Below are 72,089 nucleotides of genomic sequence, written 5' to 3'. Positions count from 1 at the left end.
CTAACCTATGAGGGCCAAGCAGTTTCTTTATTTTTTAACCAATGACCTTCCTCCATCAACACTGTTTCACTGTGATCAGATCTTAGATTTGGAGAAGCCAGGGAGACATGCAAGTGCGATGTCAAGCAGAACACTGCACGCTGGGCTTCTCCGACTTTCTGTCGTCCAGCTGCACCACATGAACTTACACTCACTTGTAAGTTATTTTGCAAATGATATTGAAAGTCACTTGTCAACCCCTAAAATACTCCCTTTGTGACTAACATAGCAAGCTTCTCCTGACCAAGTGTTTAATCCTTATGTCTCATCTTATGTGCCTCAAACTGATAGATACACAGTATAGCAGAGGCATTATGACTTGCATTGCTAATTTCCAAGGTTATTAAGGCTTATATGAGATGTGGAGTACAGTATTTTTCAAGATAAAAGAACTTCCACCAGGGGTGAGACCGCTTTCTAACTACCTAGGTATCTATCCTAGGTTTCTCTGTGGTCACTGGGGACAGAAGTCTCAAGGCACGTACCAGTCTTCAGCTGTCAAGCCCAGAAGATCTGACAGATTTTCCTGTGGGTTAAGAATTTGGGAATACTTGTCTACCTTGTCTTGTCAATCAGTTCCCCAGTGTCCTGCTTAACTAAATGCTTAGTAGCAATTTTAGTCACTGAAGCTAGCTCACAGGGAGGGAACAGTTTGGGCCCAGTCTTAGCTTTATTTCTCCAAGTCTGACAGCTAAAGCATGCACTCTTTTCTGCAGTAGGGTCTTATCAATTCTGGGATACAAACAATCAGTGACAATATCCTTTATTGTTTTAGGAGTCTCTAGAATCTCTGGAGCTAAAACTCCTAAGAATGTATGGTGTTTTGAATAAGAATAACCCTTATGAGCTTGTAAGTTTGGATGTTTGGTTCTCTGGTTGATGGAACAGTTTAGGAAGGATTAGGATGTGTAGCCTTGTTGGAGAAGGTGTGTCACTGGGGGTTGACTTAGAGGTTTCAAAAGTCCATGCCAGACCCTGTCTTACATTATATATACCTGTTGCCTGTGGATCAGGATGTAAGCTCTCAGCTACTGCTCCTGCACCATGCCTGGCTGCCAGTTGCCGTTATGCCCCACCATGATAGTTATAGTTTAATCTTCTGAAACAATAAGCAAGCTCCCAATTAAATGCTTTTTCTTATAAGTTACCTTGGTCATTGTATATCTTTACAGCAATACAACTGTAACTAAGACAGGAGGTAACCTACTACCAATACTGAGATCCCCAGTTAATCAACTCACGTCTTTTGGATCCTTTAACATTACAGGCACAGGATAGCTATTGCAGACTTTCCCTAGTCATATGGTGGGTATCACTTGTGCTTTACTCAACCATAAAGCCCCCAAGAAACCCACAGCCACCTGGCCTTTTCACCCTTTGTAAACTAATTCCTCAGACTTGCTTTGCCAGGTGCACTCCAATGTCTCTTAACTGAGTCTCCAAATCTGCAAAAACACTCAAAGGTTGGTGTTATGCTATGCAGATGTAATAAAATGTTTATGCAGAGGAGCGGCCCAACTCTGATCATGAACAGTGGGACTATGGAAATCACCCTGTTAAAACCCTTCACCACTCTGTTCCAAGCAAGTATCTGGTGATCACAGAAGTTCACAACAAAGGAGATACTGATGGCATACATAAGCAAGGTGTAACACAGCTTCAAAAGCTATTACCCATTAACTTCCGTTTTTCCCTCCATAGGTCCATGTTGGGCACAGTATGATAGACAGGAGGCACTAGCTTAACTCTCCATGGTTCTCAGTCATCTCTGAGTCATTCCTCTTCTATACCCTGGCACTCTTCCATGGAGCCTCCCCGTATTTCCCCACCCCTGCTGAGCTTGCTGGGGCTGGTTCTTGCTGCTCATCCCTGCCTAGTGCCAAGGTGGAATAATGATTCCCTCTCCCCAGCTGTATCTGCTGCTTCTCTGGACTAGAGAGGCTCCGGGTTGGTACCTTGTACTGGTCTCAGGATGTGCAGCCTGTGGCTTCAGGGCTCATGGTTACATCTCTCAGTTTCTCTGCTTCTGCAGCACTCAGAGTGAGCCCATCTGCCCCCATATCCCACGGCCTCACAAGGCACGTGTGGGAGATTCTCTTTGCTTGTTTAAAGCTTTCCCCTAACTCCAGCAATTCCAGTGCAGAATATTCTTTGGTTACCATGGTCTCTTGTGCAGAATCCCCATCTGCATGAAGACTCATGGATTTTCCCTTTCTTGGTAGCAAAAAGTCAGACTCTTGGGTATGTTTTGTTGCTTTTAGGTCACTCATCAATACTGGACTTGTCTCATGGGTTCCAGACTTTGGAGTCTCAGAAGGGACTCTGTATTACTGGTCTAATATGGGTCGATTTCTACTTTTGGCTCACCCAAACAATGGCAGCCTAATGCTTCCATTTCTCCTCTTTTAGCCAATTTACTTCTTAAGTTGGAGGCTAGTGCTGAAGACAACACTCTCATATTTCTTTTGCTACAATTCTTTCTTTATACCTGTTTGATTGGCACTAGGCTTGCCCCTGCATAGTCCTGGAAGTCCCATTTCTATCTTTCTCTCTCCAAACCTCACCGTCCCAGAGAGTATCTGAACAAAGGGAAGGCACCAAAAAGCCCAGTTCCATATCCTTGGCGACCATTGCAGCTTCTTCCGTGAAGTTGTTAGCTGCCCAAGTCCCCACCTAAGTGCTCAGCTTTTGACCATACTTGGGCCACAAACCCAGCTTGTGGTGGACGCACTATCATCCCGTGCCTACAATCTATAAAACTTTTCTGCCCTGGCCTGGACATACACCTTCTCTGGCCTGGATCTCTGGGACCAGAGATCCTGTTTGGGAGTGGCTTTGATCAACAGACCTGTTGTTAAACTTTTTCAGTTTGGCTTGATCTGGCTTGCTGTGTTGGTGGAGAACCTTAGTATGGGGGGCGGGGCAGAAAACCTATTAACACCCTCCTGGCTGAGCCTTGGCGCCTCAGATCTCTTGTTATGCAACGCAGTGGCCAGGCTGCTCCAGCAACTGTTTATTGACACCTCCATTCCTGTGTTACACCCGAGCTTGGAATGTCTGCTCTGGACCTCCAGCAGTCCCCAAAACACTTCTATACTTTCAGGGTGGACTCTGCCCATCAAATGAGCATGGAAGAAGGCACACCACCTGGAAGAAGACTGCCACCCCAGGGGTTCCCCCACAGACAGCCCCTGCCCAGGTGGCCTGACCTTAGTTACACACTCCTCTCTGCACTGTCTGTGTCTCTGCCACTGCCCCTCCGAACACCCCTTTAAGAACAATCTACCAAGCCGGGCGGTGGTGGCGCACGCCTTTAATCCCAGCACTCGGGAGGCAGAGGCAGGCGGATCTCTGTGAGTTCGAGACCAGCCTGGTCTACAGAGCTAGTTCCAGGACAGGCTCCAAAGCCACAGAGAAACCCTGTCTCGAAAAAAACCAAAAAAAAAAAAAAAAAAAAAAGAACAATCTACCATGCTAAATTTCCCCTGTAATCCCCCACCCCTTCCATATTGCTTCAGGGACAACACCGTTGTTTAAATCAGGGACAAAACCGTTGGTCTAGTCAGGGCCTCTCAAGGACGCAGCCTTGCCACACCTCCCAGGCAATTCTCTGTCCCCACATTCCAGACATTTTTAGTATCACAGCCCTGTTGTTTGAAAGTACCCAATTAGGAGCTGGAGAGATGACTCAGTCTTTAAGAGCACTGGCTGCTCTTCTAAAGGCCCCAGAGTGGATTCCAGTACCCACGTGGCAACTCACAACCATCTGCAACTCCAGTTCTAGGGGAATCTGACTCCTTCTTCTCACCTCTGAGTGTACCAAGTATGCACATGCAAGTCAAAACAAACGAACAAGCCTACCTGTACATATAGATAAAGTAAACTAAATCAACTTATGTTACTAAATATGGGAAGCAAAGTACCTCCCACTCCCGAATCCTGCTGTAGATTCAAGTCCAGGTTCTTGATTCTTTTTTTTTGTTTGTTTGTTTTTTTGGTTGTTGTTTATTTTTTGTGTTTTCAAGACAGGATTTCTCTGTATAGCCCTGACTGTCCTGGAACTTACTTTTAAACCAGGCTGTCCTCAAATTCACAGAGATCCACCTGCCTCTGCCTCCTGAGTGCTGGGATTAAAGACACACACCAGTGATTTGGGAAGTCTTTCTGTATATGTGTTGCTTTTATTGGTTAATGAATAAAGAAGCTGCTTGGGCCTATGACAGAGCAGAATAGAAATAAGCAGGAAAACTAAACTAACTGCTGGGAGAAAGAAGACAGAGTCAGAGAGACACCAGATGCCCAAAACCTTACCAGTAAACCATAAGCCTCATGGTAAAATACAAAATAATAGGAATGGGCTATTTTAAGATGTAAGAGTTAGTTAATAAGTCGAAGCTATTGGCCAAGTAGTGTTGCAATTAATATAGTTTCTGTATGATTATTTTGGGTCTGGGTGGCCAGGAGTGAATGAGTAGGCTGTAACTATACACCATCACCACCCAGCCAGCCTTTGGATATTAATCTGCTGAGTCTGTATGATGGCATAACAATGCATCTTGGAAAAGAAACTTCAGTGTTCCACTTCCCTGCTTGAAAAGCTTATTACAAAAATGTCCTAATATCTGGTTATACTAACACTACGCAGTCTGAGCAGTCCATTCTGCTAGCTGAAAGGTATGTCTGTGTGAACTATAGAGAGGGCACTGTTTAGGGACTGCTGACTCCATTTTCTTTTTTAAATTTATTTTAAAAAACTTATCTTTTCTCATTTTACATGCCAAATTCATTCCCACCTCCCTCTCCTCCTCCTGCTCCTCCCACCTTCCCCTCCTGACACTCCCCATCCCACCTCCCATCCATTCCTCAGAGAGGCGAATGCTTCCCATAGGGAGTCAACAAAATCTAACACATTGCTCTGAGGTAGGCCCAAGGCCCTCCCCACTATATCTAGGTTGAGGAAGGTGTATCTCCAGAGAAAATGGGTTTCAAAAAACCAGAACAAGCAGTAGGAATAAATTCTGGTCTTACTGCCAGTGGCCCCATAGTCTGCCCCAGACATATACAACTGTCACCCACATTCAGAGGGCCTACTTTGGTCCTATGCTGGTTCCTTCACTGTCAAGCCTGAGTTGGAAGGTTTCCATTAGCTCAGGTAAGCTGTTTCAGTGGATGTTCCCATCATGGTCTTGACCTCTTTGCTCATATTCTCACTCATCCATCTCTTTGGCTGAATTTTGAGAGCTCAGCCCAATGCTCTGCTGTGGTTCTCTGCATCTGCTTCCATCAGTTTCTGGATGAAAGTTCTATGGTGACATTTACAACAGTCATCAATCTGACTACAGGGCAAGGCCAGTTCAGGCACCCTCTCTACTATTACTTACGGTTTTAGCTGGGGTCATCTTTGTGGATTTCTGGGAATTACTCTAGTGCTAGGTTTCTTGCTAGCTCCATAATGGTTCCCTCAACTAAGATATATCTTTCCTTTTTCTATGTCTCTGTTCTTACCCCATCCTGTTCCCTCTAGTTCTCTTCCCTCTCCCCTTCTCCTCCCCTTCTGCCTTTCCTTCTCCTCCCACCCCCATACTTCCAATTTTCTCAGAAGATCTTGTCGATTTTCCCTTCCCAGGAGGTTCTATGTATGTTTCTCTTAGGTTTCTCCTTGTTATGTAGCTTCTCTGAGGTCATGGACTATAGGCTTCTTAACCTTTGCTTTATAGCTAGTATTCACCTATGAGTGGGTACACACCATGCTCATCTTTCTGGGTCTGGGTTACCTCACTCAGGATGTTTTTTTCTAGTTCTATCCACTTGCATGCAAATTTCAAGATGTTATTATTATTATTATTTTTGCACTGAGTAGTACTCAATTGCATAAATGTACCACATTTTCTTTATCCATTCTTCAGTTGAGGGGTATCTAGGTTGTTTCCAGGTTCTGGCTTTTTACAGATAATGCTGCTATGAAAATAATTGAACAAAAGTTCTTGTAGTATGGTTGAGCATCCTTTGGGTATATGCCCAAGAGTGGTATTGCTGTGTTTTGTGGTAGGTTGATTCTCAATTTTCTGAAAAACCACCATACTGATTTCTAGAGTGATTGTACAAGTTTGCATTCTCACCAGCAATGCAGGAGTATTCCCCTTACTCCATATCCTCTCCAGCATAAGCTATCATTGGTGTTTTTGATCTTAGCCATTCTGATAGGTGTAAGATGGTATCTCAGAGTCATTTTGATTTGCATTTCCCTGATGGCTAATGATTTAATTTTGGTATGTGGTAGCTATCCAGAAAATTTTACATTTTCCAATTTTGTGGAGTATAGGTTTTTGTAGTATGACCTAATGATTCTCTGGATTTCCTCAGCTTCTGTTGTTATGTCCCCCTTTTCATTTCTGATTTTGTTAATTTGTTCTCTCTTTGCCTTTTGATTAGTTTGGATAAGGATTTGTCTATCTTGTTGATTTTCTCAAAGAGCCAGCTCTTTGTTTCATTGATTCTTTATACTGTTTTCTATGTTTCTATTTTATTGATTTTGGCCCTCAATTTGATTATTTCCTGTCATCTACTCTTCCTGGGTGAGTCTGTTTTTTTTTTTTTCTTAAGTGTTCAAGGTGTATTGTTAAGTTGCTAGTGTGAGATTTCTCCACTTAATTTATGTAGGCACTTAGTGCTATGAACTTTCCTCTTAGCACTCCTTTCAAAGTGTTCCATATTTGACTACATAGTCATTTTCATTGAATTCTCATAAGTATTTAATTTCTTTTTTTTAATTTCTTCTTTGACCCAGGGGTGATTTAATTGAACACTGTTCAATTTCCATGAGTTTTTAGGTTTTCTGCAATTAGTGTTGTTGTTAATTCTAACTTTTGAACCATGGTATTCTGGTAAGATACATAGGGCTACTTCAATTTTTTGTATCTGTTGAAGTTTGTGGTCAGTTTTAGAGAAAGTACCATGAGGTTCTGAGAAGGTATTTTCTTTTTGTGTTTGAGTGGAATGTTCTATAGATATCTGTTAAGTTCATTTGAGTCACAAAATCTGTTAGGTCTCTTATTTCTTTGTTAACTTTTTGTCTGGTTGACTTGTTCTTTGGGGAGTGTTGGGTGTTGAAGTCTCCTACTATTAGTGTGTGTGGTTTGATGTGCAATTTAAGCTTTAGTAATGTTTCTTTTACATATGTGGATGCTCTTCTATTTGGGGCATAGGTGTTCAGATCAAGACTTCATCTTGATGAATTTTTTCTGTTATGAGTATAAAGTGCCTTTCTCCATCTCTTCTGATTGATTTTAGTTTGACGTTTATTTTCTTAGATATTAGGATAGCTACACTAGTTTGTTTCTTAGGTCCATTTGATTGGAAAATTTTTTTCCCAACCCTTTACTCTGAGTTGATATCTGTCTTTGTGGTTGAGGTGTGTTTCTTGTATTCAGCAGAAGGATGGATCCTGTTTTTGTATCCATTCTCTTAGCCTGTGTCTTTTTATAGATGAATTGAGTCCATTGATATTAAGAAATATTAGTGATCAGTGATTGATAATTCCTGTTATTTTTTGGTGGTAGTGTTTGTGTTTCCTTTATTTGGGGTATGTTGGTGTGAGGTTATCTGTTGCCTGTGTTTTATTTGGGTGCAGTTAGCTTCCTTGGGTTGGAGTTTTCCTTCTAATATTTTCTGTAAGGCTGGGTTTGTGAATAGGTATTTTTAAAATTTGGTTTTGTCATGGAATATCTTGTTTTATCCATTGATGGTGATTGAAAGCTTTGTTGCGTATAGTAGTCTGGGCTTGCATCCATGGTCTCTTAATGTCTGTAGCACATCTGCCCAGGATCTTCTGGCTTTCATGGTTTCCATTGAGAGGTCAAGTATAATTCTGATAGGTCTGTCTTTATATGCTACTTGGTCTTTTTCCTTTGTCTGTATGTTTTGATTATTATATGGTGTGGGGACTTTCTTTTTGTTTTGGTCCAATCTATTTGGTGTTCTGTAAGCTTCTTGTACCTTCATAGGCATATTCTTCTTTAGGTTGGGAAAGTTTTCTTCTATGATTTTGTCAAATATATTTTCTGTGCCTTTGAGTTGGAGTTCTTCTATACCTATTATTCTCGGGTTTGATCTTTTCATGGTGTCCTAGATTTCCTGGATGTTTTGTGTTAAGAATTTATTTAATTTTTCACTTTCTTTTACCAATGAATTTATTTCCTCTATAGTATGTTCAACATTTGAAATTCTGTCTTCCATCTTTTGTATTCTGCTGCTTATGTTTGCGTCAGTAGTTTGTGTTTGCTTACCTGGATTGTCCATTTTCAGAATTCCCTCAGTTTGTGTTTTCTTTATTGCCTCTATTTCAGTTTTCAAGTCTTGAACTGTTTCTTTTACCTGTTTGATTGCTTTTTCTTTGTTTTCTTGAGTTTCTTTAAGAGATTTATTAATTTCTTCCATCTTTTTTTGTCTTTTCCTCCAGTTCTTTAAGGAATTTTTTATTTTTTATTTAATGGTTTCTATCTTTATAAAGTTATATTTAAGATCATTTTCTTCTGCTTCTTCTGGGTTTAGGATGATCAGGTCTTACTGTTTTATGACCACTGGGTTCTGGTGTTACCATGTTGCTTTTTTAGATTGTTGAATGAATTTTTGCATTGGCGCCTACTCATCTCTTCCTCCAGCTGCTGCCAACAGTGTCTTTGCCTCTTGGTCCACTCCTTATGGTTACTCTCTGTGTCTTAGGGAGATGCTCTTAGTTTACTCTGTGCAGTTACTATTTGTGTCTCAGGGAGCTGCTAAGGTCTCTCTTGGCTGCTTTCTTGATTTACTCTGTGTAGTTGCAGACTGTGATTCAGAATTCCTCTGAGCTTGCAGGGGATGGGTGGGTTCAGGGGTGGAATAGGCCTTGTAGCTTTCAGGGTCTGATGGATGGGTGGGGATGTTGGAGCAGCCTATCTGCAGGAATCTTGCCTGCTGACTGGCTAGTGAAGCTGAGGCAGGTGGGTGAGGGATCTGGGGTTCTGCTCCAGTACCGAGGGCCTAGAGAATGGGGTGCCCAGCTGGCTGGCTGATCACTCATGTCTTGGTCCACTGTGTGCAGTTGCAGCCTGTCTCCATTTTCTTTTTAGTTAAACAGTAGTGGACTTTGAGCATGTCCTCAGCTAGAGATCAACTTTTTTTTTTTTTTAAATTTACTCTTCCTCAATAATCTTGCATATTACACATTGTAAATTGTTTCCAGTGTTCCAAGAATGAACTGACCATAAGATGTTTTGTGGATGTTAACTGACTGACTGTTGGAGGGGGCTGCTTGTTGGGCTGCCCGGCTAGCTTAGACCCAAAATAATCACACAGAAACTGTATTATTTAAATCACTAGAGCCCATTAGCTCTAGTTTCTTATTGGCTAACTCTTATATATATATATTTTTTTTGAAGTAAAACAGCTTCTTCTTTATTGTCTGGCTGGGCTGGCTTTATACCATGGCACCAAATGAGGAGGGGCTGTGAAGGGACTGTAACCTGACCCTGGCAGGGATCAAGGACCCGTCACCATGCACTCAAAATTCCTTTCCCTGCTCCAGGAGCAAAGGGAATTTATTATGTTTTCTTTGCAGATAAGCACCTCAAATGGGGGCAGGGATATCAACTCGGGGCTGCAGTTCCCACAAGAGCCCATTGTGGTGGCACATGCCTTCAATCCCAGCACTGTGGAGGCAGAAGCAGGCTGATCTCAGTGCATTTGAGACCAGCTTGGTGTGCAAAGTGAGTTTTAGGGCAATGAGTACTGTTACACAGAGAAACCTTATCATGAATAACCAAAAAGAAAAAAAGAATAAGAGAATGGGAATGGCAAAAGTAAAAGCTATGCCTTATTTTTCTTGTTTGCGTTGGAGATCAGGAAGCAAGCAGGCTTGACTATGATGTAGAAACTGCCACATGTAGGAAGGACTTCCTAAGAAGTGTAAGTCCAGTGTCTCATTAATGGGACAATTATTCTTCCCATGTAACTCTTACATATTAATTTAACCCATCTCTATTAATCTGTGCATCACCAATAGGTTGTGGCCTACCAGTAAAGTTTCAGCACATCTGTCTCTGGTGGTGGCTCCACGGTTTCTCTCTGATTCTGCCCTTCTTTCTTCCAGCATTTAGTTCTGTCTTCCCCGCCTACCTAAGTTCTGCCCTGCTATAGGTCCAAGGCAGTTTCTTTGTTCATTAATGGTAATCACAGCATACAGAGGGAAATCCCACATCAACAGACCATAAACCCATAACATGTACCTTTCCCATGACCATAAAAAAAACTGCCAAATTCCATCTTTAATCACTTGCTCACTTGGTATAAAGAGACTGCTCCTCCTTTAGTCTGTCATTTTCATTCTCCTTCTATGGGAGACAGAAAATATGGCCCAGCCATTAGTAAATTTTTACTTTGCGACATCTTGGTGTTGCTCCTGTTTTCAACACTGTGGCAGCTCAGTGGTTAAGAGTGAGGGCTGCTCTTCCAGAGGACCTGGGTTTGATTCTTAGCTCCTTCATTGGGTGGCTCACAATCACTTGCAAGTCCAAGGGAGAAAAAAAATAAAAATAAATCTTAAAAAGAAACATGTTTGATATAGATATGAATAATTTGCATTGGTATGGATTTGACTTTATTGATATAAATTTAAGGTCAATTTTGTTATATGTATATGTATTTCTGACCTTGACTAAGGTATTGTGATTGTTTAGTTCATGTAAAAATATAATGTATATAGGTTGTTAATGGATAATCATTAATAATAGTCAAGCTTTGTAGTCATGTTAGTTAGATTTTCTAGATAGAGATATATTTCAGTAAGATAGGCATTCTTCATATCTTTCAATGACTACAGAATATGGCATTTAATGTTTTAATAACTTAGGGCTTTTCATGACAATGAGACTGTCTGCTCCTGGCAGCACCAATCTACTTCAAGAGGAAGATGGGCATCGAAGAGGATCCTTATGGAGTTTAATAGCCATTTGGGCAAAAAACTGCTATTGGTTGGACTGTTGCATAAACTGGACACAGAGAACTCTCAGAGAGATGACTGCTGAAGTTGCCTAAAGGTGAGATGGTCTTTCGGGGTTCCTGATTCATGAAAGAGTCTGCGAGACATTCTGCAGGACACAGCAAATAGTGACTGAACTGTCTTTGAAATTTCCTGCTTCATGGAAAAGTCTGCTGGAAACTATGGGTTTGTAGGCCGAAGTTGGATGCCCCAACAGTACAGAGGAACTTTGGGTGACTGTCCAGGCAGTGAGATGTCTCTGTGATTTCTAGAGTTTTGTAAGTTGCTTACTTCTCATTTACTTAGGTAATATTATATCCTTCTGGAGTCTTTGATGGAGTTGAATAGATAGATAGTTATAGTTGTTTTCCTTTGTTATGATAAAAGATAAAATAGATATAAATATTGTAATTGTAATTATTGCTTGATAACTGTTTTGTTATATGTGATTTTGCTATGTTAAAGTGAAAGCCTTTCCTTTTTGTTTAAACAGAAAAAGGGGAAATGATGGAGGAGGGTCATACTTTCATTGGTTAATAAAGAAACTGCTTGGCCTGATAGGTCAGAACATAGGTGGGTAGAGTAAACAGAGCAGAAAGCTGGGAAGAAGGGAAGTTAGGCAGAGGCCATGCCTCTCCTCTCTGGCTCAGATGCATAGGAGCCAGCCGCCAGGTCAGACATGCTGAATCTTCCCTGGTAAGCCACCACCTCGTGGTGCTACACAGATTATTAGAAATGGGTTAATCAAGATGCGAGAATTAGCCAAGAAGAGGCTAGATATAATGGGCCAGGCAGTGTTTAAAAGAATACAATTTGTGTGTTGTTATTTTGGGGCATAAGCTAGCCAGGTGGCCAGGAGCCAGGGGGCAAGAAGCGGCCCGCTGCTCCTTCTACACATGTTTGTAAATTAATACTGAATTTGCAAACTAGTCTCTTTAAAGAATTGATTTTGTTGGCTGTGTTCTTGTAAAAATTTTTAACTGTTGTCTGCTAGCAGTCTGTAGCAGTATTTGCTTTTGATGGTTGAGGGTTTTGGTTTCTTGTTCATTTGTTTTTAGACAGTGTTTCACTGTGCAACTCTGGCCGTCCTAGAACTTGATATGTAGACCAGGATGGCCTAAAACTCAGAGATCCTCCTGCCTCTGCTTCCCAAATTCTGGGATTAAAGGGGCATGGCACCATACCCAGCTGATGGCTGTGTTTTTGGAAATCTTTATGAGGAAATGTTGTCCACTAATATTTTGCATCAACGAAACTTCTAACAAAAGGACCTGAGTATTACTTTTCAGGTGCTTGGACTTCACCTGTAGGACAGACAAAAGGAAAATTCAAGAATTGACTCCAGGTATGGTTGATTTAAGACACACTTCTTTGCTGGGCATTATGGTGCACACCTTTAATCCTGGTACTTGGTAGGCAGAAGCAGGCAGATCTCTGTGAGTTTGAGGCTAGCCTGGTCTACATAGTGAGTTCTAGGACAGCTACATGTCTCAAAAAAAAATGATCCCCTTCTTCTATAACTCTTCATTACTTAAAATTGGCTATAAATGGTTTTATTGGCAGGAGATCCTTGGCATATATCATTGTACCAGATCTTTTCTTTTTTGACATCAAACAGTACACAAACCATGACACAGAGACTTAGTATTAATTTTGAATGCATGGTCTAGCTTAGGTACGTTTCTGGCTAGCTCTTTTAGCTTAAATTAACCCATTTCTCTTTATCTACCTTTTGCTTGGGGCTTACTACCTTTCTTTTTTCTGTATATCTTACTTTCACTGCTTCACTGTTTGTCTGTCTGTCTGGCATCTGCCTGACTTCTTGCCCTTGACATGCCCCTCACTCTTCTCCTATTCTTCCCCTTCTTTCTCCCGAGCCTAGATTTCTGCTATTTATTATAAATAGGAGGTTCCATATTTATAAATCTCAGAAGGGAGTGACTTCATGTAGAGATCCGGCTGTCCCTAGTTCTCTGGTGGGAGGCAGGAGGAGAGGGAGTCTTGTATTAGCAGGCAGGACACCAAGGAGACTCCAAGGAGTGGCACATCTAACTGACAGGCACCCATTATATGGGTGGCCTGTTCAAATCCCAGAGACTAGCAATCTGAGGTCTATAAACTTCCTTAGGGAAGGGAGAATGATGTCTGCTATTCTTCCCAAGTCTGGACACGTGGGGAATCTGTTAGGTTGGAGACTCACAGTAGAAGGGCTGCCATCTTCCCTGTGGCAGCAGAAGAAAGAGGCTACACATGGTACAGATAGCCTGCAGTCCCAAACTTAACAAAACAAATTGTTCTTTGAATTATTTCTTTTAATCATTGTGAAAAAATTAACACAGTGGTCTCAAATACATATCAAATACAACTGGAAGACAAGATTGCCAAGGTTCCATGGCTCCTGCGAAATCTGCTCTAAAGTAAGGAAACAATTTCCCTATGAACAGCAGCTGACACTTTCCATGGCTGAGCTTGATCATGTGCCACAGTCCACTTTGTGAGAATGGAGGCCGGGGAGAGACATGGCTAGGAGAGAAAAGGAGATCCAGAGAAAGGAATGAATGTTCCTCAGCATTCTTTCAGCTAGGAGGTTCTACAAGGCTGTCCAATAAAGCCAAATGACAGGCATGAAAAACCGGCACTGTTTCAACTTCCACCTGTAACTAGATAACAGACAGCGATGGCACATTGTTCTTTCAGCTTCCCATTTAATATGCCAAGTCCAAGAAATACAAGTTGTCATAACACTCTCTCAGAAGCTTCAGAATTGGCTGAAAGGGTGAATGGAAATAAATGGTGGCTGTTGCTCAAAGGTAAGTGGCTTACAAAGCCATAGCCCACCACTTCCCAGGCACTTCCTCAAACTCTGTTGGAGTTTCCATGGAGAAGCAACTGCCAATTTCAACCCTATATGGGCTACAGGTGGCTACCAGAACTTCTCCTAGGACCTGAGTCCCTTCCGTGGCTTGGCCACTCCAGGTTCAGCTGGCGCTGGCTCTAGCTCTGGAGCATCCAGCTGATCTTAGGCTGTAGAAGAATGACTGGTGGGGTACCACATGGCTACCTGACCTGGGGATGACGACCGTATGAGAAGATAAAGAAGGCAGGAAAGTTTGGGATTAGGAGATCTTGTATAAGTGGATGGCTCATGGACAACAGGTTTATTAAGTAAAGAATTTATATACAGTTTGTGGGGAAAAGAGGGGACAGAGTCAACATAAAGCCATCAGACAATGGGATGAAGTCAGCAGGAACTAATCAGGAAATGTTACACAAAGGGAATACAGGGCATCTCAAGAGCTGCACAAATCAAGCACACACCAGCTTTGGGACTGATAACCATAGCATCTTAAGGTGGGATGAGTTGGGTTCTCAGGATCCAAAGCTGCAGTTCTCTCAAGGCCTGGTCTTAAGACATTATTGGCTCTGCCAAGCACATTCCTGGTTTTAGAGCAGGAACTGTGTTTTTTTTCCATACACCAGGGCCTTAGGGGAAAGCTCCCAAGGCTCTGGCCTAGGCTAAAACTGACTCTGCCAAGCATGTTCCTGGTTTAGAAAAGGAGCTATGTTCCTTCACAGATCAGGGCCTATGTAACCCCACAGGTAGGGACTCAACAACTATCCCTAAATTACTAGAGCAAGATTCTGGAAGTTGTTGACACTTGACCATTATGACACCAGTAATGGCAATTTCACAGGATTTAGTCTACACTTTTAGTAAAAGGAGAGAAAGGCAGGAAACAGAAGTCCCCACAGTATCTATTGCCTGCACCAAGAAGCAAAATATGACCCTGTGAGCTAACGACTGATGTGGAAAGGTGTGTCTGTGGATGCAATAGTGGCATAGTGTCATGGGGTAACCAACTGCTTTCTGATAGGATTCAAGACCTGCTCCACAGGAGGAAATACAAGCCTGGTACTGTAAGTCTGGCCAAGGACCCATCGCTGGGGAACTGGTAGGCCCCATGAGGTCTACTATGATTTTGCTAAAAGCATCTCTGTACTCACAGATCAGTGCAGCTCCCAGACTACATCAAGTAAATTCCTTTGTGCATTGGATGGAACCTCACAAGAGCGTAAGTGTTTACAGAGTGCTCGGGAGTGCTCAGGCACAAATGGGTCATCTGTTTCATAGCCACTCCTGCTGAAGAGGGGGATGGAAAAACCGGCAAAGCCAGAGGTCAAGGAGGACTGGACACAACAGCACCACTGAACCCATGAACTCATAGTAGCTGTTGTTCCCTTCCAAGACCTGTACAAGATCAAACCAGTCAGTATCCCAGAATGGTTCACAAGCCCCAGCCGTCATTGAGGAGACATTGGCAGGTGACTATGGGGAAGGGAGAGTCACTGTTTTAAACGAGTGTGGCTCCTGATAGGTTGATCTGCTCCAGTGGATGACCTCACCCATGAGTACATGGGCAACAAAAACTGGGCTCAGTGGGTTATTTTTAAAAGAGACAGTAAACAAAGATGGGAGGCAACAGGGTGGATCTGCAAGAGTCTGGGAGAGGAATGGGGGAGAAAATGTCCAATATGTTGTACACATGTATAAAATTATCAAAGAATAAAAATTAATTATTAAAAAATTATTTTAAAAATTAATTAAAAAAAGAAGCAAAATACGGGAGGCAAGAAAGAGCAAGTATGGCTCTTCTGGAGAAAGAGCAAGTATGGCTCTTCTGAAGGAGCTTGATTTCCAGTTCCGGAGGATCTGACACCTTCTTCTGTCCTCTTCAGGCACCCATATGCATGATACACACTCACACACCCAGACACAGTTACGTATAAATAAATCTTTGTAAAGACAGGGTTTTACTATATAGACTACACTATAGATCACTCTATAGATCAGCATGGAGCTTATAGAGGTTCACCTGTCTCTGACTGCTAATGTGATGGAGGAAGGTCTATTGGTTAAAAAATAAAGAAACTGCTTGGCCCTCATAGGTTAGAACATAGGTGGGTGGAGTAAACAGAACAGAATGCTGGGAGGAAGAGGAAGTGAGCTCAGACTCGATAACTCTGCTCTCTGGGGCAGATGTGATGAAGCTCCAACCCAGGATGGACGTAGGCTAGAATCTTCCCAGTAAGCACACCTTGGGGTGCTACACACATGAATAGAAATGGGCCAAGCAGTGTTTAAATGAATAGAGTTTGTGTATTGTTATTTTGGGGCATAAGCTAGCTAGGCGACCAGGAGCTGGGGCGGCAGGAACACAGCCCGCAACCCCCCCCCAACAGAATGGCGACCGACGTGGTAGCAGCAATTTCTTGGGTCTGCTCTGCTTGCTACAGGCAAGCAAGCGCTCTCATCTAAGAGAGGCTTCCTGACTCAGTTTTAGTTGCAAAACCCTGCAGCTCATTAAGAGGTCCTGCCACGAAACACTTAAATGGTATTGATAAAAGCTGACTGCATGCTTGTTTGTTTTCAGCCACAGCAGGAAAAAAGTTGTGCTGTTTTAAAATGCCGGCTTTGTGGGCCGTCCGGCCAGGGCAAACTCTGACTTTCAAGCAGGCGGTCCTGACTACAGAGCTTTTGAGTGTTGCTTAATACTGTTGCAGCTTGCTTGCTGGCCAGGACCTTGAAACATTGTAGAGTTGTGGCGATGAAGAGGGCTCTGGTGGGTACTTCAGCCACAAGGCTGGAATGGCAGAAAGCTAAGGAATGGACTGGGTTCAGCTGCCAAAGCGACGGCTTTAATCCTACCTATATTGCTTGGTAAATTAAAGACTCATGTGGTCAGAAAAACAGAGAGAGATACAGTAAAGAGAGTGGAGCGTCAAAAACAAAGAAAACTTGTAAATGATTTACAGTGTGTTAAGAATATATGCAGGCTAAAAGTTAAAGTTTTTAAAAGTAAAAAAAAAAGGAAGGAAGAAAGTAGTTGGGTGTGGTAGTACACACCTTTAATCCCAACACTTGGGAGGCAGAGGGAGATTGACCTCTGTGACTTCAAGGTGTGGTAACACATGCCTTTAATCCCAATGCCTGGGAGGCAGAGACAGAAGGATCTCTGAGAGTTCAAGGACAGTCTGGTCTACAGAGTTATTTTAGGACAAATATATACAGAGAACCTGTCTCAAAAATAAAATAAAATGAAAGTAAAGTAAAAATAAATGAAATAGAGGTTAAAATAAAGCTGCACAAAGATGGAAAATACAATGAGAATTTGGATACTGTATGCTATTATGCTCTCTTTGAATTGTTTGAATGCTGAGGAAGGAGCAACAGCTGCTAAAAGATATTTGTTTATAAATGCTGCTGAACTAATCCAAGATAGATATTTTCAAAATACCTTGACTTTAAAATTTGGATCTAAGGACATGATGCTTTGGAAAGGAGTTTCTTCTTTTGTTTTCACAGAGGATGAAACCCTGTGGATTGTTTCTATCCCAATATGGTATGATGGACCACGTCCTCCTGAAGGGTTGCTGTGAACACCTTCAAAAAATTACTTCACTCGACTGCTGACTGAGATGAATCTAGCACACAGGTTAAACCATGAAAGATCTGAATAACAGCGCCCCCATTCAGCAGGAAGCAGTTTGGAGAGAAATAACTATGTCCATATTCCCAAATATTGTTTATAAATGTTCTTTTACATTTAAAGGGGGATATGATATAGGTATGAATATTTGCATTGATATGGATTTTGCTTTAGTGATTTAAATTTAAGGTCAATTTTGTTATATGTATTTCTGATATTAAGGTATTGTGATTGTGTAGCTCATGTAAAAATGTTATGTATATAAGTTGTTAATGAATAGTTATCTATAATAGTCAAGTTTGTAGTCATGTTAGATTTCTAGATGTACATAGATATATTTTAGATAAACATTCTTCATATCTTTCAAAGACTACGGAATATGCTTTTTAATGTTTTAATAACTTAGGACTTTTCATGACAATGAGACACTCTGCTCCTGGCAGCACCAATCTACTTCAAGAAGAAGATGGGCATCGAAGAGGATCCTTATGGAGTTTAATAGCCATTTGGGCAAGAAACTGCTCTTGTCTGGACTGTTGCATAAACTGGACACAGAGAACCCGCAGAGAGAGGACTACTGAACTTGCCTAAAGGTGAGATGATTTTTCGGGGTTCCTGATTCATGAAAGAGTCTGCGAGATATTCTGCAGGACACAGCAGATAGTGACTGAACTGCCTTTGAAATTTCCTGCTTCATGGAAATGTCTGCTGGAAACCATGGGCCTGTAGGCCGAAGATGGATGCCCCAACGGTACAGAGAAACTTTGGGTGACTGTCAAGGCAGCGAGATGTCTCTGTCATTTCTAGAGTTTGAAAGTTGCTTATTTCTCATTTACTTAGGTAATATTATATCCTTCTGGAGTCTTTGATGGAGTTGAAGAATAGATAGATAGTTATAGATGTTTTCCTTAGTTATGATAAAGATAAAATAGATGTAAATATTGTAATTTTTACTTGATAACTGTTTTGTTATATGTAATTTTGCTATGTTAAAGTTAAAGCCTTCCTTTTTTTGTTTAAACAGAAAAAGGGGAAATGATGGAGGAAGGTCATTTGTTAAAAAATAAAGAAACTGCTTGGCCCTCATAGGTTAGAACATAGGTGGGTGGAGTAAACAGAACAGAATGCTGGGAGGAAGAGGAAGTGAGCTCAGACTCGATAACTCTGCTCTCTGGGGCAGATGCGATGAAGCTCCGACCCAGGATGGACGTAGGCTAGAATCTTCCCAGTAAGCACACCTTGGGGTGCTACACACATGAATAGAAATGGGCCAAACAGTGTTTAAATGAATAGAGTTTGTATTGTTATTTTGGGGCATAAGCTAGCTAGGCGACCAGGAGCTGGGGCGGCAGGAACACAGCCCGCAACCCCCCCAAAACTAATGCTAGGATTAAAGGTGTGTATTTAAATAAAGGTGTGTATCAAAAATAAATCTTTAAAGCAAATGCACAAAGCAGCTGCAAAATACCATGGTTAACCATGAGGTGGTGACAAGTAAGCCCTGGCATTTGGAAGCAGAGGCAAGTGGACCTCTGTGAGTTCCAGGCCAGCTTGGTCTACTTAAAAACCTCCAGGTCTCATCTCAAAAAAGAAAAATAAAAACAATAAATGATGAAGCCAGGTGGTGGTGGCGCACGTCTTTAATACCAGCACTTGGGAGGCAGAGGCAAGTGGATCTCTGTGAGTTTGGGAGGCCAGTCTGGCCTACAAGAGTTGGTTCTAGGACAGCTAGGGCTGTTACACAGAGATACCCTATCTTGAAAAACCAAATAAATAAATAAATAAAAATAAAAATAAAAGATGACTGGAGAGATAGGTCAGCAGATAAAGGTGCTTGCCCCTAACTCTGATGACCTGAGTTCAATCCTGGGGACCCACACATTAGAAGGAGAGAACCAGCTCCCTCACACTGCCCTCTGAACTCCACACATACACTTTCATGGCACATACATGCCCCTCCCACGTATATACAAATAAACATAAAAACAAGAAGTAAATATGTCTTCTAGCACATTAATCTCCCAATTTATTTGAGCACTTACACCTACACACACATACACATACACACACACAGAGATAGAGATAGAGATAGAGAGAGAGAGAGGGAGAGAAAGGGAGAGAGAAAAATAAATAAACCCTTTCAATCCTTTCAAAGGGAAATTTGGAATCAGGGACCACAGAAAGAATATGATGGAGAGATACAATGGGAAACCATGCTGTGTCTAAAAATCAGGGAATGCTGGAGGCTCTCTTGGTAGAAGCCAGGAGATGTGAAATAGCTCCTGCCCACAACCTTCAGAAGGAACAAGGTTTGGTTAATACTTTAACTTTAGACTTCTGGCCTCTGGGACTATGACAGTGAAGTCTGTGTTGGTTTAAACCACCTAGCTTATAGTTCCAGAAAGCTCACAGAGCCTTCTCCCAGTGACGACAGCACAGTGATATAAGATACAATAGCACAGGTTGAGGAAAAAATGAACAACAGTTTAATCTCTAGGACCCTAGACAACAGAGGTGTGGATCCATTCCCATAGGAATGAGCTGTGTTCCCTAAGATGGCTGGAAAGATGTTTGTTCACAAACAACAAACCTCTCTGCAACACGCAGTCTGTGCTCGTGTACACGCACACTCCACACACACCACTCCATTTCCATGTTTGCAGTGAGTTTCAATGCAATCCTTCACTGCAGTCTGCACTGGAGCAGGTACTGGGCTTGTCAGCTGTGGCGTCTGTTCATATTTCAGGACATTTGTCCTAGGGACACATGACTGCTGAGACTCTTCCAGGGAGTGCTTCTTATGACAAGTCTGAAAGGCAGACAGCGAGTTCCTGCAGACCTGTATTTTAGAGGCTGTTCTGAGGGGTCCGTGAGAGCAGGCTTTCCCCTGGGGGTTCAGCAGCTGGGACAGGAGTGGAGACCGGTGCTGCTTGGGTTGGGGGACTTCATGCAGAACAGCGTGGAGTTCAACAGAAGTTCTTTATGTCAAACGTTTGTCAGGATCCAGTTTTATAAATAAAGCTAAACCAACAAAACAATAGATGATTGTAAGTCAAACTTCCATTTGATGAGGCCAAGCAGGAAGACAGTAGGAAGGGATTGCTCATATCTTTATCTTTCTACTCTCGTTTCTCAGAAAACTTAACTAACTTTTGACTGGGGGTGGTGGTGCACACACTTAATACCAGCACATAGGAGGGAGGCAGAGATAGGTGGGTCTCTGTGAGTACAAGGCCAGTCTGGTCTCTATAGTGACTTCCATGCCAGTCAGACGCTGTCTCAAAAGTAAACAAATCAATTTCTGACTGTCAAAGTCATTACCTTCCCTCCCCTCTACCAGGTCCTCCATTACTTCATGATTCATTAATACTTCTATCAAGAGGAAGCCTGGGAAATGACAATTATCTGAGCCAACTGATATGGAAGGTTTTGTGAGCGTGCTAATAAGCTTTAACTGTCAACCTGACAGCCCTGATACCCGAGAAGGGTGTCTCAATTAAGGGCTTGCCCATATAGATTGGTCCGTGGGAGCCGACAGTTCTGGGCTGCCTAAGGCAGCTAGGCAGGAGCCTGCTTACTGAAGCAGTGTCCTCTATGGCTTCCCTCAGTGGTAGACCGTGGCCTGAAGAGTAAGCTGAAGTAAACTTTTCCTTTCTCTAAACTGCATTTGCTCAGGGCGTTTTATCATAGCACCAGAAGCAATCTAGAAGAGAAAGACTTGGAATGGCGCTGCAAACCGACTGTGGATTCAGACCATTATGCCATCCTCCTCTCCTTACCCATTGTTCTTGTGAAAAGCTGACACTTTGGGGAAGTGGACTTTTTAAACAGAGTATGAAAAGCATTACTCATAAAGGAAAAAAAAATCTACTAACCGGAACTACACTAACATTACAAACTTCTGTTCATAAAGAGATGCTTTAGAGCAAATAAAACCATCTTACACACTGCAGGATGTATGGAGTGTCTATCTATCCAACATAGGCTTAACCAAAAGTAACTATAGAACTCCTGGAAATTGGTGAAAACAAGAAAAAAGAGAATATAAGCCAACAGGAATTTTACACAATGGGAAACAAATATGGTCATGAACATATGAAGAGATATTCAACTTTATAGGTTACCTGGTAAATGTAAATCTAAATGACACTAAGATTCCATTTTAGCCTGGCATGGTGATGCAGACCTTTAATGCTAGCAGTTGGGAGGCAGAGGCAGGTGGATTTCTGTGAGTTTGAGGCCAGCCTGGTCTACAGAGTGAGACCTTGTCTCAAAAAGAAATAAAAAGATGTATTTTAAAAGCTTTTTGGTAAATACTGAGAAATCTGTCAACTGCTAGAGAAGACAGGGATCAAAAGAACGTCATACATTTGGGGGCAGCTTTTGACGATAAGTGGGGCTCCCTGCAAAGCGGAGTATTAATACGTCCAGAAACTCTGCTTCTAGGCAGATGCCAAGCTCCTGCCACGCAGAGGGCACAGACAAGAACATGCCCGCAGGAGCAGAGCCCATTATTAGACGAGCCAAGTCACTCGGTGGGATGGCTAATGGGGCATTACTCGGAAGTGAAAGAAGGGACCACACAGCCCAGACTGGGGCTGAATCTCAGCAACGTACAGTTAAATGAAAACCAAACCCAGAGAAGCCACACATCACAATCTCTTTCTACAAAGTTAACAATGAACAGTTGATGAACACACCCCTTAGATGTACGTTATTCTTTCTTTTTTGAGGGAGAGTCTTACCATATAGCTCATGTTGGCTTTAATCTCATAATCCTCCTGCCTCAGACTCCCAAATGCAGGATTATGATTATGAACCATTTTTTCTCCTCCCTCCCTCCCTCCCTTGAGACAGGGTTTGTCTGTGTAGCCCGGGCTGTGCTAGAACTAGGCCGGCCTCAAACTCAGAGATCTGCCTTCCTCTAACTCCTGATCACTGGGGCTAAAGGTGTGCACCCCCACACCTGGTATACTCAGTCATTCTTAAGGAAATTTTAAAAATAAAATGTAGAAGCTAGAAAATAATACAAGCTACTAAATTCAAGATCAGAGTTATCATTAAACAGGAAGAAAAGGTGGGGTACGTAGAGATAAACTACGATTAAGAGTCTGATTCCTATATGGTGGTAGGCCCTAGAGTATTATTTATTATTAAATTTAGTAGATGAATAAATAAAAGATGAACAGCTATATTCCAATGGGGACCGTGTCATAACTCAAGCACTATGATTAGCATAAACAAGTGCACTAAAAGTAAAGGGAATGTACCTAGAGCTGGGTAGGCCACCTGCACCTCAAACTGCGGCTTCCAGGGCCCTGCCTGCAAAGTCCTGTTGGATGCTCTGCTCAAAGTACGAACAGGAGCCATTTCTAGGTGGGATTTCTGGCTCGTGGCCTATGGAGAGCTCAGCAGGAAGGAGCCTGCATCTCTAAGTCAGCAGAAACAGGTTGTGTGGTTTCTTTTCTCATCATAACTAAAATTTCAGGTTTATATCAAATGTTGATTTTTTTTTTTTGTGATAAATTGGGCTTCTTTTAAGTTTTGGGACCCATTAAGTCCAACTCCCTTCCTGGTAATCATTTCTCATGTCTTACTCCCAGGATATGCACAGGGCCTACAGTAAACTGCCCACCCCGGTCCCCTTTCCAGAATAGTCTCCGTGCCCTTCCAAGAGCTGTCTATGTACGTGCAAAGAATTGTAGACATTTGCCTTTCCTCCCATTTCAGAGTCTTTACTCTGGAACAATTTCAAGTTTATAGAAAAACTGTGAAATTGGCACAAATGTATATCTCTCTCCAAACTATTAGAGAATAATTTAGCAAAGTGTGGATAAAATGACTTTTCAAAAGTCATTACACTATTTGGAAGAACAACAGACTGGGAAAACCCACATGTCCAGTGAGTGTCTCTAGCTCCTGTGCAAGCTCAGGATTCAATTACAACTTTCTCCCTCTCTGTGACTGTGTGTCAGAGTGAGCCTGCTCCCGCCACTGCTCCCACGCTCCAGGCACACCTTCCTTGGGTCTTGGCATCCTCTGGTGGGCTGCTCCCTTGTGATATATCTTCCTTGTCCTGTCCAGGCTCTGACACGGCTGGCCACGGTTGCTGCTCGTCTCCCTGTCCCTGGGCTTACCTCATCTAGGTCTACATAATGGCTCTTACAATAAACACAGGGAGGGAGGGGAGGAAGGAGGCAAGGGCAAGGGAAGGGGAGGAAGGGGAGAAATGGAAGAACTTCTGCCTTTCTCTCTACGCCAGTGATACTGACTTAGATCTCTGCCCTGCCCTCTCTGGCTCTCACCCAGTATATGTTAGTGAACTTGCTTCACAGCATAAGTTGGGGAAGAGCTGTAGTTCTTTAGCCAGTTTTCCGCAGAAGTGAGTCAATGCTCTGCTTATTCTTTTGCAGTTGCAAGTGAGGGATGTACAGTACCTCAAGCGTAGCAACCTCCTGTGTTACTTATGAGATACAGTCCTGGAGCCGGATCAAATGTTCTCTCACCTCCAGTTGTAACAGATATTGGTGAATAGTCCTTCACTAGCAGTATGTAAGAATGCCTTTAGCCATGGGGCTGGGATGTAGCTCAGTGACAGTGCTTGTGTACAAAGCCATGGGGTTTGATCCAGCACTGAGCCTCTCCCCCCCAAACAAAAACAAAACTAAAAACAAAACCCAACCAACCTAAGCCAGGTGTGGCGGGTGGTTCAAGCCACACTCAGAACTCAGGAAGTGGAGAGAGCAGGATCAGGAGTTCAGGGTTATGCGTTGCGACAATTTCAAGGCCATCCCAGGCTACCCTTTTCTCAAACACTCAACTCCTAAACATCGAACTTGTTTTGTGTGTTCTGAAATGAAAGCAGAGGTAACCCCAAGCCAGGCCAACCTCCCAGCCCAGAGACAGTGCAGTTTCTCACCTGTTGCCTGTGTGTATAAGGTCTTCTCATCAACACTCTGAACAGTACAGGAAATAAAAAGTTTTCTTCTTTCAGTCTTACTAAGTTGGCTGGTTACCACCACAACAGAACAAAGGGGAATAGGTCTGCAGAAGGGAGAAAAAAAAATAAACCTTTTTTTTTTTTTTTGTTAAATCTGTGTAACACTGGCTGACCACCAGGTGCACAACAGGGTGGAAACACACTGACGCTAGAGAGTGCTGGCTGTCTCAGCTGGAACATCCCTTAAGGGCTCTGACACCAACAGTGTCTCCTGTCCCTCCTGCTTCCTTTCTCCCACACTCCTGCCTGCAGGGCGTTCTAGGGCATAAGCTCCCAGTCTGCCCTTCTGGGCTCCAGTCCACAGGCCAGGATTCCAGCTGTTTGGGCGGACTTTTCATTCGGAGATCCAGAGCCTAGTCTGATGCTAGTGGCAGAAAGTGGTGAGAACAGTCCTTGCCAGTCTGTTATCCTCAGAATTTCTTGGGCCAGTTAGATGACTCAGTAGGTAAAGAATCTTGCAGCCAAGCCTGAGTTCAATCCCTGAAAGTTGGCCTCTGACCTCCACATGCATGCTATGGTATACATGTACTCCATCCTAGACATAATAAATACATACATATAATTAAAATTTTTCTTATCGACTTCTTTTTAGAGTACTTGCCGGCAACAACTTTATTATTCTAAGCCAGTGTTCCGTAGCTGAGCTGTCCAATGTGGTAGTCACATGTGGCTACTGACCACTTCAAGTGTGGCTAGTATAAATGAGAAACTGAATCTTACAATTTATTTCATTTTAATTAACTTATATTTAGACTTCAATAGCTATATGTGACAGTGGCTAGTCTTTTGGGGAATCCTGGAGGTTGAGCACCACAATGAGAAAGAACTTTCTTTGAAGGTCAGAGTTCTGTTGGTTGATGTAAAACAAGAACATGGAAATGTCCTCTGTTCTACAGCACCGCCATGTGGATGACACAAGGAAGTTGTCACTGTGATTGCCCCGGGCCCAGCCTTCTCTCCTGTCACCTCTTAACATGCCATTCCACTAGCTCTCCTGACCCCGCTGACGGAGATGCCAGGCTTTGCTCTTCCATTGGTGTCTATTCAGCATCTGCCAAGGTCCTGGGGACATCTGGTGTTCTTACCTGTCCAGCATCTCTTTCTCTTTTTTAAAATTTCTCTTTAAGATCTTAAAATTATGCTTGTTTAACTGTGTGACAGTATGTGCAGGTGAGTGCAGTTCCCCAAAGAGGCCAGGAGAGGGCACTAGATGCCCCTGGACCTGGTTACAGATAGTAACTACCTAATGCGGGTGCTGGGAACTGAATTCAGATCCTCTGCAATAGCAGTAAGTGCTGTCAACCTCTGACCCACCTACCCAGTCCCCCTTTAAAATGTCTGTTTATTTATCTACTTATTGTGTGTATGTGTGTGTGTGTGTAAGTGTGTGTGTAAACATGTAAGGGCAGACATGATGTTTCATGAGGATTGCTTGCTTGCAAGGGAGGTCAGAGGACAACTTTTGGCAGTTGTTTCTCTCCTGCCTTGCTAGGGTAGGATCCCCTCCAGGCTGGCTGGCCTGTGCACTGCCCAGTGAGCCTGTCTCTGCCTCCTCTTTTAATGGAGAAGTTCTGGAATGACGGACTCCTGCCATGCCCACCTGTTTTCTCTGTACCTACTACTACTTTTTTGGGGGGTACAGTTGATTTTTGCTGATCTCAGTTTTCTTCTGGTTGTTTTTGTCTCATGTATTTTCCTTTCTTTAAAACTTTTCTGTGTTAGGCTAGGCACAGAGGTGCACAATTTTTTTTCTTATTAATTAATTTATTTAATTATTAAAGATTTCTGCCTCTTCCCCGCCACCACCTCCCATTCCCTCCCCCTCCCCCAATCAAGTCTTCCTCCCTCCTCAGCCCAAAGAGCAAGCAGGTACACAATTTTGATCCCAGCACTCAGGAGGCAGAGGTTGGAGGATCTTTGTGAGTTTGAGGCCAGCCTGGTTTATGTATGGTGTTCTGGGCCAACCTGGTTTATGTATGGTATCCTAGGCCAGCCTGGTCTATGTATGGTGTTCTGGGCCAGCCTGGTTTATGTATGGTGTTCTGGGCCAGCCTGGGCTATTTACAAACAGACCCTGTCTCAAAAAACAAACAAACAAACAAACAAACAACAACTTAAAAAACTTTTTTTCTGTATCGTTTTTTAAATGTTTCATATGCTTCTCAGCTTTTTACAATAATTTCAATCTTATAACCTGTATTTGGACTGATGTTTGGTCAGTCAGTGCACTGACTTATTTCTGGTACTATCTTACTTTGCTTTTTCTTTGATTCACATTTTTTTTCTTGTTTTAAAAATTGAGTTATTTTCCTATTTGTACTTTTCTATTGCTTTCTGTATTAATTATCACTCACTTTAATTTTTGCCCTACTGAAAAATACAAGGCATTGCTTGCCTTCTCCCCAGCTCTGTCTTGCTCTAGTGTTCCTGTTTCTTGCTGCTCTCCAGACGTAGACCTAGCCTTGCTGGTGAGCCCCATGTCTGGCACATGGACCACGTGTTTCCATAACCTCTCTCAACTTTTGGTTCAATGAAAACAACTTGACTTTGCCCTCTGAACTTTGGCATGCTGGACACACGGGTCTGAGCTGGCCTAGTGTGCTGCTGAGCCTCTTCTGCTGCTGTAGGTTTATTGCTAAGGTAACGGCGCCCTCTTGCTTCCGGAATCAGCTCTCCTACGTGTGCTCTTTTGTCTCTGGTGCTTTTTAGAACTGTATAACTAACTTCTCTATAATAATATAACGCCTTACTGTCATTTATCCTGATTGATATTTATTGTATTTTTTTAAACCATATTTTTCTACTGTTTCTTATTAGAGTTTTGATCTGTTCCCATTATATCTCAACTCCTGTTCTCTCTATACTGGATTCAAAACATCTCTCCCTCCCCTGACTCTTAAAATGATTCCAAACCACCACTCAACATATTAAATTGCCAGCTCTGAACACATCAGTAGTCCTAACAGTCTTCTAGAAAAAGTGTTCTCAGCCGGGCAGTGGTGGCGCATGCCTTTAACCCCAGCACTTGGGAGGCAGAGGCAGGCGGATCTCTGTGAGTTTGAGACCAGTCTGGTCTACAAGAGCTAGTTCCAGGACAGGCTCCAAAACCACAGAGAAACCCTGTCTCAAAAAAACCAAAAAAAAAAAAAAAAAAAAAAAAAAGAAAAGAAAAAAAAAGAAAAAGTGTTCTCATCTCTTATTGGATAAGCCATCTGAGGGTCCGAGAGTATCCAATGCTGTATCAAACTGAATCCATGTCAATCTGACTGGATTCTGCTTTTCCTTTTTATTTACACTTGGTATATCTGCCATTGGTTTAACTGCAGTGGACATGTTAATAAAATTGAGGGATATACTTGATGTCTCACTGATAGCGGAGTGGGTGAGTATCGCTGACCACCACCACGGAACACACTAGCCTGCAGTGTGGAATCTGGAACAAATCTCAACAGAGGAGGACTGTCTGTAGTGAGGAGAGATTTGAAGCTTCACTGGGCTGTGAGATGATAAAGGACATGAGTGGATTTTCAGGGCAAACACAGACAGGATTTAATTGTACATTTTAGAGGAGCAAGCTTGCTGAGTGTGAGGCCAACTGCTACGCGCTGATCTGAACTGCTGAAAGGTATAGAGAGAACAAATGTAACCTAAAATCTCAGGGGACAAAAGACATGCAGCTAGGGATGCCCCCACCCATTCCTCTGTTTCTCTCAAAGAGAAGTAACTGTGGTGGACGAGCATTAAAGAGCGACCTCCCAGGCGCTAAGGATTCACTGGCATAGCCTTCGTGTGGCGGTTAGAGATGGACATGCCACAGGTGATGCGCCTATATCAGGAAAATGGACAGAAAGCTCGGGTTGTGGTTTTGACTTTCTTTTTCCTTCTTTTCTTGGAGGGGAGGGGGCAGGAAGGGGAGAGTGGTTTGAGACACAGTTTATCTGTTCAAGGCCTGGTGGCCTTGAACTCGCTCTGAGACCAGGCTGGTCTCAAACTCAGAGACCTCTGCCTCTGCTCTCTGAGCTCCAGGATTAAAGGTGTGTGCCATCTCTGCCTGGCCTGGCTTTCTAGACAGATTCAAAGAAAAGGTTTTGAGCTCCACGGGCATTGTGACTGCAGGTTCATTTCCTTAGTTCTACGTTTCTAGTCACTTTCAGTTGCATTAACTAATAAGCCCCTTTGCTCTTTAAATAATTCTGCCTTCACATCAAAGTTATATTGAATTCCACAGTAAATCTAATTAATAATCTTTACTTTCTTTTTCCTTTCATTTCCTTGAGCATCTCACATGGTCATGTGCATCTGGTTATCCCATGAGGACAGTCTTTGAGGATATAAGTTTGTTGTTGCTTTTGCTGATAATCTTTAAAACTTTAAAAAAAAGTACTTTCATCTTTTATTTCTGTTTATATGTCTATACAGGTGTATGCCATGTATGTAAAGGTGCCTGTGGAGGCCATGGGTGTAACTGCTGAGCTGTCTCTCCAGCCCAATACTCACTCTTATGTATGTACGTATGTACGTATGTACGTACGTATGTATGTATGTACATATGTATTTGATGTAGAATCTGCTTATGCTGAAGAATATCCTTGATTATTTATTTTCTGCCACATAGAATCGGGAAGTCCAGTGGCGAGCTTCCGGCCTGATATGTCATGAAGAGGTTATAGGCTCAGACACCTCCCCTTTCAGTACCATCAGTTTTTAACTGTTTTGTCCTCAGTGTATTTAGAGACAAGGAAATAGTTCAGATAGATTGGCTGGCTGGAAACTGAGATGGCTAAGGTGAGGTTTTGCTTCTTAAAAGTGAAAAGGCTGCAACCCTCATAAAGTTCCAGTGCCACTGTTTTGTTTTTTCCTTGTAGAATTAAAAAGGCAATTCTGAGACGTAAGTGGGAACAGAACCAAACCCATTAGAGCAATCTTGAGAAAGAAGAAAGCTGGAGTCAAATATCACTTGGTCTCAGGATACCTTGCAAGGCCAGATAATTAAAACACAGTCCTGGCATATAAATCAAAGGAACAGAACACTGGGTCCAGACACAAACCCACTCACATACAGTCTATGTTCCTGTGGTGAGCATATCTGAGTGTGAGAGACTGCATGGAGAAAATGTGGGCCACTCTCCATTTTATTCAGGGTCTTACTGAACTTAGACTATCTGGTTGGCAAGGCCCAGGGGTGCCCCCACTTCCTCCTCCCCGCACTGGATCGCAGTCATGTGGTGCTGTGCCTGACTTCTTCTTACAGTGGGTGCTGGGGTTCTGAACTCAGACCCTCTGCACACACAGCGAGAACTTTACCAACTGAGTAACCACCTAACCTCACAGTCAGGTGACCTCTGACAAGGGTGTCAAGAAAACACAATGGGTAAGATACAATCTCTTTAACAAACAGGGAAACTGGATATCCACAAGAGAACAGATGTAGACCCACATCTGTGGGGACCTGAATGCTGAGGACATCCTTTCCTGGCTGTTTTTAGATGATAAATTTCAATCTTGCCTAACTTTAATTTGAAGTTACCATTATTGGCCACTAGAGAGGAAGAAATGAAAATAACAATTCTCTGTTTTCTGTTTCCGTTTGAAGGAAGGTAAGGAACAAGGGAACTACAGGAGAAGGCAAGCAGCTCTGTCTTTTTTCTAATTGGACCTCTGGGTCTGGCAAACTACAGCCCACTGGCTCCTCTTCTTTCTAAGTTAGTTTTACTGGAACACAGTTATTCTTATGCACTATCTATAGCTGCTCCTGTACTTTCATGGCTGGGTTGAAAAGCTGTGTCACACACTACACAGACCACAAATATAAAATATTAACAGAAAATGTCTACTGATCTCTGAAATACTTTTCTATAGGATGATACTAGTCTAATACACCTAAGTATTATCTATAGAAAATGACTTAACATCTGTGAAGCACGGCTTCCAAAAGCTAGCACTCAGGTAACACGGCTTTTGTGATGTGTAAAGGGGGGATGTTTAGTAACTTACGTACGTTTGTGGTGGTAACCCCCAAGCTTCCCTTGAGACTTCATATTTTGAAGCCTTTGTTCTTACACTGTTTTTGACCTTCAGCTCATTCTCTATTCCTTGCTAGAAGCCGTTCTGTTGTCTGGGGTGGGAGTGTAGCTGGATGGTGACAATCACGCTGAACTTTGCTTCTGACACATATAAAACTCATCTTATTTCCACTCCATTTCTCTGTGTAAAGTGAGGAGAACCCTTTCTCTTATTTTTAATATGTAGGGGATATTTGGGCTCCATCCAGATCTTACTGAGTGAGATGCTCAGCTGGCTGGGGCACTTGCTGCTGAGCCTGATGGCTGTGTTTAATCTGTGGGGTCCACATGCTAGAGGGAGACAGCTGACTCTTACAGGTTGCCCTCTGATTCTATACACACAACATGGCATATACCCCTTCCTCACATATATACAAATTAATAAAAAATAAAAATAAATTATTTCCTGGGTGATGCTTTACTCAAACATACAGAGCCAGAGCAGTCCCCACCCTATAACTGGCATAGATTCCAGTTACTGACGGAAGGAATGATTCTGAAGAATGACTCTCTCTTCCCAGAATTTCTTTGTGAGTTTGGTGGAAGCTACTCTTTGTAGAACTTTGAGAGCTGAGGCTTGGTGGCTTCCTCACTGTCCTGCTTCTCCATCTCCCTTGCTAGTCCTTCAGGAGCACTTCCTGGATAATAACAAACATACACCTTGACTCAGGATCTGCTGCTGGAGAATCTGACTTAAGAACATAAGAAGAACTATCATGGACTTACTTTTTATAGTCGATGTTGAGGTTGGCAGTCATGGCAATTCCCTCAGCGATTGCACACATGCCAGTAGTAACATCAATGATGGTTGCAATGGCACCTCCATGAACAAATCTAGCCACAACAGCAGTAGAAGAGAAAGTTTCAGAAGGTCAGGAAATAGCCTCTCAAGATGTAAATTATTCAAGTATCTTTATACATTTACCTCATGTTCAGTGTATTTAATGTTTACATATATATATGTATGTATATGTACACACACATCTCCTTACTTTATTCATAGCAGAAAGGATACTTGTGATAAAACTGGAGCTTGGTACTGATCATATTATAGAATAAAGAGCTAAACTTTAATTTGGAAACATTTAAAAGTTTAGAAAGTGTGCCGGGCGATGGTGGCGCACGCCTTAAATCCCAGCACTCGGGAGGCAGAGGCAGGCGGATCTCTGTGAGTTCGAGATCAACCTGGTCTACAGAGCTAGTTCCAGGACAGGCTCCAAAGCCACAGAGAAACCCTGTCTCAAAAAGCCAAAAAAAAAAAAAAAGTTTTGAAAGTGGGGCTCAAGAGTTCAGAGCACATAGTCTTGCAGAGCATCCAAACTCAGTTCCCAGCGCCCACACAACTCCAGCTCCAGGAGGACCGGACACCTCCGGATTCCTTTGGTACTGGCACACACACAGTTAGTTTAAAGTAATAATAAAAGGAATCTTTAAAGTTTAGGAAGTGCAGATAAATAAAAGGAAGAAACCTTTAAACCCTACTACTACCATCAAGTCATGGCAAACCACTGTAAACATGTTCATCATACTCTGCTGTTCTATAATATATTATATGCATCATTTAATATTATGTTAAAATTTTGAAATTAGCCAACATAGATAATATTCAACTAGTGTGTTATAAGCATCTTTCTATACCAATAAATATATATTTATATTACCATTTTAATGTTGTCTTTGTAGTCCCTGAATATGTGAGAATAACTCTTTCTGCTCCATGCTGCTAGGATAGTTCTTACCCAGGTACCCCTTGCAGGTGAAGACCTCCTTGAAACAAACAAACCATCTTCTTCTCCACTTTATTATAGAACATCACATACTCAAAGCCCAGGCCTTCCTCTAAGCTTCTGCTGAACTGTTGGGCCTTTGACATTTGTTCTTCATTCATAAACCTGGGATCTGTAAAGAAAATAAGGGTATGGGACAGGAGGGCAAAAAACAGATAGAAAAACGCCGTGACACTCAAGTCCAGATGGATCAAAGACCTCAATATCAGTCCGAACACACTGAACCTGATAGAAGAGAAAGTGGGAAGTACTCTACAACACAGGGCACAGGAGACCACTTCCTACGTACAAACCCAGCAGCACAGACATTAAGGGCATCATTGAATAAATGGGACCTCCTGAGACTGAGAAGCTTCTGTAAAGCAAAGGACACTGTCACTAAGACAAAAAGGCAACCCACTGACTGGGAGAAGATCTTCACCAACCCCGCAACTGACAAAGGTCTGATCTCCAAAATATATAGAGAACTCAAGAAAGTAGACTGTAAAGGGCTAATCAACCCAATTATAAAATGGGGCACTGAGCTGAACAGAGAATTTTCAACAGAATAAGTTCAAATGGCCAAAAGACATTTAAGGTCATGCTCAACTTCCCTAGCGATCAGGGAAATGCAAATCAAGACAACTTTAAGATACCATCTTACACCTGTCAGAATGGCTAAAATGAAAAACACCAATGATAGCCTTTGCTGGAGAGGTTGTGGAGAAAGGGGTACACTCATCCATTGCTGGTGGGAATGCAAACTTGTACAACCACTTTGGAAAACAGTGTGGCGGTTTCTCAGGAATTTCGGGATCCACCTACCCCTGGACCCAGCAATACCACTCTTGGGAATATACCCAAGAAATGCCCTATCATACAACAAAAGTATATGCTCAACTATGTTCATAGCAGCATTGTTTGTAATAGCCAGAACCTGGAAACAACCTAGATGCCCTTCAATGGAAGAATGGATGAAGAAAGTATGGAATATATACATATTAGAGTACTACTCAGCAGTAAAAAACAATGACTTCCTGAATTTTGCAGGCAAATGGACGGAAATAGAAAACACTATCCTGAGTGAGGTGAGCCAGACCCAAAAAGAGGAACATGGGATGTATTCACTCATATTTGGTTTCTAGCCATGAACAGGGGACGTTGAGCCTATTATGCGTGGTCCTAGAAAGCTAATTAAGAAGGTGAACCCAAAGAAAAACATTTAGGCGATGAAAGGAGACAGAGACAAAGACCCACATTAGAGCACCGGACTGAAATCTCAAGGTCCAAATCAAGAGCAGGAGACAGAGCACGAGCAAGGAACTCAGGACCGCGAGGGGTGCACCCACACACTGAGACAATGGGGATGTTCTATCAGGAACTCACCAAGGCCAGCTGGCCTGGGTCTGAAAAAGCATGGGATAAAACCGGACTTGCTGAAAATAATGGACAATGAGGACTACTGAGAACTCAAGAACAATGGCAATGGGTTTTTGATCCTACTGCACGTACTGGCTTTGTGGGAGCCTAGGCAGTTTGGATGCTCACCTTACTAGACCTGGATGGAGGTGGGTGGTCCTTGGACTTCCCACAGGGCAGGGAACCTGGATTACTCTTAGGGATGATGAGGGAGGGGAACTTGATGGGGGAGGGGGAGGGAAATGGGATGTGGTGGCGGGGAGAAGGCAGAAATCTTTAATAAATAAATAAACAATAAAAAAATAAAATAAAAAAAAAAAAGAAAAACGCCATGACAGAACTAAGCATCCGTGCTCTGCTAAAATCATATGTGGGTAGATAACTGATTGAAATACCAAAGAAAGGAATGGAAAGGTCACAGAAACAGTGGCTAGAGATGTAGTTTAAGTGGCAGAGTGCTTGCCTAGCAGGCACAAAGCCCTGGGTTCCCAAGCCCCAGCACCACATAAAACGGTGTGTGGTAGTGGTAGTTTGTGGCTATAATGTTGGAACTTCGGAGATAGAAGCAGAAAGATTAGAGGTTCAAGGCCATTCTTGGCTACGTGGTGAGTTTGAGGCCAGTCTGGACTGCATAAACCTTCTCTCAAAACAAACTAAAACTAAAACAAACAGACAAAATGAACAGAATATAACAGAACACAAACTTTCTGGGACAGCAAAAAAACATATATGCAAACATACATGGACAGAGTTAAAAAAAACACCCAAAATGCCCACATACACATGACAATTAGTGAACATGGCAGGAAACTGAGCGAAGCAGTGAATTCTTCTGGGCTCAAGTGTGGTTTAAATGGAATTTAGCAAGAATGAATAATCCGACAGCAAGGAAATGGTTTTCCTGGCAGATGTGAATTTACCCTGCTATCCTGAATTAGAAACAGAGTTAGTTTAGCCTAATAAATCATCTTTTTGTCAGAACTATTGTGGCTCCTGAGATCAACTTAAGAGTTTAACATTTCTGGTCAAGATTATCAAATTGTAAGGTAATTTATAAACATGGGAAAAATAAGTAAAACACATTTGTTAAGAGAATTTGAGCATCTACCCCTGTTTAACTGAGGAAGAATCTGCTGTTTGACATTTGGGTTAAAGCCTCAGACTGAAGAGTGCTGCCGGCTGTAAAGGAACACCAGGAGATTGGCACTCTTGGTGGGAGGAGGACTCTGATGAAGGCCAACTTTACACTATAAAATGAATAATGCCCACCAAAATTGGCATGCAGATCAGTAACAGTTTCCATGCAAAACCAAGAAGGTAGAAGCCAGGCTGCATCCGGTCAAGAGCATTCAATGAATTGTGTGATGTCAGAATAACTGTAGTAAAATCAACAACACTACTTTTATAGTGCTAGCGATTAGACCCAGGGCTCTGGGCGCACTAGCCAAGTCATCTAATAGTTAATCCTGTGGACTGGGGTGGGACTGGTTTCAGTTAGAACAGGGTCTCACCGTGTAGCCCAGGATGGCCTCAAACTTTCATCCTCCTGTCTGAGCCACCTGAGTATCAAAACGATAGGCATCCTCTGCCATACCCAGCATGAACATTTACTTTTAAGTAATTTGTAATAGTTGAAATTTAATAATGCAACTTACTTAAGAGTTAACTTTTCCTTTTATTGATAAAAGAATAATTCTTGGCTCTCAGCTGAAGAAACAGAAATCTGAAAATGACCAACTATTCTTGGTTAATTTGACTTTTGTTTCATTTATTCCTTCAGCCATGAGAACACCAAGGCATGGGAGGGTAAAGCATTTTGCCCAAACTCACACAGATTTCTATGCTGTGTAGAACCAGAATTTCAACCTAAACGTGTGAGACTAAGTGTGGTGGTTAGTATTTCTGTCAATCTGACACAAGCTAAAGTCATTCGGAAAGAGGAAACCTTAAAGGTGGAGGGGCAGCCTCCATCCTTCTGCCCATAGTCGAGCTTGAGAGATATTTTGTTGATTAGTGATTGGCTGGGGAGGACCCAGCTCACTGGGGGCGGTGGCACCCCTGGGTCCTGGGTGGTATAAGAAAACAGGCTGAACAAGCCATGCAGAGTAAGTCGTCAGGAAGCAGCCTTCCTCTGTGGTTTCCGCTTGAGTTCTTGCTTCCCTTCATAATTGGCTTGTAAACAGTAAACATAAAATAAACCCTTTCCTTTTCAACTTGATTTAAGTCATGGCGTTCACAGCAACAGAAAGCAAGCCAGGACCTGAAGTTCCAATGATCAGCTTTTCAGTGGCTCCTAAGGCCATGAGACTGAAGGGGCGTACAATGATAGAGAGTATTATGTACTGAGAAATGGGTGCACCCACGAAAGTCTGGTGGCCGAGTGTTGGAGTGGTCCCGGGGGACTAGGATGAGTACACAGTTGTGGCAGGTCTGCCTGTTTCTGAGAAAGGTGTGGCAGGGAGCAATGTCACAAGCAGGCCAAGGGAAGGGAACATGGCACAACGACCTTTATTCGTGGTAAATTCATTCATGCAGGCTAGAAGCAGATCAAGCTCGGGTACAGGGAGGAGGGGACAAGAAGTGAGGAGAGCTTGGAAATGCCCTTCTGCTGGCTTCCACTTTTATTTAGTGAAACCTGCTGAGAGTAGGGGGGAGGAAGTAGAGGTGTGAGCAGAAAGGAGGCAGGACACAGGCATCCAGAAGAGCCCAGTCAGTAGACCTGGGAAACAGGGACAGGCTGCCAGGAAACATTAAGGGCTAATTAGAAGTCATCAAATATTGTGTAAAACTCTCAGAGAATTAATTAAAATAGTTATTTAATACAAAGTGTGTTAAAAATAAAACCAACCAAACAACCCAGAATGATGGGAAGTGTAATTTGTGAGTGTTAGGCATGAGGTAGTCTTTGGGTCTGAAGTCTGAGAGATTAGAGGATGTGCTGGCTAGTTTATGTCAGCTTAACATTAGCTATTATGTCAACTTGGCATAAGCTAGAGTCATCAGAGAGGAGGGCGCCTCAGTTGAGGAAATGCCTCTGTAAGGCATTTTCTTAATTAGTGACTGATGGGGGAGGGTCCAGCATCTCATGGATGATGCCACCCTTAAGCTGGTGTTCTATAGGAAAGCAGGTTGAGCAAGCCATGGGGAGCAAGCCAATAAGCAGCACCCCTCCATGGCCTCTGCTCCTGCCTCCAAGTTCCAGTCCCACTTGAGTTCCTGTCCGGACTTCCTTCAGTGATGGACTACAGTGTGGAAGTAGAAGGCAAATAAACACTTTCCTCCCCAACTGGCTTTTGAACATGGCGTTTCATCGTAGCAATAGTAATCCAAACTAAGGCAAAGCGTAATTTAAGCATTCTGATCTTATCAAAGGGAAGAGCCCAGATTTTGAAGTAAAGAGAAAAGAGATTGGTGATGTCAGCTTCAAGATTCTAGGTTGGGAGGATTTTTTTTTTAATGGTTTTTCAAGACAGGGTTTCTCATGTAACAGTTCTAGCTGTCCTAGAACTAGCTCTTGTAGACCAGGCTGGCGTCAAATTCAGAGATCCACCCGCCTCTACCTTCCGAGTGCTGGGATTAAAGGCGTGCGCCACCACTGCTTGTCTTAAAATTAAGATCTCTTGTTTGTTTGTTTGTTTCTGTTTTTTCAAGACAGGGTTTCTCTGTGTAGCTTTTTTTTTTTTTTTTTTTTTTTTGGTTTTTCGAGACAGGGTTTCTCTGTGGTTTTGGAGCCTGGCCTGGAACTAGCTCTTGTAGACCAGGCTGGTCTCGAACTCACAGAGATCCGCCTGCCTCTGCCTCCCAAGTGCTGGGATTAAAGGCATGCGCCACCACCGCCCGGCTTCTGTGTAGCTTTTTGAGCCTGTCCTGGAACTAGCTCTGTAGACCAGTCTTGTCTCGAACTCACAGGGATCCGCCTGTCTATGTCTCCCAAGTGCTGGGATTAAAGGCGTGCGCCACCACCACCTGGGATCATCTTATTTTTGATATGTTTTATTTTCTCCCACAATTCACAAAATTTCGTGAGATTTCTGGCCTATGAAAGTAGGGACTATAGAACCCACTGTACTATTGCTTTTTTTTTCTTTCCCCTCTTCCTAATCTCCTTCCCATTTCCCTTACTTTTTCTTTCTCTCTTCTCAATCCCTCCTTGCACTGTTTCCTGACACTCCTTTCTTCCTTCCTCCCCACTCCGAAATGGGGTCTTACTATGTAGCCACTGCTGGTCATGAACGGACATTGTGATCCAAGCTGGCTTTGAGCTTATGCTCTTTTTGCCTATGCCTACTGAGAGGATTATACACATGGAAAAATTACCATGTCTGGCTCTTCCTTCTTTTAAGTAATAATTAGTGTTTCAATCTGTTACACTTTACATTGATGTTCAAATATTATTTATGGGAAAGTGGCTGTTCTTACCAACAAAACGGGTTTGGAAGTCTTTAAGGGTTTGAGTAGGATTTTGTCTGTATGAGGGCAAACGTTTCCAGGAGCCATCTTCACACTTCTTCATGAACTGGTCAAAGAGGAGTCTTAGGTCCTTGCTCCAGCTGGGGTTTGGGAGACCATAGTCCTTGGGAATGACTTTCTCAGAGGAAAATAACCTCTAAAAGACAAAAAGGAATAGGAGGTATGTGCTATTTCATATTTCTACAACCTCCTAAGACTACCATGCTGCTTTTCTTACTGCTAGAAGATGATCACTTCAAAATGGCTGGGAACTTCAGCGCTCATTAGACCTCCACCCCTTCATAGAAATGACAGAATGACAGAGGGTCAACGGTTTTCCCAACTTCTCTCAGCTAGTTACTGGTAGAGATAGTATTAAGCCCAGGTGAGCCAGTCATCAGAAATAGAGAGATGGACAGGTGAGATATACATGGGGTGTTAGTTTGAATGTAATTGGCCCCCATAATCTCATAGGGAGTGCACTATTAGGAGGTGTGGCCTTGTTGGAGTAGGTGTGGCCTTGTTGGAGGAAATGTGTCACCACATTTGGGGGTAGGCTTTAAGGTTTCCTATGCTCAGGATACCACCCAGTGTCCAGATCATTTTCTGTTGCCTGCAAGATGTAGGACTCTCGGCAACTCTGCCAGTATCGTGTATGCCTACACATCACCATGTTCCCGACCATGATGATAATGGTCGTGAGTCACATCAATTAAATGTTTTCCTTTATAATAGTCGCTGTGGCCATGGTGTTTCTTCATAGCAATAGAGACCCTAACTATGACACACAGGAAGCTGGAACACAAGGGAATGCTAGTATTTGGCTTTTTGACCTGAATATTGATAAGTAGAGACTAGCCATTTGGAAAGAGTAGCATAAAAATAGAACTAAAACCAACCAACCAAATAGCAACAACAAAATTAGTGTGTGCAAACATAAGGAGGCATGAGACAGTTTTGAAAGTTTTTATTTACTCTATGCAATAGGAACTATTGTCCACATTGTACAGATGATAAAATTAAGGTCTAAAAGAAGCTAGGCACAGTGTAAGAAAAGGAGCAGAAGGATACGGAGGTATAGGCAAAGCCTCAATGCTAAGCTAACTGGTTTGAGTCCTATCTGCAGCATTCTCTGATTATTTAAGCAGGGAGTGACATGCTTGGATTTGGCCATAATAGGAAAGAGAATGGTAATGTTCAAGATTGCATGGAGGATTCTACTTGGAGGCTATTGGGGTAACTCAGCAAGAATTATTAGATCATAAAGCAGAACTCAGAGACTACTTCCATAAAGCAAATGAAGGAATAGGATAAACACTATACCAATCCCTGGTGTATGAATGGCACCATGGAGTAAATGACAGTTAATTATAAGAAAGAATACAAGAGGGACAAGGAGGAAGCTCAGAGACAGAGGCTGGTGTCATGGTAACCATGACTGTCACTCATGCTATTCCTCTGGAGCACTGAGCATTGCCACCATTCCAGTCAACATCCGAGATGTAGAGGACCAGGAAGACAGAGTGTGATCTATGAAGGAGCACAAAACAGATGCTCATAGGGAGCAGACAGGGGAGGCCAGCAGAAATCTCAGGACAGTTAACATTAAAGAAGGCATCAACCATGTGGCATTCTCCTTCTGGTCACCGTTATCAATCCATCTTGATTAATGTATGTTTGACTTGGACCACACCCCTGACATCAAGACACCATGCTTACTCTCTGGTGGAAGAACTGACTTCCGCTGATGCCTTAGTTGGCTCCAGTCCCGATTCAATAGGAAGAACAGAGGGAGCCTGTCCCCAGCACTCTACGAAACCAAACACTGGATTAGTGAGATGACTCACTGGGTAAAGGCGTCTGCACCAAGCCTGATGACCTAAATTAGATCCCTGGAACCTATATAGTGGGAGGAGAGAACTAACAAAGTTGTCCACAAAGTTGTCCTCCGACTTCTATTAAAAAATAAAATGTAAACAAAACAAAACAACAACAACCCTTCCATGGAGATGGAAGTACTTGATTTTGTGGTACTAGAGAAACGAGAAAACAAACAGAAATAACATTTTGCCTGTAGCTCAGGATAAGTAACTTCATTTTCTATGCCTCTTTGACTGGTTTATCCCTTCAGAACCCAGCTTAGATAATCTAGGAAAGACAGAAAAACTGGGAGAGGCAGAAAAAAAACTCTGCCCATTATTTCTCCCTGTAAATAAAATTGTGGGAAAATATTGATGTATTTCCTGCAAGTTCTTTTCACGCACTGCTCTGCATCCTGGCTTACACTGCCAAGGTAGTTCACTTTACATTTTTTCCTGGCAAGCCTCTGGCAGCAAAAACCTTGCATAGTTCCAAAATCGTAAACGTCATTCAGCAGATTTTTTCCCTCTTTTTATACTGCTCATGCCCATTGAAGTTGCTGTTTGTTGGGGAACATTATTTTAAGGTGTGTGACTGTTGTTTATGCTGCATTTGTTTACGCGAATGTAAAGCTGTGGTTCTTTGCCTGCCTGTAACACCTGATGATCCCAATAAGCACTAAATATTAAATAGCGAGACAAGAGCAAGGGGGGGGGGGCTGGCAGGCAGAGAGTATAAATAGGAGACCTCTGGATGCGGAGAAGGAGCAATGAGAGAACAAGGGAAGGAGGACGTCAGGGACCAGCCACCCAGCCAGTCACAGAGTAAGAAGCCTGCGCAAGAGGTAGAATAATTAGTTAAGAAAAGCTGGGAAGAAACAAGCCAAGCTAAGGCCAGGCATTTATAACTAAGAATAAGTGTCCATGTGTGATTTATTTGGGAGTTGGGTGGTGGACCACCAAAAGAGTCAAAAAGCTAAAAGAGTAATAAATCACGCTCTATCTATTCTTTTACTTTTCACTGAGAAAAGTTTTAAAGGAGTGGAAAGATGGCAAAAGCCAGAGGATCGAGCACTTTGCCATGAGGTTGTGTTTCCTAGTATACAGCAGTAATGTTGCCCCAACATGACTGCCCAATGTGAGTTGAACAAGGATGATAGCAATGGACATGCTAAACTACACAGTGACCAGCCCAAGAGGCTTCAACCCTTTACAGAGAACTACAGGCAACTGAGTAAAGCTGGGATTGGGAGGAAGAGGCGGTCTTCCCCAGGGAAGAGCACACCAATTGGTTGTCCAGTCCCAAACAGTCAGTGCTGAAACATGCATACTAGTAATATTATATGGACTTGACAGTTATATCTGTGATTATGTATGCATATATAAATACATATAAGCATACAAGAACAACTGATGATAAAAGAGGTGAATTTAAAGGAGAGGGAAGAGGGTATATTGTGGTGATAATTAGTTTGTCATCTAACAAATAAAGCTTGCTTGAAGATCATACTAGTTAGCCATAGAGGTCAGGCAGTGGTGGCACACACCTTTAATCCCAGCACTGGGGATACAGAGGCAGACTGATCTGTAAGTTCAAGGCCACCCTGGGCTACACAAAATTGAATCAGTCTAAAAGAGAAACAGAGGTCTTGATCCCAAGACTCGGGAATCCCGTGCCTTTAATCCCAGCACTAGGGAGGTGGAGACAGGAGTGATGTGGCTGGGCTGAGAGAGGAATATACGGCGGAAAGAGACAGGAGTTTAGAGCATTCAGTTTGATGACTTGTAGAGACAGAATACCCCATTAGGTCTGAGAATTTCATAGAGATAGGAACTAATGGCTGGCTACTCTGCTTCTTTGATCTTTCAGTTTTTACCTCCCCCCCCATATCTGACTCTGGGTTTTTATTATTAAGACCAATTAGAATTCATGCTATATCATATGAGAGGGCTTACAGTGTAAAATGAAAGGGAGAAATGTATTTAAAATACAATCACAAAATAAACAAAAGTTTTATTTCGTTTTGTTTTTGAGACAGGGTGCTGCTATATAGCCCAAGCCGGCCTAAAGTCTGTGATCTTCCTGCCTCCCAAATGTGGAATCACAGGTATGTACAACTGTGTCCAGCCTGAGAGTCTCATTATTTATTTATAAGATCAGGTCTCACTATGATGGCCTGGAATTCATTATGTAGATCTGGCTGGCTTTGAGCTCACAGAGATCTGCCTGCCTCTGCCTACCTGGTGCTAGGATTAAAGCTGTGCATCACACCATACTAGTTCTTTGCAGGAAACTGTTCTCTTCTTCCACTGTGGGATCAAACTCATGTCTTGAGGATTGTGAGCAGGTACCTTTACCCAACTTGCATTTTGCAAGCACAGTACCCCCACCCTGTCTCTGCTGTCTCTCTTATTGATTTACTTCGGGATAGGTCTCACTATATGTAACCTTGCCTGGCCTGGTACTCAATGTGTAGAGCAGGCTGACCTTGAATTCAGAGAGCCACCTATCTCTGTCTCCCGTGCTGGCATTATTATGAGTGTGTCATCATTCCTGGCACATTTTCATCTCTTTAAACATTTAACATTTCTTGGTTCTAGTAACTTTCAAGTGTCTTTCTTTTCCTTTATGAACTATATAGTAGGGGTTTGGGGCGATGGCTTGGAGATGGCTCTGTGGGTGAGAGGTGTTTGCAAGCACGAGGACCTGAGTGTAAATCCTCGCACCCATAGAAGCTGGTCATGGCTGAATGTGCCTGTAACCCCAGCACTGAGAGTGTGGAGACAGGTAGATCCCCAAGAGCTTGGTGGCCAGACAGCCTAGCCAAAATCTCCAGTTTCTAGTTTAATGAAAGCCTCTGTCTTAAGGCAAAAGTAAGGTGCAGAGTGATAAAGGAGGGCTACCTGACAGCCTGCCCTGGGCTCTGTACGCATGTGATGAGTGCGCCACACATCTACATAATAGGGCTTGGGGATACAGCTCAGTGGTAGGACACCGATTTGATCAGCCCCCTGCCCCCCAAAAGAACATACCTCCACTATAATAAACCACTGTAAACTGTAACCACCACCCACCTGTGCTGTGGTTTTATACTCATGTGACTATATTTCGATATTGGTTATTCAGCCTCTATATTCCTTCCACCCTTACTTGTCTCTCCCCTTTCTAGTCTCTAGCAACCAGTACTTTCTGCTTCTATGACTTTAGCTTTTTTTAATTCCCAGAGTTCTTCAAATAAAAGTTTCCTTAATATACTCTTAATCTGAGAAATAAATTTTTCTGTGTTGCCATTTAAAATGATTCAGTATTCACTTTTCTGTGTTCTTAGCCTTATTACCATATGTGTATGTAGACGTATGGTATATGTGCATGTGTCTGCTTGGGTGTGCTTGGCATACATGTGAAGGGTATCTCACATCCTGCTCTGTTATACCTTTGAGATAGGATCTTTCATTGAACTTGGAACTAGGCTGGTGGCCAGAAAGCTCTGGGGATCTACTATCTCTACCTGCCACAGTGTTACCCACTCAAATGGCCACGCTCAGTTCATTTCTGTGTGCGTGTCTGTGTGAGTGTAGGCAATGTGTGTGCGGGTACCTGTGGATACCAGAAGACGGTGTTGGCTCACCTGGAGCTGGAGCTGCAGGCAGTTGTGAGCCGTCCCATGAGGTGCTCTGGAAGAGCAGGATGACTGTTTGAATGAGAATGGACCCTACAGGCTCATATATTTTAATATTTGGTTCCCAATTGGTAGAGCTATTTGGGAGAGATTAGGAGGTATGGTTTTATTGGAGGCAGTGTGTCCATGGGGGAGGACTCTGCGACTTTAAAGCTCACATCATTCCTGGTTAACTCTCTTTGCCTCCTACTTGCAGCACGGTGCCTGCCTGCAGCCATGCCTCCTACCATGATGGTTATGAACTCGCTCTCCAGAGCTGTAAACCCCAAATACATGCCTTTTTCTATAAGGGGCCTTAGTCATGGTGTCTTCAAAGTGTCTCGGCTCCACTCAGATCTCTTAAATAGGAAACCCCAGCTTGCAACAGTTCTAATATCCTTTTATAGGCTAATGAAATACAGTTAACTGAAGTCTTTTAGTAATCAGAAGAACTCCTGGGCTCTCCTACCAATGTAAGTTGTTTTTTTTTTTTTTTTTTTTTTTTTGAGACAGTGTCTCACTTTGCAGACCAGGCTGGCCTGGAACACACAGAGCTCTGCCTGCTTCTGCTTCCTAAGTGCTGGAATCAAAGGTATATTCTACCACACCCAGCAGTCTGATTTTAACTTTTAAACATAATTCAAAAAATTTTCTTGAGTTCTATAATATGGCCTGTTTTTATACCAGGGACAGGAAAGACAAAAAGAAAAAATCTAGGCCCTGCCTTCAGGTGTTAGTAGCCCCAGATATGGAAATATTACTACAGACAGAGAGACAAGTGCTTTCAGGGAATACTTAAAAGCAAATAAGCAAACAACACACATCAACAACAACAAAAACAACACACCCAGAGTGATTCCTTGCAGCTAAAGCTCATGAAGGTGAGAACTAGGGTTACACTAAGCAAAGACACAGAGGCTAAAAAGACTACATAACACACTAGATTGACAAAACAAGCGGATCACACCACAGGTCTTAAATTTAACCTTCTAGGTCAATCAATGGTTTAAAGAATTAGTGTGAAAGGTGATTTTAGGTAGCACAAGGACAAAGACTGACGTATATTTAAATATTATATATAACATAATATGTAATTACAGTAATAATAAAATCCTTCCTATATATATCACAGAAGAACATGAGTAGCACATGAGGTAACACACAGAAAATTTAAAACTATTTTTCTTCTTTTTTAAAGTAAAAGACAATCATGTAAAAATTTCACGAAGGCGATACTTGAGTGTTGAAATGCCTTTTTCCATGATGAGCCTTCAGCAAAGGAACAACATTGGTTTTCAGAAGGTTTCATCAAGTGAAAAAACAATGAGAAGGAAAGGGAAAGTGGAAAGATCGTTATAAAGGTCTAGGTCAGAAGGTCCACAGAGAATTAGGTATGGAGTAATAAGAAGAAAAGGTTCAAGTGACAGCACCAGAACCCAGGGAAACGGGAGTTACTAACTTCAGGAAAGAGAAAGCACTAGAGTCTTGGGTGACTCCAGAGTTGTGGCTTTGATGGCATGGTTAGAAGAAAAAGGTGTTTGTGAGGGTGGAAGTGTGGGTCAGAGAGAATGGGTCTGAGGGATGCTGAGTTACCTTAGATGGACAAAACCACTCAGTTTCCAGTTCAAAGAGGCGAGAACTAAGAGCTACTTGCAGTAAATGCACTTGTAAACCCACTGCACAGTTGCACTGAAGGATGAATCCAAGGGTCATTGCCCTTTGTTCTCAGTAGAGCAAAGGTCAGGCTTGATCTTTAGTTACAGATTTATCAAGGTTGGACTTGTAAGAAAAGTTATGGCCTTTTATGCCTCCTTAAAGATGTCGAGCCTATAAATACTAACGCTTAATTGTTTACAGCACAGACTGCCAGGCACCAACGTGTAACTAAAGAAACTAATTCACCTTTGTGGTTGTATAATTAGCACAGTGCATTTTCCTTTCTAGTGGGCAAGATGGTACCTGATTAATAATCTGCATTCATTATTCTTTTAAAGTTGTGTGTACATGTGTGTCCATGTCCACCACTGAGCTACACCTTCAGCGCTCACTTTCTATCTAGCAGGAAGCTGCAGCAGCTTGAGAGAGATGCCACAGCCATCTAGCAATCAAAGTTCGCTTTTGGTTCTTGCTCAGTAGAGAGCTGTTCCCTGTTGTCCCTCAGTCATTTATTTTAACAAAAATTCAGGCATTTGAATTTAGCAAACTGACCCCATTCTCCCAAACTAGACCATAAAATCCTTGGGAGGAAAATTTTTTTTCTTTTTCCTTACCTAACTGTAATATGTCTTACTCCTTATCAATGGCCAATTATGCCTGTAGGGCCCAGCCATGACAGGCTCAACAGAGACCACTCAGACACCACCCAGGAACAGACCATCCAAAGGATGGTCCCAACCATTGCAGATAGGATCATCTGATGTCCCTTAGTACAGCACATACCTATCCCCTTTTCACCAGGGCACCCTTAGACAAATGTCAGTCAATCACGGGTGCTCAACCTTAGAAATCCCTCACCTCAAACTCTTATAAAAAACCCCACCCCAATTGACCTGGGGGTTCTCTGCTCGTGCCAATGCGCTGGACACTGAGAGTCGGGGTTCGAACTTGAATAAGAATAAAGGCTCTTTGGTTTTACAAATGGGACTCGGTCTCCTTGTTGGTTTTGGGGGGACTCTGCGGATCTGAGCATAACAATGCCTGGAATATTGTTGGAGCTCAACAAGTACTGACTGCATCAGTGAACAAAGCAGGGATATAAATAAGGGCAGGGGATTATTTAAGACTTACATTCCAGGCATGCTATACGCTTCCCTTGCATTATCTCATTTAACCTTATAACATCCTCTAAGATGATGAAAATGGGCTAGAGAGGGCATAATTGATTATCTGACAGTGGGAAGCCTTTTCCCCTGTTGGTTATAATGAATCAGAGACCATCGGGATTAGATCCTGGAAAGGGTAAGTGTTCTTCTCCAGCGTTCTATAATGGCTGGCTCTTTCACGGCTTTTCTGGATGATCTTGCTAACCATTATTATTTCAGTAGCAGTGGCGGTCCTATCCCTGCTGACCTATCTCAACCTCGAGTTACGTTCCCTTCCCGATCCTCCCGATTTGAGTCTCAGGGCTGAAGAGCCGGTGCCCCGTTACAGCCGAGGATCGGCTGTCTTCCCCGCTCGCACCATCACCGGGGCGACCCAGGACTCGCAGCAGAGGATCGGCTGTCTCCCCCGCTCGCACCATCACCGGGGCGACCCGGGACTCACCCACACTGCTCCGGGCCTCCTCGCAGGCGGGACACCAAGAGCGCGCAGGCGCGTAGCGCAGCTTCTTAGCATCGCTCAGGCCAGGGCAGGACGCCGCTGTGTCCTCTCATCCAGAAAGAGCCGCATAATCACACGCGCCGACACGCCGGCTCCGGACTATTAACGGTGGAGGCGGGTGGAGGGCGGAGCCGCGCGCCGCCGGAGCGCCTCCCCGAGCCCGGGCGGACCGACTCCCCGCCGCCCGCCGTTGGTTCCGGGACACTTTGCGCCCGGCTCCCTCTCGCGGTTCCCTCTGGCAGGGACTCCTGCACTAGCGCGGCGCGTTAGCTGACGCCTTTAGTTCGAGTCCCCAGGCAATTAGCGCTCCACCCTGCGAAAGGCTCAGCACCTCGGGCAGACAGGAGTGAATGACCTTTGGGAGCCGGTTGCTGGTGTGGAAGTACGGTCTTCCTTCCGGGGCAGGGCATTTGCACGTTTAAAATTGTCAGTCCCTCCGGGAGGTGGTGGCGCACACCTTTAATCCGGGTACTTAGAAGGCAGAGACGGGTGGGTCTCTGGATCCGAGGCCAGCTTGGTCAACAGAGCGAGTTCCAGGACAGCCAGGGATACACAAGAGAAGCCCTGTCTAGTCTCAAAATACAAAAACAAAACAAACAAAAAACAACCAAACAAAAGAACAGCAACAACAACAAAAAAAAGTCAGTCCCTTCTATTTAATATACACACTCTTTCAGTTGCACTCTGTGTGTGTGTGTGTGTCCCCGCACGGATCTGTGTACTGAAAAGAATGTGTTTCAACTTTTACTTTTGCAAGAACCGTCTCTTTCAAAGAGAGTGCAACTGGACTGATTTGATTGAGTTAGCCTGAACTGTCTGATGGGAGCCTCTTTAAAGACTATCCAATGATTCACTGATGTGTTGTTCATTCTGTGCTGGGGATTGCTAGACAAACAGAAATCTCACAAGGGAACAAGGAAACAAGGGGAGCAGTTCAGCAAGGCAATTCTTTTTGTTGAAAGAATGTACCAAGACCCACCCATGGCTAGCAAGCTACATAGAGACAGGTGGCAGAAACCACCCTCCCCCAATTGCCTGGAGTCTGTCGTGATTGGCTTAATTTTTTTTTCTTCAATTTTCTTTTTTTTTTTTTTTTTTTTTTTTTTTGGTTTTTCAAGACAGGGTTTCTCTGTGGTTTTGGAGCCTGTCCTGGAACTAGCTCTGTAGACCAGGCTGGTCTCGAACTCACAGAGATCCGCCTGCCTCTGCCTCCCGAGTGCTGGGATTAAAGGCGTGAGCCACCATCGCCCGGCTTTTTTCTTCAATTTTCGAGACAGGGTTTCTCCGTAGCTTTTTTTGGTTCATGTCCTGGAACTAGCTCTTGTAGTCCAGGCTGGCCTCAAACTCACAGAGATCCGCCTGCCTCTGCCTCCCGAGTGGGATTAAAGGCGTGTGCCACCACTGCCCGGCGATTGGCTTAATTTTAAAACAATAATTATGGAGAAAATGAAAGGGGTTGGCTCTTTAAGACAAGTCGCTTAAGTACAGAGAAGGTGGCAGTCTTTATGTAAACAAATATTTTATCCGGTTGGGGGTAGTCTACACAGTACTTGGGAGGCAGAGGTAGGAGGTTCTCTGAATTCTAGTCTAGCCTGGTCTACATAGTAAATTCAGCCCAGCCAAGGCTACCTAGTGAGATTCTGTCTCAAAAACCAAAAATGAGTAAGTGAACAAGAATCTGCATAGAGCTGGAGAGCTGGTTCAGGGATGGGTTAAAAGCACCGCTATTTCAGAGGACCCAGATTCGATTCTGAGCACCCACGTGACAGCTCATACTTGTTTGTGATTCCTGTTTCAGGCAATCTGATGCCTCTTTTTGGTCTCTATGACACCAGGCATGAGTGTGGTGCACAGACAAAAACATCCATATAAATAAAATAATTGTTTCTCTACTCTGTTTCACAGTGGATAGTTATATGCCTTAAAATTCACTAATTGGAGCATTTAATCTTCTGTTTATCCCATCAAGCCTCTTTTACCTAAGACACTCATTTTTTATAAGAATCATGATGCAGTTTATTAACTTAACATATGATTAGGAACAATACACACATATGTCTTAATTTTCATTTTACAAGTGCACAGTAATGGTTTTCATAAAACTGCCACACAAAAATGAGATTATAGCAGGACACTCATTTTCACAAGCCCACACTAAGCTGAGTCAGTACGATGCTCCTTCATCTGCTTGGTGGAGATGCTGGTGTAAACGGAACATCTCCAAAGAACTCACTTTGTACAGAACTCAGGAGCTAATAAGAATGTAAGTGGAAGAATTATTTATAATTATGAAAGTAATAATCCTCAAAATTTCAACTTATTATACAGCAGTTATTTGTTCTGCCTACTCATTTAAAATAAAAGAGTTTGTAGGATTCTGATAGCCTCTCCTGCACACTGTCTTTCATTTCACCTGGGCTAGACCACCCTCTGATGACTGGAAGGGCTGGAATTGGCATTATGATGCTAAACATTGCTGATCCCAATGGGGCTGGAAGCTTGGGCTTCATGATGACTTGGAAATCTTGTTTGTTTGCTTTTAAGCAGTATCTCATCAGAAGACTGGATGCTTTGGAATGAACTATGTAGACCAGATGGGTCTCTAACTCACAGACTTCTTCCTCTATCTCCCTAGGGCTGGGATTAAAAATATGTGGCATAATGCTTGGCTTGAAAACTGCTTTTAAAAGCAAATCTATCTAGAGATAGTAACTATAAGTTATCCATTTTCAAATTTCTAAATACAGAATGTCATTTCTATTAAATTTTGCTTGGCAAGAAACCAGAGGCTAGGATTATTGGGGAACATAAACACACTATCAGAAGGTTATAGGATGGTCACACTGCTATTAAAAAGATAAAATGACTACAACGGTGGCAAGATGCTCATTTTTATCTGGAAATTTTCTCTTTTGTTGGACGCTAGAGTCAGAGATGCCTGACTTGAAGGCTCCTAATAGACTAGAGTTGGTTACTTACCACAATTCCAGATAATACACACACACACACACACACACACACACACACACACACAGAGAGAGAGAGAGAGAGAGAGAGAGAGAGGGAGAGAAGCAGGTTACCCCAGAAATTTGTAGCACTCTTAGACTCTTAGACTTTGGTCTGGTGCATGGGTCCTTGTCTTAGTTTTCCCCTTTTAAGATCCCGATTGCAACTTCGGTGTCAGTGTAGCTTCCCCTTTCTTGGTAAGGTCTTTCCTGGGCAAGGTGTCTACAATGTGACATAACTGCTTTATGTGCAGGATCATTTAATCCCAGTTAGACCTTCACTAAGTTTTCCTTTAGGCACATTCTCATAGTTGTAATTCTATCTAAATTTGTAAGATGCCTGTTTCCTTTAGGAAACCATAGTGCTTTTTTTTTTCTTCTTCAATGTTCCATGGCTTCCTTCTGTATCTGCGGTACCCAGCACAGATCATAGGCACTTGAAAGCAGTTGCTGAGAGAAAAAGGAAGCCCTACCCAAGGTAGGGTCTCACTTGATCTAGGTTGACTTTCAACACATTGTATAGCCAGGGGTGTTCTTCAACTGTGGTGGCATTTTGCTTGCATTTTAATAAATAAAGCTTGCCTGAAGATCAGAGAGTAAAACAGCCCCACTGGTCAGCCTTACAGACTAGGAAATGGTAACACACACTTTTAATCCCAGTAGCTGTAAGTCCCTGTGCCTGCCAAACCTTGACCCCTCCCCTGAAGAGGGTCAAGACAGCCCACCAAAATCTTGATCACTCTCCCAGTCTATTTAAACTGCTTTCCCAGAAAGTCCCCTTGTACCCCTTCCCCCTTGCATTCACAGCTTCCTGGTTTCCCCTTGGGGCCACCCTAAAGCGTAGGAATCCCATTAAACTTGGATATTCTTTATTTTGGCTTGTTGTGATTTGGCTTGATTGTGATTTTTGTGTCGGTAGAGTGCTTGTATTAGGAAAATTCCTAACATCTGGAGGCCCCACTGGGATAGGGCCGCCTTTCTGCATATCCATAGGCCACGTGCCAAAAGCCCCCTAATCCATAATCCAAACTCTCCACACCATGCTAAAACTGCTAAAATTGGCTCCCGGACTACAGCAGCTGCGTCTTGGTGAGTCCCTTTTTCTTGTTTATGCTATAGGGTTTTGGGGACCCATTCGTACTTATTTTTGTTGATTATCGGACTCTTGTGGAAGCCACGGCCCACTCCAAGAGTTCAATCTCAGCTGCTAGGCTGGGCCTGGCTGAGATGGACTTTGTTTGCTCCAGGGATGCCTAGCATTCAATTTCTATGACCCCGTTAGGCCTAAGAGCTATTTTGGCAGACGTGCTGTAATAGACTTAGGCCACGCAGTTGGACATAGACTTTAAAATGGGCCCTTGCAGTTCAAAGCCAGATCCACTGTTGCCCCTGGGATGCCTCTTACAAAATCTTTATAAATTGGGGCTGTCTGATACAATCTGTCCTGAACGGCTAATTTTCCTGTGTACTAAGATTTGGCCTCCTATCTTGACAATGGGACATGTTGGTCACCAGAAGAAAGCCTTGACCTTACTGTCCTCTGGGACCTAGAAAATTTTTGTGGCCGTAGGGACAAATGGTCTAAATGGTCATGTGGCACAATATTGCACCATACCTCCTTCGAGGTTACGCCCTGTCTGCCAGCAACCTGACACTGGATATCACAGTGCCCCCGTGTGGGCTTGTCCTCTATGCCACACCACGGAGGTCACTCACCAACATCGGCAAGTGAAACTGTGCCAGCCTTTGAACTTCTCAGCCTTGCAGAGGATTGACGCTGCCCAGACTTGGTATATCCCATAACCCTATATGAGCCTAGGGTAAAGCTACAGATAGCAGGTAAGTCCATTACTTTTATTTTGGACATGGGAGCTACCTATTCTGTTCTAATATCTCACTCAGGCCTTATGCTCCCCTCACCAATTTCAGTTATCAGGGTAGATGGGACCCATTCCTCCCCACTTAAAACTTTGCCACTGCCCTGCATTCTTGCAGGACAATTTTTCTCTCATTCTTTCTTAGTGATACCTGCTTGCCCAGCACCCTTACCGGATCGAGATATCCTTAGCTGCTTCAGGGCCACACTCACTTTAGCCCCCACACACTCTCTTGAGTCATACTTTCTTCTCACTTCAACAGCCTCACAGGTTCCTACCTCAGACTGTTCTGTCCCTACACTCCCTTATCCAGTAGATCCCCAAGTCTGGGACACTTCTACTCCTGTGATTGCTACTCACCACCTGCCAGTCCTAGTTCACCTTAACAACCCTTCATCCTTCCCTTTCAGACCCCAGTTTCCTATTTCTGAAACCCACCAACCGAGGCCTTAAGCCTATTATCACCGTCTCCTACCTCAAGGACTTTTAATTCCTATTGACTCACCCTGCAACACTCCAGTTCTTCCTGTGCATAAACCCTCTGGCGCTTACCATCCGGTTCAAGACCTCTGCCTCATAAGTGAGGCAGTCGTTCCAGTTCACCAAGTGGTTAACAACCCTTACAATCTCCTATCTAATGTCCCTCCTACCACCTCCTACTTTACAGTTCTAGACCTAAAAGATGCCTTCTTTATTGTCCCTTTACACCCTGACTCATACTTCCTCTTTGCCTTCACGTGGGAGGACCCTGACTCCCGGTCCTCCAGAGAGCTCACATGGACTATTCTCTCTCAAGGTTTTCGAGACAGCCCCTATTTCTTTGGCCAAGCTCTGGCTCCAGATCTCTCAAACTTTGACACGGGGTCCAGCACTCTCCTCAGTATGTGGATGACCAACTTCTCTGCAGTTCTACATTGTCTGTCCCAACAGGCCACCTCTGTGTTCCTTAGCTTCCTCAAATCCCTGGGATATCAAATTTCACCAAATAAGGCTCAGCTATGCTCTCCTACAGTGGTATATTTGGGTGTTCAACCTAGCCTGGGGTTTAAGACCCTCACCTCTGACAGGGTTCAGGTATTGCGGGATTTACAGCCTCCAACCACAGGGGATCAGATCTTCTCATTTTTGTGTCTGTTGGGGTTCTTTCACCATTGGATCCCTAACTTTTCTATTACATCCAAGCCTCTGTACCAGGCAACTAAAGAGATGCCCAAGGAACCTTCTCACCCACCCGGCCATTGTCCATCGCCACTTCTCTCTACTGTAAGATGCCCTCCTAACAGCCCCTGCCCTTGGTCTTCCAGACCCCACAAAGCCTTACCATCTCCATACAGATAAGAGGTCAGAAGTGGCCACAGGAATTCTAACCCAATAGGCTGGGCCTTCGAATCAGGCTGTCACCTTTTTATCCAAACAGCTGGATGTCACTGTCTGTTGATGGCAACCATGCTGCTGGCAGCAGCAATGAACTCACTTGGGAGACTCTCAAGATTGCCTTGTCTGGACCAATCATGGTATATTCTACCTATCGCTTCTCAAACCTTCTGAGACACTCCTCTCTCTCCCTCCTTGGGTCTTCATGAGTCCAGACTTTTCACTTACTGTTTCTAGAAAACCCCCAAATTACTTTGGCTTCCAGTCCTGCCCTAAACCCTGCAACTCTCCTTCCTGTTCCCTTCCCTTCTGGTATCTCCTCTCACTCTTGCCCAGAGGCTGTAGAGGCTTTAACCTCAGCCCGGTGGCTGGGTCTTCTAGACCAGCCACCTACAGATCCCCAACTCACCCTGTTAGGTGATGGAAGTTCCCTTATAGATAAATCAGGAAACCGACAGGCAGCGTATGCAGTGGTCACTTCCACTGACATAGTCGAAGCGACCTGCCTGCCAATGAGAACCTCCTCACAAAAGGCTTGACTAGGGCACTCCAGATAGCCAAGGGCCAATGGGCTAATATCTACAATGACTCTAAATATGCCTTCTTGATAGTCCACTCTCATTCTGCACTCTGGAAGGAAGGGGGCTTTCTTATTACCAAGATCACTCCCATAGTTAATGGACCCCTTATAGCCAACATTTTGCAGGCCCTCCAGCTCCCTGCAGAAGTAGCCATTATTCACTGTTGGGGACATCAGTCCTCCAAGGACCCAGTGGCCTTAGGCAATGCCAAGGCTGACTCAGTGGCCTGGGGGCTGGCCTCCAGCTTCTTGGACTCCACAGAACATATTTTGTTCTTAACTCCCTCCTATCAGCCCTGTTACCAACCAAAAGAGAGGGATGAGCTTATAAAAAGGGGGGGCACAAAAACAAAGGTTGGATGGTTCTCTTTAAATAACCGTCACATCCTTCCTCAAGACCAGGCATTGTCAATCATTTCAGACATCACCAGACCTTACACATAGGCCCCAAAGCTTTGTTCCGCTTCTTGGAGCCTCTTTTTGACCCCACTCTTCTCCAAGATTCTAATTTACAGGTTCACTCCTCCTGCCAGACGTGTCCCAGGCCAATCCGCAGGGGGCTCTCCACATACATCAGTCTCTACACCAGCTTCGCGGACACCAACTGGGTAGAGATTGGCAGGTTGATTTCACTTATATGCCTACTCATAAAAAAACTCCATTATCTCTTAACACTTGTGGACACTTTTACAGGATGGATAGAAGCATTTCCGATCTCCAGGGAAACAGCAGATGTGGTGGCTTGGGTACTCCTGGACCACATCATTTCTTGGCTTGGTGTCCCACAAACCATCCAGACAGACAATGGGTCAGCCTTCACTTCCAGGGTCATGGAGCTTGTGTCAGAAGCTCTCAACATCTCCTGGAAATTTCACACTCCCTACCATCCACAATCCTCAGGAAAGGTGGAGAGGGCCAATGGACTCATCAAACAATTCCTAACCAAGCTCTCCATTGAACTCAGGTTATCTTGGCCCTCCCTTCTCCCCATTGCCCTTACTCACCTCAGGGCCACCCCATGTTCCCTTATGGGCCTGAGCCCTTTTGAGTTGTTTTATGGCAGGCCCTTTCTCCTTAACCATCACTTCCCAGTCCAAACTCCTCCACTGGCGGGGCACCTACCCTACCTCTCCCTTTTAAGGTTCCCTTCTCCCATTCACACACTGACAGTTGGACTGCCCCTACACCAGTGGACCCTAATGCTCTTAAATGTGCCCCGCTCTCTCCAGGGGACAGATATTCCTCAAACAGTTAACTTCTAGGTCTCTCGAACCTCGATGGACAGAACCTCACACAGTAATCCTCACCACTCCCTTGGCTGCCAAGCTCCTGGGACACCCATGTTGGTACCATTTCTTCAAGCTCAAGTGGGCACCTACTCAAGACACTTGGTCTGTCCAGCAGACACGACCTTCCACCCTTCGGTTTTCCAGGATGCCACAATGAAGGGCCTACCTGCTCCTCATCCTGGCACACTCATCTCTGGTGATACAAACACAATGGGTAAAAACAATATATTTTTTCCTAGACACCTGCCTTTTCCTCTCCTCCCCCCAGTGGTCACATTCGTGGCTTCCCAGTTCTCCCTCGGGGCACCCAAGAGTGCAGGAATCCATTAAACCTGGATATTCTTTAATTTGGCTTGTTGTGATTTGACTTGATAGGGATTTTTGCTTCGGCAGAGAGTTCGTGTTAGGAAAATTCCTAACAGTAGCTACACTGGTTATCATAGAAACTGGACAGTGCATGCCTTTAATCCCAGTGGTGCACGCTTTTAATCCCAGAACTAGAGAGGATCATAAAATGAGAGAAATGGCTCTCAGACACAGTCTCATTCTGTGATTCCTGGAGGCAGGATCGCCATTTCAGATTGAGGTTGAGGTAAGAACCAGTGGCTGGCTGTTTTGCTTTTTGGATCTTCAGGTTTAACCCCAATTTCTCTGAGTCTGCTGTAAACACTTTGAAGATGGATTTTGGTCATTAAATTGGTCTTTCCTTGTGTGATCATATTGCTAATAACGTCCTTCTCTACCCTACATTCAAAGGTAGTTATAGCATGAAAGAAATGAGGGGGAAACATTTGGAAGGAGGGCTAGTATCTTTTCTCTCTAGACTTCCTGTAACTTATCGTGGTTTTAACTCTCATTTTTAAGTCATTAGTTAAAGTTCTCTTCATTAATCACTAGGCTAATTATGTGAGGTGTCCATAATCATCTCCATTTTACAGCTGAAGCACTGGGGGAAAGTATCATCATGCTATCATCAAATGGAGGATTTCATGGGTATTTTAATGCTTCCTTATAAAATTTCCTCTTAATTGTTTCTGATTACAGGATGTTTGTGTCTCAGTCACTGTTCTATTGCTGTGAAGAGACACTATGACCACAGGAACTCTTACAAAAGAAAGCATTTAATTGGGGCATGATCACGATTGCAGAGGTTTAGTCCTTTATCAGCATGGTAGGAAGCAAGGCAGGCAGGCATGGTGCTGGAGAGACAGCAGAGAGTTCTATATCTGGATCTGTAGGCAGTAGAGAGAGAGAGAGAGAGAGAGAGAGAGAGAGAGAGAGAGAGAGAGAGAGAGAGAGAGACACTGGGCCTGGCTTCAGCATTTGAAACCCAAAGCCCACCCCCAGTGACAAAGCCTCCAATAAGGCCACTCCTCCTAATCCCTGTCAAGTAGTGCTACTCCCAAATAACCAAGCATTCAAATATATGAGCCTATAGGGGCCATTCTTATTCAAACCACCACAGTTAGCTTTATAATTATGGGCATTGCTTTTGTTAAACTTAGAGCTAAATAGCACTGTAGGATTTGTTATGTAGACATCTGATTAATGGGCCAATGAAACTATTGCATGAAGATTCTGGCAATGAGTGAAGTGTCAGGAATACATAAGTAGCACTCTTCACAGAAGTTTTACTTAAGAAACTTTGGTTTAGCCAGGTGGTGGTGGCACACACCTTTAATCCCAGCACTCGGGAAGCAGAGGCAGTCAGATCCTGCAGTTCGAGGCCAGCCTAGTCTACAAGAGCTAGTTCCAGGTTAGGCTCTAGTGAAATCCTGTCTTGAAAAAAACAAACAAACAAACAAAAAAGAAACTTGGTTTGGTCAGACTTGGTAGTGAAGAGATAGAGGCATACTGATCTCTGTGAGTTCAAGATTAGCTTGGTCTACAAAGTAATTTCTGGCCAGCCAGGAATACATATTGAGACCCTGTCTCAAAAAAAAAAGTGCTGATGCCATGTGACTCATACAGGCAAAAGACATCCATGGGTCAGCCTGGGTCCTCACAGTTTGGGCTGGCTGAAGGCATCCACAGGCCCACTCAGTGCCTTGTGGTACCAGGTGCATGGTTGGGTGCCATTATGATGAGTATGCAGGAGAGAAGGAGGTGGAACAGTTTGTGTGCTGTGGTAAGAGGCAGTTCTGAAGAAGCAAGGGCAGTGAGGTATGGCCTGCTTGCCACCTGTGTCCAGGGTGATGTCCAAGCCAGGTCTGTGTACATGGTCCTACTGCAGCCAGGATCTGTGTTGACATCTATGCCCTATATTACCACTAAGGCCATGCTGATGCCAAGGGGTCTGGACCTCCACCTGGGGCCATGTTGTTATCTGAGTGAACTGTGCTGCCACATGGGTCCATGGTGACATTTGGGTCAGGGGTCCTGCCAGGGACCATGTCTGGGTCATGTGGCCTTGTAGCAACCAGGGTCTGAGTTGATGTTCATGGCTTCTGTTACCACCAAGTGCTGTACAGATGCCCAGGGTCTGGTCAGCCACCTGAGACCATGCTGGTGTCCCAGGACCTTGCTGTTGCTGGGGCCACACTGTTCTGGGTGACTTTTGTTGCCACTGGAGCCATAGTGATATCTAGGCTTGAGCTACTGCCAAGGGCTTTGTCTGGGTCCTTGTTCCTGCTGCAGCCAGGGTTTGTGTTGAGGTCCATGGTCCATGTTACCACAGGTTGTGGGTCATAGAAATCATGTGTGTTGAAATCTAAGAGATATACCACTCTTCGACACCTCATTGGCCCTAGGATAACTGGCTCTGGTCCTCGCTGGACACTGTAGCAGGAGAGTTGCTTCTGCCCCTCATGGGAAAGCTGGCCTTCACACTTGGGAGAGATAGCTCACCATGGTCATGGGAGAATTGGCCTAGGAGAGCTTGTTCTGGCTCTTGGCCAAGAAGGGAGGCAGTTCCAGTGGCCCAGATAAACTGGTTCAGCTACAACCCAGATCTACATTCTGGGCCTTGGGTTGGTTCACCCTAACATCTACCCGACCTATGACCTGCTGGAGCATGTGAAGCGACTGGTCCTGAAGAATGATAGTTTCAGGATTTCCATGACTTGGGGAAAGAGCAGGATATCTGAGAGGAGTTTAGGTGAGGGTACCAGAGGTAATTAATGGTAATAATGGTGTACCAGAGGCCTTGAACAAGAACAACGACTCATTGCAATGAATATTTTATAGATGTGGCTTATTGGATAAAAGGGTACACTGCATGACATACTGTAGCTCCCAATACCTCTAGGATGAATGAAGAGGTGTTAAAAAGACAGAGGAGTAAAGTGTTTGGGGGGGGGAAATGACACAGAGGTGAGGGGATGTTATAGAGGAACTTGGAGGTGAGTGGGATTTGGGTGCATGATTTGAAATTCCTAAAAAATTAATAAAGAATTATGTTATAAAAATATAAATAAATAAATAAATAAAAATTATATCCTCATTCACTGTTGGTGTGACTGCAAATTGTCACAGCCACTCTGGAAATTGGTGGGTGAATTCTCAAAAAGCTAAAAATAAATCTATTGTATGACTCAGTTCAGCCACTCCTTGGGTTTATGCCCAAAGTACTTGACATCCTATTCCAGAGATACTTGCTCAGTCATGGGCAGTATTGCTCTATTCACATAATCTAGGGAATGGAAGCAACCTAAATGTCTTTTAATTGATGCTTTCTTAATGAATAATGAAAACGTGATACACAAACACCTTGGAGTATTATTCAACTGTAAAGAAAAATGAAATAATGAAAATTGTAGGTGAATGGATAGGACTAGAAAATATTATATTGAATAAACATCTTAGTCACTCTTCTTTTGCTGTGAAGAAGCAATGGTCTTCTTAAAAAGGCAACTCTTATAAAAGAAAGCATTTAATTGGAGCTTGCTTACAGTTTCAGAGGGTTAGTCCATTATCATCATGGTGGAGAACATGCTGGCTTTCATGTCAAACATGGTGCTAGAGAAGTAGCCGAGAGCTTTATGTCCTGATCCACAGTTAGCAGGAAGAGAGAGAACCTGGCATGGGTTTTTGAAACCTCAAAGCCTAACCCCAATGACATACTTTCTCCAATAAGGCCACACTTCCTAATTCTTCTAATCCTTTAAAAGAGTTCTACTCCCTGGTGACTAAGCATTCAAATATATGAGCCCATGGGGACCACTCTTATTTAAACAACTGCAGCAGGTAACCCAAGCCAAGAATGACAAATGTCATATGTTCTCTTTCATCTGTGGTTTCTTGCCCCAAATGTTCAGATAAGTGATGTGGGATTCCCCTCTGTATGCTGTGAATATGTTTTATTATCATTGGCCAATAAAGTAACTGCTTCAGCCTGTGGCAGGACAGAATAATATCAGGTGGGAAATCAGAACATATATATATATATATATATATATATATATATATATATATATATATATAGAGAGAGAGAGAGAGAGAGAGAGAGAGTAGGAGGAATCAAGGAAATGCCATGCAGTTGATGAAGAGAAGACACCAGAACCTTATCAATAGGTCACAGCCTCATGGTGATACATAGATTATTGGAAATGGTTAAATTTAAGATGTAAGAGTTAGTTAATAAGAAGCCTGAGATAAAAAGCCAAATAGAGCTTTAATTAATACAATTTCTATGTGATTATTCGGGTCTGGGCAGCTGGGAAATGAATGAGCAATCTCTGATTACAGATATGGATATAATACCTGGGGAAACAAAAGACCATATTGGTGGCATTCGAGAGAGGGAAATAGCAAGGTAGAGGTGATATTAAGGGACCAATGTGGGGCTTTATTTGGGGGAGGAAGGTTAATATTGAAGGAGAAGCAAGGAGGAGGGATAAATAATGTTCATGATGTTATTTTATATTTACATAAAATTATATACAATCCATATAAGTGCATGTATGTATACATGTATATAGTTTAAATGAAGTTATGCCATTTGGAGTGATTATAATTCACCTAAGACCTATACAACATCTAACAAAACTCCAGTATCAGGCATGAGGGACCCCCTTTCAAGTTCTTGGTCAGTCCAAAGAGGCTCCCTTGTAGCTACTCTTTCTCTGTCCTGCCTGCCAGCTCCCAAATCATAGCACAGAGATTTATTATCAGCTGATAGCTTAAGCTTGTTTTAAATAGCTCTTATAACCTAAATTAACCCATCATATTAGTATATGTGCTATCCTGAGGCTAGTTTATGTCATCTATGTACTGCCATTATGCTCGCCCTGAGTCTCATGGCATTTCTTTGGGTTTCCCTGCTTCTTCCCAGCATCCTCTCTGCCTGGAAATCCTGCCTAGCTATTGGCCATTCAACTTTTTATTAAACCATTGGCAGAGACTTATCTTTACACAGTGTAATAAAATATTTCACAACACTCCCTAAAGAATATAGGTTATTACTGATGCTGTTGGTGTGCCTCCCAGAATTTGAAGGTAAGTTTCTACTGCTAAAAACACCATGAACTTCACACACAGAATTTGGAGGGACTATTTGCAATTTAAAAAATTTAAAATATAATTTTATCACTTTTCCCTTCTTATCAAGTGACTAAACTCAGAAGATGACACATATGTGTATATATATGTGTGTATATTAAAGTAAATATATGTATATGTAAATTAAAGTAAAAGGGGCCATGAATTTGAGAGGGAATGAGGTGAGAGTCAGGGTGGGGACATAGAAGGGTTGAAAGGAGGAGAGGGAGGGAGAAATGATGTAATTATATCTTAGTTCTAAAAATTTAAAGTAAAATTCATACCATAAACCAAATGGATTTAAAAATATCTATAGAATATTCTATCCAGTAGTGACAAAATGCAATTTCTTTTAAAAAATTATTTATTTATTTGTTTATTTATTATGTATGCAATATTCTGTCTGTGTGCATACCTGCAGGCCAGAAGAGGGCACCAAACCCTATTACAGATGGTTGTGAGCCACCATGTGGTTGCTGGGAATTGAACTCAGGACCTTTGGAAGAGCAGACAATGCTCTTAATCTCTGAGCCATCTCTCCAGCCCTGCAAGCTCTTTTTTTTATTAACACAAAGAAGTTATACAAAGCAGACATATTAAACCACAAAACAAGTCTTCTTTTGCTTGCTTTTTGAGACAGGGTTTCTCTGTGTAGTTTTGGCCGTCTTAGAACTTGTTCTGTAGATAAGGTTGGCCTTGAACTCACAACAGTCTGCCTGCCTCTGCCTCTTGAGTGCTGGGATTAAAATGTGTGAGGCAACTGCCCTTCACAGAGCAAATCTTAACAAATTAAAAGAAAAACTGTAGTAACTGGGAATCTCAGTCAGTAAAGAGCTTGCATTTCTAGTTACAGATGCCTAGGGCATCAAAGGCACTAAAATTTTTATGAAATGGCATGAGATGGACTTTGGCAGTTGGGTTGGGTCCAAGGAATCCCATGGAGGGTGTGAGACAGACATGCCATGCAGACAGAGCTTATGTGGAGGGTTTTATTGGTGGGGAGGGAGGAGAGAGAGAGAGAGAGAGAGAGAGAGAGAGAGAGAGAGAGCAGAATGTGATTTCATGGGGAGAGAGAGAGGAAGAGAAAGAAAAAGTGTGATCAGAGACTATTCTTCTGTTCCTGGCTGCCCAGACCTGAATAATCATACACACACTCTATTCATTACAACAATGTTTGGCTTAATTATTTATACATCTTAAATGAGGTATACAAACATAATACCTTAAACAAAAGCAGAACTATATATACAAACTGTAATAAAATTGACCTTAAATTTGAATCAATAAATCAAGATTCATACCAATGCAAGGTATTCACCTCTATATCATATCTCACCTCCTTTTTCTAGAGATTTAACCATTTATACCCAACTCCTTTTAAATGAAAACAAACATTTATAAACAATCATTTTGGGAATTTGGGTATAGTATTCTCCAAATTGCTTCCTTCTGTTTGTTGGGCAAAGTATTTTTAGGCTCATGGAGACCTTTCAGGGGCTCTTGTTCCATCAAACCACATTAGCCTGGTAAGCAGCCACAGGTTCTCATCTTTTGTGGAAACAAAAGCAGAACCTCTTTTCCAAAGTAACATATCCCTAGACCCAAATTTTGAAGTCAAGATACCTTTATGTTGGTTTAACTTAGCAGTCTCCGAATCAAATGTCTCTCTGCAGCCAAAAAAATTCAAAGAAATCACAATAATATACATAATCCAAAATCTCTTTGTATTTTCCATCTTTACATGGCTTATTTTTCTTTACTTTTTAAATCTATGACTGTCTGTACTCTTTTATGTTATTTTTACTGTCTCTTCAAAGACTTTGTTTTATTTTTGAAAACTATTTCTATCCTCTTTTTCTTCTCTCTCCCAAGTCTATGTACATTTTAAAAACACACTATGATCTGTTCACAGATTTATTTCTTTCTGAATCTGTCTTTATTGCATATCTGTCTGTAATCATTTTCTGATCAGGAGTGCTTTAAAAATGGTAAGCAGCTTGGTCACAGGGGCCCTGGATGCTGGCTCAACCTCTCTTGGCCATTCAACATGGCAGAAGTATGTTTATTGCCAGCTTTGCAAGCCATGCCCACTCACTGCCCCAGCTCCAGGGACACAGCGGGTATATGTTACCATTAAGCAACTGGTAGAACCTCCTGAAAGAGCTGTTGCCAGTACAAACCAGGAAGCCATTTCTTAATGGAGCTGCACCTCTCTTGCAGCCTGCAAACAGAGCCTATCTGAAAAAAATGCAACTACTAAAAAGCTGTGCTTGGCTCCCATTTTTGTGGATCTAGATGCTCTCTTTTTGTTTTCTTAAGCTTTTTTTAAGGCCTTATGTGGATCCATGCCCCAGATGGTGGGCACCATTATGTAACTGGAGACTGCTCTTTCATTCCTGGCTGCCCAGACCCAAATAATCATACAGAAACTATATTAACTATGACATTGTTTGACCTGTTAGCCCAGGCTTCTTATTAACTAAGACTTACATCTTAAATTAACCCATTTCTATTAATCTATGTATTGCCACAAGGTTGTGGCTTACTGGTAAGTTTCCGGCACCTGTCTCCTTTGGCAGCTACAAGATGTCTGCCTGATCCTACCCTCTTTCTCCCTGAATTCAGTTTTTTGTCCTGCCTAGTTCTCTTCTGCTCTGCCATAGGCCAAAGCAGCTTCTTTATTAACTAATGGTAATAAAGCATATTTATAGTATACAGAGGGGAATCCCACATCAAGAAAGAAGAGAAAGGAGTAGGCAGAGTTCTGCCATCTAAAGGGACGAAATGAGACCACACAGCAGACTAAGGTACTGCCTGCCATTCAGGCAGGGGTGATACACTCTGCCAAGTCCCCAAGGGGCAAGGATAGGTGTGCCTGGACGCTAATGAAAATCACTTTAAAGTAGTTTGTTTTTAATTGGTCATTTAAAATACTTCAACAAAAGTATATGGCTAAAGAACATGACTTTGTTAAAATAGGGAAAAGATACCTGTGGTGGTTTGAAAGAAAAACGCCCCCCAAAGGAGTGGGGCCATTATTAGGAGGTGTGGCCTTGTTGGAGGAAGTGTGTCACTGTGGAGGCAGACTTTGAGGTCTCTTTCACTCAAGCTTCTCTCAGTGTGACTTCCAGTTGCCTGCAAGATATAGGACTCTCAGCTACAGTACCACACCTGCCTGCATGCTGCCAGGCTCCCTGTCATGATGTTAATGGACTGAACCTTTGAAAGTGTAAATGTTTTCCTTTATAAGAGTTGCCTTGGTCACGGTATCTCTGCACAGCAATAGAAAGCCTAACTAAGACAATCCCCAGAGCTTTGAGAAAATCATCAGAGAGTATAAATTTAAAAACAGAACAAAACATCAAGTCTTGCCCTCCAAGCTATACATTTTGTAAATGTCACCAAGGACAGAACTTTAGCCTTCACAAAGCCTTGATGCTTCAGACATAAGAATTAGGTTTTAATTTTACATTGATGAATTAAATTTTCACCAGAGGAAAAGCCTCTTAGATAAGTTTACATTTTAAAATAATCTTATAATGCTTTTAAAATAGTATTGAAGACCATGAATTTTTTTCAGATTTGGGATTCAATGGGGACATGGAGTTGTCATGGCCAGTAAGAGATTTATTACGAGAGTTACCAACACTATAAATAGACAGACAGAAGCTCAGAAGGGGCTCTGATGAGAGCTCAGGCCTTGGGATCTGGGTGGGATCCCTTCTTACAGGCCTCAGCAGAAGCTGGAGGTTTCCTGACAGGTAGTTGATTGATTTAGTCCACAGCAGGGATCTTCACTGTGGAGAGGGAAAGTGCCACTCTGAGGATGTAGGGGGTGAGGAAGAACTTCATACCTCATTGTGAGTAGTATCATTGTACTGGCAGCCCTTTGATGTCTTGGAGTCTGACTCTGTAAATTGCCTTGGGGAAGTGAGAAGGGTGCTTTCCATTCTCCCGGAATTCAGGCACCTGGGAAGTCTGTTAGGAGGGACAGAAATTCACAAACAATTTCATTGTAGCAGGATTAGCATTTCCTTTACAGGGGCTGTAAGAAAGAGGGGTGGCAAGTGGGTGTAGCTGAATTAGCTCCCAGTTCAAAACCTAACAGATCATAAACAGATTTATTACCGGTGTGTAAGTGTATCTCACATGCATGATAGCCCCATCTAACTAGAACTATGAGGCTGTTAAAGGACTTTAGCCTAAACATAAATTTAAATGTCAAAAGCAACACACAATTAGGAGAAAATATAGGCATTAAATTTCTGTCTTTTAAAGTCAGCTCTTTTCCTATTTTACTAAAAGTAAATCTACTGTTGCTTTTGTTTCAGACTTGGTCTCGTTATATATTTCTGAGTGTCCTGGAACTCCTGTGTTGAACAGGGTTGGTTTCCTTGAACTCACCGAGGTCTGCCTGTCTCTGCTTGTCAGGTCCTGGGATTAAAGACTACATCACCACACCTGGTATAATCAAAGGAATGTAATTGCTGTGAATATAAAGCACGAAAACACTGACGAACCTTTATAAACAACATTTTGGTTATGATTAACCTAACTGCTTCTAAATCTTTTCTCATGAGATTTATGTTTTAAGCAATGTTATTAATATGTGCTACATAGTTAATAATGTATCTTCTTAGGACATTTTTATACATGAATATAATACATTTCAATCAAATTTACTACCTTACCTTCTCTTTCTCCCTTCTTCTAGCTGACCTCCTTTCTCTTCTCAACCAGCACCTTCTAATTTAATATCATTTTAGATTTTAGACACATAATGATTTTACTAATTTTTTTGATAATGTCATACAAACAAAGAATATATTTGATCATATATACCCTATTCCTCTATTTTTAAAAAAGTAGCCCACAGTGTCCATTTTGTGCTGTCTGTTGACTTGTGGGTATGGGAGCAACCACAGGAGCATAGTTAACCTACCAGGGGCCATAACTCTAAGGAGGCTATCTTTCCTATAACTGGTATCATATAGCAATCATGAAGGGACACTCACAATTATGGTAACACTTATAAATTTATTTCTATACATCAGGTAAATTATGAGTGCCATTAGTAGATACACTCATTATATAGTCATTAAAAATATCTGAAAGATTTTAAAAATAAACAATTTTAGTAACATTTCCTCATGTTGCCTCTGCTAAGTGTTATATGGAATTATGTTATATATAGTACAAGAATATTTTGTTACAAATAAAAAGATGGAGTTTAATGATCCCATGAACAGAGACACTGAATATAACATTGTATTTTTGTGGCTAGAGCTAGATTTATCTTAATGATTTTACAGTATAAATGGATAAAAAAATTGAATATGAAAACTAATCAAATAACGTACAGAGGTTTATATTAATTACAAATGGTTTGGCCTATTAGCTCAGGCTTATTATTAACTAGCTCTTACAACTTAAAGTAACTCATAATTCTTGCCTATGTTTAGCCACATGGCTTGGTACCTTTTCTCAGTCAGGCATTCTTATCTTGCTTCCTCTGCATCTGGCTGGTGACTGACTCTCTGCCTCTCCTCATCCCACAATTCTCTTAGTCTAGTTGGCCTGCCTATATTTCCTACCCGGCTACTGACCAATCAGTGTTTTATTAAACTAATATGAGTGAAAAATCTTTACAGTGTATAAGAGCATTGTCCCACAGCAGCCACACAGAGGAGAGCCTACTCACCACTTAGCAGTTTAAGGTTTGGTTCATGTGATCAGAAAAGCTGCAGATGCACAAAAGTCAGGCCTTGATTGAGAAAACATCTAAACAGATACACTATGCTTAAAAATGTGCTTAGATACTGAAGGAAGAAAATAAAAAGGATATACACAGTCATAGAAGAATAGATAGTATAAAAATAATAGTTTTTAAAGAAAAAGTAAAGTAATATAAAAGGACAAAGCAATGTAAAGATGGGAAATACATAGGGTGTCTATATAGGGCTTTGTTGACTTTGATTTTTTTAATTGTTAATAAACAAAAAACAATAGCTGCTGAGAGAGATTGGACTATTAAACTGTTAAATTAATCCAACCTATATATTTTAAGAATTTCTTAACTTCAGAGTGGAAATCAGAAAATATATTGCTTTGGGTGAGAGTTTTTGCTTTTGTTTCCAGAGGAAACAAAAAGCTATGGATTTTTTCAAAATTAATAAAGACCAGTTCTGATTGGGGAAGATATCCTGAAAATCTTGGCTATAGACATGAAAAAGAAACAAAATCAAAAGTACAAGACAGGTGTAAATCCCAGTCTCTGGTCTCCATCTTTGGAGGTCCCACCCCTGTGCCCCTTGCACCTTGACCCCTTCCTGAGGAAGGTCAGGGTAGCCTGCTAAACCTTGACCCCTCCCCAGAAAAGGTCAAGACCATTCCCCTAGCCTACTTAAACTGCTCCCCCAAAAATAAAGCCGTGGTTTTCCCTCTTCCCCCTTGGTGGTACTGTTGCAGCTTTCTGGTTCCCCTCTGGGCCACCTGAGAGGGCAGGAGTCCAATTAAACCTGAATATCTTTTAACTTGGTTTGTTTTGATTTGATTTGATTGGGATTTTTGTGTTAGCAGAGAGCTCCTGTTAGGAAATATTCCTAACATCTTGGAGGTCCCACTGGGTAGGGCGGCCTTTCCTGTGGCCTATGGTCATGCGTCAAAAGTGCCCCTTGTCCACAACCTGAGCTCTCCACGCCAGGCTAAAACCAGCTCCTGGACTACAGTGTCTGCGTCTTGGTGAGTCCCCTTTTCTTGTCCATGCTGTAGGGTCTTGGGGAACCCATTTGTGTTTACTTTTGTTGATTATTGGGCTCTTGCTGAAGATGTGGACCACACCAAGAGCCCGATCCCAGCAGCTAAGCCGGACTTTGTTGAGGTGAATTTCATTTGTTTTAGCATGCCTAGCATCCAATTTCCATGACCCCGTTAGACCTAAGAGCTATTGTGGCGCATGTGCTGTAATAGACTTAGGCCACGCAGTTGGGCATAGACTTTAAAATGGGTGCTCGCAGTTCAAAGCCAGATCTTCTGTCGCCCCATGGGATGCCTCTTACAACATCTTTATAAATTGGGGCTGTCTGATACAATCTGTCCTGACAGTCAATTTCCCTATGCACTAAGATTTGGCCTCAATACTATCTTGACAATGGGACACATTGGCCACCAGAGGGAAGCCTTGAGCTTATTGTCCTCTGGGGCCTAGAAAATTTTTGTCACTGCCATGAGGTTGAGTGGACAGAGCTTTTTTAGGTCCATGGTTTTTGGACTCTGCACTCTTGCCCTTCCTTCAGTAACCAGTGTCTCGCAACATGGGTCTTGGTCATGATGCCTCCAAATTCCCAGTCATCTGGGAATTGGGACCCCAATAATTCCAGCTGGACCATGCAGCCAGAGGTTTTGGCCCCTCCCCCACTCCCTAAAACCCTTACTACCCACCCCCCTCCTGTGGAGGAACATTCTCCACATTCCTCTCCTTCCCTCACCTTCACCTACTCCCTCCCTAGCCAAACCAGAAATTCAAGGTCAACTTCTACCCTACCCACCTTCCTCCCTGCCCCTCCTATTGCATTTTCCCTCTGAGCACTGGGATAGCCCCTTCCAATTCTCAGTTTCCTCCCATACCAGATCCCACCATAACTCCACTTTTCTCTGACCTCTCCAGAAAGTGGAGGAAGTCAATGAAAGTTCATGTTCCCTTTTCTCTTCCAAATCTCTCTCAGATAAAAAAAAAGTGGCTAGGTTTCTTGTCTATTAATCCTTCTGCTTGTAAAGAGTTTCATTACAGAGGCAGGACATCATGGTTCATTGTCTCCTTCAGGATATAGAAATGGTCTCAGAAAAAGTAGTTAATTTTGACAAACTTCAAGAGATTACACAGCTAGCAGATGAAAATCCAGCCATTTTTAAAAATCGGTTACAAGAGACCATGGTCCAATATACCAGACTAGATCTAGCCTCCCCAGCGTGAGCCATGGTCCTGGCTACATATTTTATTTCTCAGTCAGCACCATGTTAGGTTAGGAGCGTAGGCCCCAATCCCTGGCATCTATCTCAGCCCCCAGGCCTGGTCTGGACTTCAAATCCCAGCAGGCCAGGTCCTGACCCCACCCTCAGGGAGGGGTCAGGACCACTCCCCAGGGTACTTAAGTGATCCCCCAAAAGAAGAACATGTGGTCCCCTTTCTTCCTCCTGGGGGGTCATGTACCTGTGGCTTCCCGGTTTCCCCCTTGGGGCCACCTGAGAGTGCAGATCTCCCATTAAACCTGGATATTTCTTAATTTGGCTTGTTTTGATTTGGCTTGATTGGGAATTTTTGTGTTGTCAGAGAGCTTGCTTAGGAAATATTCCTAACACACCAGATATTAGAAAAAAGTTAAGAAAGACTGAAGAGGGTCCCCAATCCCCTATACAGGAATTGGTGGAAATGGCCTTTAAAGTTTTTAATGCCCAAGAAGAAACAACTGGGTCTTCTTGACAGACTAGGCTACCCCAAGCAGTTAATCTGCAAGCTCAGACCTTAGCAGCTGCCCTAAGGTCATGGGAAGGGGGACAAGGGAAGCCAACCTCAAAGCTCTACCCTGGTGGAGCCTAGCCTAAGTCAGCCTTGCTGGTAAGCTGTTTCAAGTGTGGCCTAAATGGCCATATGGCATGATATTGCACTGAACCTCCTATAAGGCCATGGCTTATCTGCCAGCAACCTGGACACTGGAAATCACAATGTCCCCGTGTGGGCTCATCCTCTATGCCACGCCATGGAGATCCAGCCTCACCAACATTGACAAGTGAGACTGTGCCAGCCTTTGAACCAAGGAACAGATGCCTGGTATCTCCAAGATGGCAGTAAACAGGATGCCTTTCCAGCCACACCTCTCGCTGAGTGTAGACCCACCAAATACCAGCTCTCCCCTCCCCCATGTCACCCCATGCCCACAGGAAGTAGCCAGATTTGAGTCAATGCCTCCTTTTCCAAAGAGATCCTAAATGTTGGTTATAAATATCACCTTAGCTTCCTGTCACTCCTTATACAAAGGGTCTGGAATGTAAATCCTGGACTCCGGCCTCCATCTTTGGAGGCCCCACCTCTATGCTCCTTGCACCTTGACTCCTCCCTGAGGAGGGTCAAAGTAGCTCACCAAACCTCGACCCTTTCCCAGAAAGGTCAAGACCACTCCCCCAGGCTACTTAAACTGCTCCCCAGAAAATAAACACATGGTTCCCCCCCCCTCCCCCCCGTGGTTGCATTGCAGTTTCTGGTTCCCCTTGGGGCCACCTGAGAGCATAGGAGTCCAATTCAATATGGATACCTTTTAATTTGATTTGATCGGGATTTTTGTGTTGGCAGAGAGCTCATGTTAGAAAATATTCCTAACAATAAATGCTGATCCCTTGCCATGGGAAGAGCTGGATGAGACTGGATGAGACATGATCAATCTTATTGGCACAGAGTCCTCATGCCTTATTGTTATATGCCATCCTTTCCTATGACATGGGTAGAGGTTGGGTAATGCAGTACAAACAGACTTATAAAGTTTACAAATGCCTTTTACCTGTCCAAACATAGAACAGAAAATCATCTTTAGCTGACTTGTGTATACCCCACATTCAATAATTGTGTTAATACACACACACACACACACACACACACAGTCTTTAAAAGTTTGTATATTTTCAGAAAAAAAGGACCAGACACCAATGAAAACAAGTAGCCCAGGTTATCCAGCCTCTCAGAGTGCCTCTGTTGCAGTTTCCTCAAAATTCTGCATCCAGAAAAAATTCAAAGGTGCTAGCTGAGATGGTCCAGTCTCATAGCACTCTTGTCAGGGCTTCAGATAAACTCTACAATTTCCCATTACACAGTGACTAAACAAAAAATAATACAGCCAGTTTTTCCAGGATCTCTTTTTTTTCTCAGGGTCCCCTAAAGATGCTATCACCCCCAGACAACAGGAAGTAATTTTAAGAACACAATGCACACATTCCCAAGAGGTTGGTCATTTGGTGGATTATAGATGTTTGTCATCATTTAGGGGTTTGGTTGCAAATTGTTACTAGTTATGGTAAGGGAGGAAACTAAGCAAGGAAGTTGAATTCAAAGATCTCTTTCTAAAAAAAAAGGAAGAAATAAGAATGATAGGATAAAAGGGTAGATTATTGAATCTACTTTTAGACTAAAAAGCAACTACTAGTCTCAAATATTTTATATTGCTATGAATTTTTGCATATTGATACACATCTAAGGTTATATTTGTTATAACATTGTAATGTTTTTACTCTTGTTGAAGGTATTGTGCCTATGTAGCTCATTTTAAAATGTAAAGTTCTTGTCCTTAAAGGCTGCTATTGCACACTGCTTAAGATTATTAAGAAATATAACTAATAATTAGTCATTTATAACAATCAAACTTTTTGTTATGTAGGTATGTTTTCAATATCAATCAGAGACATATTTTAAATAGACAGTCTTCAAACACTTCAGAGACCTACAGAATGTGACATTTAAGATATTTTAATAACATAAGGCTTTTCATGACAGTGAGACACGTCTGCTCCTGGCAGCACCAATTTACTTCAAAAAAGGATGATGAACATTGAAGAACCTTCATCTGGAGTTTGCTTTCATTGTGGTAAGGCTAGCAATTTGGGGGAAAAGCTGTCTTTGCTTTTACTGCTGAAAGTATGTTGTCCAAATTGGACAAGCAGTATACAAAGGAAAGTGACTGCTGAACTTTGCCAAGACAAGGCAGGATAGTCTTTAAAAATTCCGGCTTCACAGAAAAATCTGTCAGATATTTTAGGCTTGCAGGCCAAAGATGGATTCCCCAACATTGCAGAGGAACCTTAGGTGAATGTCCAGGATGACAGCTGTCTCTGTTGCTTCTGTAATTTTGGAAGTTGTTTACTTTGCATTCTTTGTTTACTTAGGTAATATTTTATCCTTCTTGGGTCTCTGATTGGGTGTCAAGACTAGATAGTTACACCATTTTCTTTGTTACCAAATTTAAAAAAAACTTACATAAGAGATATAAAGTTTATAAAGGTTGAGAGACATAAAAAATTAAGTTGTTTATCTAGAAAAATAAAAATATTAGGACTAAAATAATATTTTTTAGCATGGTAATACAAGTTATGATAATAAGTGGTTTAGGTATAAAATGTTAGATTCATCACAATAGAATAGATACTACAGTATTTTCTCTAAATATACCACATAAATTTGGACTAAACACTGTGAATGTAATTCTTATCTAACAATTATTCTTATTATACATAGTTTTCCTATATTAGAGCAAAACCTTTTTCTTTTTATTAGACAGAAGGGGGAAATATTTCAGAATATTTGTTTACACTGTAAAGATATATTTCTGCCTAAGATGCCTTCTGATTGGATTAATAAAGAGCAAAATGG

General features: G+C 42.7%; 1 protein-coding gene across 1 annotated transcript; it reads right to left on the bottom strand.

The window, feature by feature from the left end:
- Nucleotides 1–19,174: 19,174 nt before the first annotated feature.
- Them4 (thioesterase superfamily member 4) lies at nucleotides 19,175–47,295 on the bottom strand. The gene is made up of 6 exons (XM_057793657.1): nucleotides 47,020–47,295; nucleotides 38,208–38,394; nucleotides 32,343–32,502; nucleotides 31,330–31,437; nucleotides 24,461–24,585; nucleotides 19,175–20,562 (listed from the first exon to the last, which is right to left on the bottom strand). The coding sequence occupies exons 1-6, from the start codon at nucleotides 47,089–47,091 to the stop codon at nucleotides 20,522–20,524; spliced, it is 693 nt and encodes a 230-aa protein (XP_057649640.1). The 5' UTR covers nucleotides 47,092–47,295; the 3' UTR covers nucleotides 19,175–20,521.
- Nucleotides 47,296–72,089: the final 24,794 nt, after the last annotated feature.

The sequence above is a fragment of the Chionomys nivalis genome, chromosome 18, assembly GCF_950005125.1.
Source record: "Chionomys nivalis chromosome 18, mChiNiv1.1, whole genome shotgun sequence".
Taxonomy (NCBI): Eukaryota; Metazoa; Chordata; class Mammalia; order Rodentia; family Cricetidae; genus Chionomys; species Chionomys nivalis.
This window is presented reverse-complemented; position numbering and strand designations above follow the sequence as displayed.

Excerpts from the sequence above, each read along its gene's own strand:
- Them4 (XM_057793657.1), bottom strand. The coding sequence starts at position 47,091 with ATGCTAAGAAGCTGCGCTACGCGCCTGCGCGCTCTTGGTGTCCCGCCT. Across the intron at positions 31,438-32,342 it reads CACCTGCAAGGGGTACCTGG|ATTTGTTCATGGAGGTGCCA; the intron begins GTAAGAACTATC and ends TGTTGTGGCTAG. Across the intron at positions 24,586-31,329 it reads CTCAACATCGACTATAAAAA|ACCTATTCCCCTTTGTTCTG; the intron begins GTAAGTCCATGA and ends TCCCTTCTGCAG.